The sequence below is a fragment of the Marmota monax genome, unplaced genomic scaffold (genome assembly GCF_021218885.2).
Source record: "Marmota monax isolate L192 unplaced genomic scaffold, Marmota_monax_Labrador192_F-V1.1 WCK01_AAM20220418_F8-fsc00098, whole genome shotgun sequence".
In the NCBI taxonomy this organism is placed as follows: Eukaryota; Metazoa; Chordata; class Mammalia; order Rodentia; family Sciuridae; genus Marmota; species Marmota monax.
Window position 1 is genome coordinate 2005420 of NW_026694639.1, and position 72089 is coordinate 2077508.

Here is a 72089-nt window from a genome sequence, read left to right on the forward strand (position 1 = left end):
AGTGTTTTGGTAGCCACATACCCTTGGTCTCTGAGACAGGAAGTAGACTTGGAGGGAGGTATAACATGTTTTCAGTCTGGCTCTGATTAGATTTTTCTCCACCCAGCTCCATGGACAATAACGGTGGGTGGAAATTTGTAACAGGTTTTGGCATGAGTTTGTCTTTTGGTCTGGGTTTTTCGGCAGAGGGGAAGGAAGCGGATGAAGAAGCCATTTATCTGGATGGCATTAGAGCAGATTATGCTAAGTGAAGCTAGCCAATCCCTAAAAAACAAATGCCAAATGTCTTCTTTGATATAAGGAAAGTAACTAAGAACAGAGTAGGGACGAAGAACAGGAGAAGAAGATTAACATTTAACAGGGATAAGAGGTGGGAGGGAAAGGGAGAGAGAAGGTAAATTGCACGGTAATGGAAGGAGACCCTCAGGGTTATACAGTGGAGGGGGTAGAGAGAGAGGAGGGGAGGGGAGGGGAGAGGTGGGGAGGGGGGAGGGTGGATGATGGGAAAGGCAGCGGAGCACAACAGACACTAGTATGGCAATTTGTAAATCAATGGATGTGTAACTGATGTGAATCTGCAATCTGTGTATGGGGTGAAGGTGGGAGTTCATAACCCACTAGAATCAAAGTGTGGAATATGATATGTCAAGAAATTTGTAATGTTTTGAACAACCCACAATAAAAAATTAAAAAAAAAAAAAAAAAATGTGTGATTACATTTTCAATAATTCAAAAAAAAAAAAAAAAAGAAGCCATTTATCCTTCGCACAATGATCTGGCCATGTCTTCCTGCCACATGAAGTCTATCTTGTTCTTCAGGAGTTTCAACCGTCTGCCCCATCTCGTCTAATCCCATAATCCGCACCCTCCACTCCTGGCTGGTTGCCCTTCTTCTCCAGTTTCTTCATGCCACTTTTCTTCCTTGCAGGTTCTCTTTCTCTGCTCAGCTAAGTCATTTCTTGTAATGCTGAGGTCAAATTCCACCTCCATCATGAAGCCTTTGGGTGACTCTAGCCTACCATGAAGTTCTCCATTTTTAGATGATTTTTTGTTTTTGGTGGTGCTGGGGATTGAACCCACGGCCTTGTGCATGCTCTACCAGCTGAGCTATATCCCCAGTGAAGTTCTCCATTTTTATTCATTCATTCACTAAATAAATATTTATGAGATGCTTGCCCTATGCCAATCCCAATGCTTAGTGGGAATCCCACAGCACATAAAGCAGACTTGTTCCCTGTCTTCGTGAAACTAAGAGTCTCGGAGACCTAGGCATCACACACACACAAATCACATAATAGATTCTTTCTGTCCTCCTTGTCATCCTTATTTATTAAGTAGGATAATTTATTTATTTCTCTCTCTTTCTCTCTCTTTTTCCTTTCTTTCTTTCTCAACAAACCCAATTCTGGAATGCAGGTTGTTATGGTTTGGATTTTAAATGTCCCCTGAAGTTTCTTATGCTATAAACTTGGTTAATAGCCTGTGAGCTATTGGGAGGTGGTGGACCTCTATGAGTGGGGTCTAGTGGAAGAAAGTTAAGTCATTGGGGGCGTGCCCTGGGATTTTGGGACCTGAGCCCCTTCCTCTCTCTCTACTGCCTGGCCCCCCGTGAAGTGAGCAGCTTTGCTTCACCTCGTGTTCCTGCCACGAAGCTCTGCCTCACTGCAGACCCAATACGATGGGGGCCTAGTGACTATGGACTGAAACCTCTGAATCTGAGCCAAGATAAATCATCCCTCCTTAGAAGTTGATTTTCTCAGGTGTTTTGTCACAGTGACAGAAAACTTACTAAAACACAAGCCAAAACATGCATTTCCTAGGAAGGTCATGGGGTACTACACAGAACTGAGGGGAGGGCTGGAACTTTGGTTTCCCACCAGCAGGATCCCTTTCAGGGATCTCACCTGCAAAATCATCAAGACTTTCTCTAGAGGCACTACCACAGATCAATGATGGCTACTTTCTATATCTATGCCAAATATCAATCCCAGGAGAAAAATGAAATGTTTAACCTTGAGTCAGGTGATTATCCCTAGATCATCTAGGTGGATAGAGGTGGCTGAGGAAACTGGTGTTACTGAGGGCCTTCCTTTGTGAATAGGATCCTTTCCCTTAGTGGTGGAAATTGTTCTGCTCTCGAGCCCTCCTCCCACAGATGCTGGGCTACATTGTCCAGATTCTCCCTTCAGGGTGGAGCTTACTCCCTTGGGTGCTGGGAGCCTTTCAGGCTAGGTAGGAGCTATCCTCAGGAAACCTGAGAATTGCTTCCTCTTAATGTACCCTTTGCCCTTGGCCACGATTCTTTCTGGACATGCCACACCCAGTGACCGGTGGGAATGTGTGGAGTGGTCTAAAGGTCCAGTGTGGGACAATTTTGAAGAACATCCCGGCTTCAGAACTCCCCACAGAGGGCCTGTACCATAGCCCAGCTTCTCCATCGGCCCTGTCCTGAGTCCTTCCTATCCTCCATAGGTGTTGGCTCTGAGCATCTGTCTAATAACTTTTCACCCTGATCTCTGCCTCAGGGTCTGCTTCCTGAGGAGCTTAGCCTACAACACAGCCCAGTGTAATTCATAACACCTTCTGATGGTCACACCATTCCTCTCTTTATTGTATATGACCTGGCATAGTGTGTTAATTCTTCCATATCTTCTTTATGTTTTCTATTATGGTCTGAATATTCATGTCCCCTTCAAATTCTTACATGGAAATCTTAACCCCCAAGATTATAGTATTTGAAGGTGGAGAATTTGAGAAGTGATTAGGTCTTAAGGGAGAAACCCTCATCACTGAGATTTGTGCTATTATAAAAGATGCCCCAGAGATGGGCATGGAAGTGCATACTTGTAATCCCAGCTACTCCGGAGGCTGAGACAGGAGGATCACAAGTTTGAGCCAGCTGAGCAATGTAGCGAGACCCTGTCTAAAAATAAAAAATGAAAAGGGCTGGAGATGTAGCTTAGTGGGAGGGTACCCCTGGGTTCAAACTCTAGTACTGCAAAAAAGAAAAAAAAAAGCAACGCCCCAAGGAGCTATTTTACCTCTTCCACCAGTTGCTGGCCTGTCATGAGCCAGCGATAGATTCTTCTATGATTAGAAGACTTAGTTCTCTGATATTTAGCCCATCCCTAGTTGCAGTACATTAAGTATCACTTGAAATTATGTGTTCATTGATGGATTGTCTTTAGCTGAGGGACAAAGTCATGCTAAGTTTAACATGTCAAAATGTTGCTCTCTTAAATGAACCTAAATGGACTCCTAAGAGAATTTTAAGCTGGGATCAATAGCATTTTTTTTTTTGTACCAGGGATTGAATCCAGGAGTGCTTAACCACTGAGCCACATCCTCAGCCCTTTTTAGATTTTATTTAGAGACAGGGTCTTTCTGAGTTGTTGAGGCTGGCTTTGAACTCGCGATCCTCCTGCCTCAGCCTCCTGAGTCGCTGGGATTACAGGGTGCGCTCAGCCTGTTGTTGTTTTTTATTTTCATTTGTTCAGTAGCTCTTGCTTTTAGAGACTAGAAAATTCTAATTAGAGAGGCTAGCTATCTCTGCTGTAATATCTTCTCTCTGCAGTCAAGGTTTTCCTTCTCTTCCATCTCTGGGGATACAGCAATGTAACCTTTCAAAGCATGCTCAACTATTCATGACTTTGGGACATGTTTCCATTCTTCATGAGCATATGTGTGTGTGGGTGTGGGGGGAAGAATGTGCATGCTAGACTCTGACATCATATGTCTCCATGCCTATATTTGGGAGCTGGCTGGGTTCAAAATAGCCATGTGCTAAGAAGAATGGAAAGTTGATGATAGGCTCACAGGCTTTGATCTCTTAAATAAATATTTTTCAAGAAGAGGAGATTTAGGAATAAACCATCTCTACTACCATCTTTGTGGCCATCTCAATTTTAGGATAGATCAACAGTTTCCTTTTAGCCAGAAAATGTTCAGTTTTAAAAATCAGAAGTAAACTGATTTTCTGGTCCTACAGACATCCCCACCCAACCCTGCTCAGAGCCGATGCTTGTAAGGGGAAGTTATTTCCTCTTACCCATTGGTTTCTGTCTGATTCTGATAAGGTAATAATATTTCACACAGCTACCCCAGGATGCAGGCACATTTTCCTCACTCAGTACACATGTGTAGTTTCCTTTCATTCTAGACAAATTATGCTCTGAGCACAGCAAGGAGAATAACTCCTATGTTTTTCCTCTTATAAGGAATGTGCTTTTATGATATGTTTTTTAATTGATTAAGAGGTGAGGGTAATAAATGAACATCTGATCCAAGTTTCAGCAAAGGACTCTTTATTGGAGTACAGACTCTAAAAAGTTATTTTAGGCAAGTACCCAGAGGCCATTTTTAAAACCATGAGGCTGGATAAGGAGACTATGATTCTAATGAATCCTGGCACTCCTTAGAAATAAATTAAGGGTTTCCTTCCAAGCAGAGTGGCTAGCAGGCTGAGAAGACATATTTTAAAATGGTGGAATCCAAACATAAGCTGGATTTACATTTTTAAAGTTTTTCACATTTTCTCTCTTCCCCAGTGACTCTGGCATTGTCCGGTCTAAGTTGCTTTCTTACAATGGTACCTTGGGTTCATTTTATGAGGTGTGGAACAGAGAGCCAGCCCCAAGCTTTGACTGGCTGAACTTTCCATCCTGCTTTAAACAACCTGAGAAAAGTCACTGTGATTTATGACAGTAGTTACGACTACTCTTTTACTTAGCCAGGAACAGTCTCATGTGTATATGTATGTGTGGGTGTGTGTGTGTGTGTGTGTATGTATATTTTTTTTAAAGCATGTTTTGAACCACTGCAATTTCTGTGATTCTTGCTTCTTGACAAAACATCTGAATGGTTCGTTAATTAGTTTATGCAACTGTGGGGCCTTCCTTACAAGTGAGGGCAGGATGAATATAGGGGAAGGTTTACTTTTTTCTTCCAGCTACACTCAGTTACAATCTTGAGGAGGGTCAACTAAACAGACCCATGGTGTGAGCCTGCTGGGTTATTTCCATTCATTATGTCCATATGTCCAGCAAATGTCATTATGTCCAACATAACAGCTCACAATCATGCAGCAGGTGCTGGTGTCTGTATCATTCACTGAGGTCCTTTCATGCTGGTGTTTTAGGTTGTGTGAATCCCTTCCACCATCCAAAAAGATTTCCCACCCCTGCACTGAATGTTTCTGAAAAATTAGGAGGCCAGGCCTGTGTTTGCAAAGGTTTTTTGAGATGATTGTAAGGTATTAGTACAATACCTTTTAAATTGTGTGATGCATTTTCTGTATAGTAGCTTAAAGAGCTTTCTTCATATGTTCTATGTGCTTTACACAGAACACAGGACAAAAATACTGCTATTTTGAATAGAGGTGAAAGCCAGGTGCATACAAGCTTTTGCAACAGTGATCCATATGAGAACATGGTCATGCATCCTTGGGCAGACTTTCTGCTATCGACAGAAGATAGGCTGATTATTATGTGCAATTCATTGCCAGAGCTGATTCCTTGCCTTTCTCAGACACTAAAGAGAGCTTGGTGGAATGCAAATCAGTTAGATGAGAGTAAAGTTAGTCAACTTAGTAAAATCAGATTCTTCTTTTTAAAAAGGGAAATCTTTGCAAAGAGTGTTAGAGAGCTACTGCTTGTGGTCTATCTTACAATGGACACCAGTACCTCAGGTGCCAGGACCTTCCTGCTGAGGACTTTTACTCCAACTAGAACAGTAAAATCAGAGCCATCAATTATCATAACATAGAATTTTATACAATTTATTAGGGATTTATATGTTATTAAGGAATATCCTAAAAAGGATAGTTTTTTTTTTCAAAGCATCAAAATAGCTCCTAATTCTGGCAAAAATGAGTTTCTGCTTAAATATTAGGTGTTCCTTAGCTTTTACCTGTATTGACATGTCGGAGGGAGCGGAGACCCTTTGCAAGATGACATGTGGATTTTTGAGTTATTCCATATTTTCCCAGCCATATTAGATTATGTAATGTGCGCTGGATAGATTTTATACTCTCTCCTACCGTGTCCAAAGGAAATGCTGCTTCGGCTTACCAGAAGGCTCTTCCAGTCGGTGCCTGCTATGCTGAATCTTATGCCTCTGCTTTCTTTGATTCAGCCTTTCCTGATCTCCTCATCAGGAGTGATCTCTTCTCTGAAACTTCATGGTATTTTAATCATTCTTCAATGGCCTTTAACAAGTCCTCTTTTGCTCTATTGCTCTTTGTGTTCTTGTTCTCATAAGCTATCACAGAAGGGAATCAGGATTTGCCACTCCAAAATATGCCACTTGGGCATAAAAATTACTTTAGGCTGAAGGCATTTGAGTTGCTGAAATCCATTATATGCCCACCATCAGAGCCTTCCAAAAGAACTCTGTTATCATAAATCCCTTCCCTGAACCAACTCTATTTTATCTTCTCAAAGAAGAGAGAAGTCAGCGTAATACCCCAAGCAGACGTGGTCACAAAGCTATTACATCTCCTATCTATTCTCCTAAGGGTCCATTTATCTTTCAGAAAAGTTCTTTGTTGTTTCCATAAGTGCCTTTTCTGCCTACCTTCTAAAAAGTAATTTGTTCTCACAGAAGGGCACTTCTGCTCCTACTCATTCTTCATTAAGATGGTAAATAGCCAGGCATGGTGTCACAGGCCTGAATTCCCAGCTACTTGGGAGGTTGAGGCAGGAGGATCACAAGTTTCAGGCTAGCCTGCGAAATTTAGCCTGTGAGACGCCCATCTCAGAATAAAGAAAAATTATAAAGAGAGCTGGAGATGTAGCTTAGTGGTAGAGTGCTTGCCGTTGTGATAAGCCTTGAGTTCAATCCCCAGCAACACCACCACCAAAAAAAAAAAAAAAAAGGTGAATGAACCTCAAATTCTTACTGCTTCCTTGACTCACATTTCCCTTTGCACTCCTATGTATGTGGATGAAAATCTGTCTTTTCTCTTTTGCTAATCTGTCTTTTGTCATTCAATTTGCAGCCCCTCAGATAATGAACCTAAGAGTTAAGAAAAAGTCTTTTCTCCATGATGCAATTTTCTTGCTGGTAAAATAAGAGGTAGTGCATGTAGTGATAAATATTCGACAGCAAGATCTGATAATTTTTAGAATTCTTGTATTGCCACTTCTCTTGGACAAATGACTCAGCCTGTTTGAATTTCCTTTATATGTGAAATGGGTACTTTTCCTACTTCTCAGGGTCACTGTGGGGATTAAATCAGATAATGTGTAGCATAGTGTTGGATGCATAGCAAGTTCCTTAAATAGTAGCTTTGGTTCATTATGATGTTTGTAGCCTTCCTAGCAAATATTTTATATTTTATGTTCTTGATGACTATTGAATTAGTTCGGATTGAATTTGCTGCATTTAGGCCTCTAAAAGAGCTAAAAAACATCTACTAGGGAGTTTTAATTCTTTCTTCTCTCAACTCCTAGGGCCCTTCAAACACGCACACTTGAAAAAGTGTGTTTGTTTTATCTCTTCTGTTGGATCTAAGTTTCTGTATAATATTTCATATAGGGTATAATGTAGGCAACTAATAAGTATTTACTTAATGAATGAATGATTCTCTTGCTGTACTTTGCCCTGCATTAACCACACTAACCAAATAATTTCTTTTGTGTGGGAGAGATCTGGTTTAGTTTCTTAATAACCATTCCTGACAGTCAGGGAAGCTTCACTCTCTGTACTGAGGTTTAAAAAAAAAAAAAATCTGTCCTTGAAAAGAAATCATTAGTAGAGCCAAAAACGGAATTCAGGAGTCCAGGCCAACAGTTATACACATTTTATCTCCCTTTTTATGAATGTGAATTGCTGTGGGCATCTGATAGGACGGCGACAAAAGCTCAATCTGCAGACCATTTCAGGCAGCAGCATTAGTGGGAACACGTTGGGATCAGATCGGGAATCACTGATGGAAAAGGTACAAAAGGTTATCTAGCCTCTACCCCTTCTGGTGCCACCACGGGGCTTCTGGGGGTTTTGTTCTTTTTATGCTTCAAAATGGGAATGGAATGAGAAAGAAGAGGACTTATAGGGGGAATTTGCATGAGAATAGGGGACTGGAGAGAAGGGTAATGTCAGAGAAATTTGTATGTACTCTAAAGGCCACCGGGGTGTGTGAGAAGTGTTATGTGAGGCAGAAGCTGAGGGAGCAAAGAGAGACCAAAATAATTGTCCATGGGGCACATCCTTTTTTTTTTTTTTTTTTTAACCTTTCTTCCTGATCTAGAAAATGACAGATTCCTCCTTAGCAGTTGGCAGCGCTGAAAACCTTTGATTTAATCCATCTCCTTTTTCTTCTAGAGCACTAGTTGAAAAGTGCATTAAGTAATTGTAACATTGGGCACATTCTGCAGGGGGAGGGATACTGCTTACCTGGTCCACCCCCTCGGGGCACCAGAATCTGGACTCTCACTGTCAGTCTGTTGTCTTTTTTTTCTCTGAATACAGCTGTAACAATACCTAGAGGGGTTCATTAGCTTGGAACTTTATAGAGATAATAAAAGCATTAATTACGGGTGCCAAAACCCACACAGGGAAGGAGACCCAGATTTACGCGGCACTGAAGGTGACCACCATTTTATATATAACAACCTCAAACACCTTACAGTGTGGTTCCGCTATTAATTTATTATTCTTCACTGCTGGGGATGTGTGCCTAAGGAAGGGTCTCCGCTGGGTGCATATTCACCTCTTTGTCAGCCAGTTCTGTGTTTTGTCTGCTGACCTTTCAGAATGTCCCATGCCACTCTTATTCTGCACCGGAATGGTCGCTTCCTCTTATCAGGGGCCATTTCTCTTTTCTGCTGCTAATTGAACATTCCCTACTGCAGATGTTCTCTGTTGAGAGCTCAAATATCAGAATCCCTGTTAGCTGACAAATGGCCACTACACATGCTCCAAGGTATGTGCCTGTAGTCTGCTTTTGGGGTTCAAAAAACTATAACCCTCAAATATGCCACATTGGACTTCAAATTAAGAGCCATTGGGGAGGGAGCCTCAGATGCAGGAGAGGTTTTGCCTTGTCTCCCTTCATGGCCAAATGCTCCAGAAGATAGTCAATTGTTGTGACTCCCTTCTCCAGATGTCCCACCAATCAAGGAAGACTGAGGCATGTTGCAGACGGAGGTTTGGAGTTGACATCACACACCGCACCCCAACAGACTTTGTTTCAGGTTTTGGTCTCAAGCTGTTGTCTCTTTTTGAGTACATTCATCTTCCCTAAAAATCATTTACTCTTCCTCTAAAATTGTCTATACCCCCCACTTCCCCTATCTAAGCTTACAAACCTCTCTGGATTTTTGGGTACTCAACCTTCTGCGATGCCCCTGGACACATGGTAAACTCGTTTGCCTTTTCTCCTGTTGATCTACTGTCTGTCAGTCTACTTCAGCAGACTCAATGATTGAACCTGCAGAGAGTGGGGGTGGGAAGTGCCCTTTGCTCCTACATTATTCTGTGCCGAGGTTTTCTCTGGCTGTTTTCACTTTAAGACAAAATGGGAGTGGTCTGAGTACTAGGCAGCTGCAGTCTGTGCACAGCCTGTGCTACTGGTACAGTTTTTTGGTTTGCTCATGGGCTCTGACCCACCTAACAAAATACTTGACTCACTCAGGCTGTTTTGGTCGTGAAATAATTAACTATGGGGCTCATGGTTAACTTATTGTCTCCAATGCTCAAGTGCCGGGAGGGCAGGGATCAGGGCTCCTCTTCATGGTCTATGGCATCGAGACCAGTAGGTTGCCCTTCATCAGTGGTTTGATCAACGGTCAGATATTCCACCCCTGGTTATTGGAAGTGTCTCTTTTACACTGGGGCACAAAAAGGAGGAGGCAATGTACTTGCTTATTTGGTGGAAGGAGTAATTTCCAGGCTGAGTTGGGCTTCTGTTGAATTTCCCATTAGGTAAATTCCTGGGTGCAGTTCTGTTTAATGATTTCATGTTCATTACCGTTATTATATTTCTTGAAAGGGGGAGGGACTACTTAACAAGACCAAGTGAAATAAAGAGCTTGGGTTGGGAGCCTGAGGCAGGAGGATCGAAAGTTGGAGGCTAGTCTGGGTGATTTGGTAAGACCCTGTCTCAAAATAAAAAACGAAAAAGGACTAGAGGTGTTATGTCAGAGGTAAAGAGCTCCTGTAGTCAATGTCCAATAACCACCCCCACCCCCGCATAATATTTTTCTAATATGTGTTTTCCAGAGTTATAATGTTCCTTTCCTCTCGGTATCCCTCCCCTGAAGATTTTATGATCTGCTTTAGGGGAGAAAGGAAAGGGGACTCCTGTTTCTGCTGTTTTCTCAAATGCCAACGTGCTGTATTTTGGGAGAGCACATTCTGAACACCACCTCCAGTCAATTTTTCAGAACACTTCATATTGCTATCTAAAATGATTTTTGAATTCATACATGATGTAAACTGGAAAGTCTACCCTGAATTACAAGTAGCCATTCATGTAATGTTAAGGCCAATGGGATTTTTATTTCTCTTCTTGGCTTCCTGCCTCATCCCTGTTCCCCCACAGTGTTTTCTATATTGCTCTAGGTGAGTTTTGAAAGGTTCAATTATGACAGATATCCAACTCTTACAATATTCATGCCCCCAGGCACGAATAATGTATAACAATATGCCTTTTAAAAATCAGTTTCATTAGGTTTTATCAATAAGCATCTAAACTAGTATTAAGTGAGGTTAGGTTAATGTTTTCCTTAAACTATATTTGGTAAGTCAAAATAAAGTAATGGAAAGAGTAATTTACAATATGAAAGATTTCAAAAGGACTCAAATGCAAGGGCCTCTTTCTTTCTTTTTTTCCTGTCTTTTCTGGGGCTAATTTTGGAAACACCTAGCCTTACTTTTGAGCATATGCATTTCTTTCTGGGCATTTGGGGGGTTTCTCATGATTTAGATTAGTCTCTCCAATGATGGATTCATTGGATTGTTCTTTGGTTCTCAGCCTTATGTTAAACAATCATTATCCAGCAAATATTTAATGTGCAATATTTTTTTTTTTTAAAAATATTTATTTATTTATTTTTCGGTGGACATAACATCTTTGTTTGTATGTGGTGCTGAGGATCGAACCCGGGCTGCACGCATGCCAGGCGAGCGCGCTACCACTTGAGCCACATCCCCAGCCCCTAATGTGCAATATTTATGAGTGATTTTTTTTTGTACTGGGGATTGAACCCAGGTGTTTTCTACCACTAAGCTACATTCCCAGTTCTTTTTATTTTATTTTGAGACTAGGTCCTGCTGAGTTGCTGAAGCTAGCCTCCAATTTGAGATCCTCCTGCCTTATCCTCCCAAGTAGCTGGGATTATAGGAATGAACCTCTGGGTCAAGCTTGTAAGTAATTTTTTAAAAAGTAATTTGTAATCTGACTTAGTTAAGATGAACATGAAACTAGTACTTCCATTCTCTAATTGTTGCCTTCCTCTCCCATTCCTCTTCTTTTCCCCTGATCCCTCCCTAATATGGTATGTTACCAAGGATACAATCAGGGAAATAGGGATCTTAGCTTAGAATCCGAGTTCAGGGACTAAGTCCCAAATTTTATTGATTCTAAGACTTACTCCCTTCCATTACCCACCCCACAGAAACATCTCTGATGTCAAGGTATCTCTTATAATTGATGGCTATCTAATAATTGCTGGGCAGGTCACAGTTGTTTTGTGGTTGTAGGAATCTGGTCATAGCTATCACATTGTTGTCCCCACTTTAAATGAGGCATTTGTATTTAATTGCCCTTTAGAATTTCTTCACAATAATCTCTATATGATTTGGCATAAAAATTATTGTATTTGCAGAAAGACATGGAAAAAGATTTATACAATTCATAATAAAACTATTGCTAAATAAGTCTAAAAGATGTTTTTTTCATAGGTATACAAAAATGCCAGGTGGTTAAGAAACCACTGTATCTGTAGGTCCTGCTCCTATAGATCTGAAGCTCTCCTGAATGGCAGCAGAGTGACCTTCAGAAAACCCAGTTTTCCTCCTCTGCTATCTGATGTCAGCCTGACCGCTGTCTGCCTACCCCCCCACCACTGGCCGCCCTTTATGGCAGAGACCAGGTAGTTAAGAAAACACTGTATCAGAGTTTAACTGACATCAGATTTTTTTTCTTTTTTCTTTTTCTTTTTTTTTTAGTGGTAGATTTAGGGAATCTGAAGATCAGTGATGCCTTAGATTTAGTGAAATATGGTAGTAGTTGCTTTGGATTGGAAAGCTCAATCTCACATCCTTTTCTTGGTAAACTTCATGTTCTAATGTGCTTAATATATTCTTAGCATTTAAGAGCACATTTAAAGGGAATTCTCTGTAATCTGTTTACTGCGAACTTTGTTCAAGTTCAAACTGCAGTTGTTCAATCATATTCTACTTCAAAGCATCACACTGAGGGGATACTGAAAAATCTGGTGACCATGTTGCAATAAGGAGTATTACTACTCATAAAGGTACAAGAAAATTTGTGATTATAGGAATGCTGTAGCTGAATAAGATCTGTGTTACAGTTTTCTCTAAAAAAATCTTTATGGCTTCATAAGGAATAGTTTAAAGACATACGTAAGATTGAGATCATTCAGTTAATCATCTGACACACATTTGTAGAAAACTACTAGATTTCAATAGTAGAGCTCAATATTCATTCACACCTAATATTTAGTGAGCCTACTATGCGCTAGGCATCGTGTTTGGCTCTAAGAACAAATAGGAGACTGACAGTCTTTCTGGAGCTTTTCTTTTTTAAAATTAATTAATTAATTTATTTGTTCTAATTTGTTATACATCCCTAGAGCTTTTCTATTGGAGAAGACAGGTCAATATTAGCAGGAGGTATTTACCTTTTAAAAAAAATAAGCTTTTTTCTTTTTTCCCAAGAACAAGGGTTTGAACCTAAGACATCATGCAAATTGGGCAAGCACTCTTTTTCACTGGGCTACATCTCTAGCCCTTTTAAAATTTTATTTTGAGACAGGGCCTTGCTAAATTGCCCAGACTGGACTCAAACTTGCAATCTTCCTGCCTCAGTCTCCTGAGCAGCTATCTTCACAGGTGCACAGCTATGCCTGGGTTGAGTCATTTTCTTTCTTTCTTTTTTTTCTTTCATTATTTAGAGAATAATTTATTAGTTTCTGTAATCAAACCCATGTGGATAAGATCTTACATATTTAATATAGTGCATGACCCCTGAACAAATGGAAAAAAATCAAGTTTAACATTTCTAGATCAATAAGGCTGTTAATTTCTGTACAATGTCATCTCAACATGGTAAACTGGGATACTTTTTCCATAATTGATAGCACAGCTCAAGTTTCCAAAAATTCAAATTTAATTATATATCTCGGCAACAGCTTTTTCAGGTTTTGTAGTTATCCAAACAAAATTATAGAGACATCTGGCATACTCCATTAAAAGAGGGAGGGGTGTGGGTAAAAAAAAAAAAACAAACAACAAACCAAAATTGGAGAAAAGAGCAAAGTGCTGTTACTGTTGTGAAACCTGGAACCATTTTTTTAAAATTAGCTTCTCAATCATTATCTGAAAAACAGAGAGTCACTTTCTTAATGATATTTGATTCTCTCTCCTGCCCTTTCTGGCTGGACAATGGCAATGATTTTGGGGTGTTTGAAAGCAGATTCACCTCTCACCTCTGAGTAGCTATGTGTTTTATGTAAGCCTTTTATTATACTTGATTAACTAACTCTTTTACTAATACATTGTGACATTGGACACTGAATCTACTGGAAACTTGATCTTGAACTTCCCAGCCTCCAGAATTGGGATAAGTAAATTTCTATTATTTATAAATTACCTAGCCTGAGGCATTTTGTTATAGCAGCCTGAACGAACTAAGACACTGAGTATGTTGATGAGCTTTCTATCACTGTGACAAAATACCTGAGAAAAACAAAGTTAAAGGAGAAAGATTTATTTTGGCTCAAAGTTTCAGTTCATGGTCAGAGCATTATGGTAGAAAGATATGGTTTAACAAAGCTGCTCAGTTCATGGCAGCCAGGAAGCAAGGAAGGGTGGAAAGGGTCTAGGGACAAAATATAACCTTCAAAGGCATGCCCCTCAGTGATCCATTTCTTCTAACTAAGCCCCACCTTATAAAGTTTCTACCATCTCCCAAGTGCCACCTGCTAGGGACCAAGCCTTTAACACATGAGCCTTTCAGAGATAATTCTGATCCAAACCATAACACTGAGTGTCCCATGAAATGAAACAGTCAGTGAGAAAACTCTTATGGGGTGACTTTAAGAATAAGTCTGGCTGGGCTTGGTGGCACATGCCTATAATCCCAGCTACTTGGGAAGCTGAGGCCCAAAGATCACAAGTTTGAGGCCAGCCTGGGTAACCTAACAATACCTTGTCTCAAAATAAAAAATGTAAAGGGCTGCAGATGTAGCTCATTGGCAGAGGGCTTACCTAGCATGACAAGGCCCTAGGTTTGATCCCAGCACCACAAACAAATAAATACAAAAACAAGACCAAATAAAATGTGAGGTAAGTTGTCTCCTTGGGTATCTTTTCTTTTCTTTTTTTGGTGCTGGGTATCTGACCAGGGCCTCCAGCATGTGAAGTACATTTCATACCAACTAGACCCCCAGCCCTAGCTAAGTTGTTTTCTGTGACTCACAAACTTCTAGTAACATGTTTATTCTACCAGTGGTGGCTTTAGAGAAAGGATCAATCATATAAGGGGCCGTGGCCCACATTATTTTGTTTTCTTTTTTTATATATTTATTTTTTAGTTGTAGGTGGACACAACATATTCATTTTATTTTTATTTATATGTGGTGCTAAGAATCAAACCCAGGGCCTCACACGTGCTAGGCGAGTGCTCTACCGTTGAGCCACAACCCACATTCTATTGTTATCAAGGTAGAGACAGAGGAACTGCAAGGTGCAGAGGCAGGATATTGAAGCCAGAAGTGGCCAGAGGAATATATGACCTACTGAGAATTTGAAAATATCTTGAGGAAGGTGGGTGCAGAGGGAGCTTTGTTCCACTGTGGGACTTTGATCTGAACTTATTTTAATCTGGAAAGACAGGGAGACTCCAGCGGGACATCTTTGTGACACAAGAAGTGAATATTTTTGCTTAATATTCTTAGACATATGTGTCAAATTTAACTACGGTAAATTTCTGAAATTGGGTCCAAGGGCATTTATTTTTAATGGTTTTGATTGCTATCAAGCCTGCTGTTTTTTTTTCTTGCTCTTTTTTTTTTCTTATCAAATGTACTGAATTTGTAATCACAGATGTTAACAAATTTTTAAGTAAATTTATTCTTCCTTGGTATATAAAACATAAAAATTGTATTTTAATGGGGGTAATGTGATGTTGTGTTACTGATATACGTTGTGTAATGTTTTTGCTTTTACTATTTATTTTTTAGTTGAAGTTGAACACAATACCTTTATTTTATTTATTTACTTTTATGTGGTGCTGAGGATTGAACCCAGGACCTCGCACATGCTAGGCAAGTGCTCTACCGCTAAGCCACAACCCCAGACCCCCTTGTGTAATGTTTTAATTGGGTTAAACATACCTATCTACTCAAACACTTATTATTTCTTTATGGTAAAAACTTTCAAAATTCTTCTAGCTTTTTGAAATGACCATACATTATTGTCACCTATGGTTACCCCTCTGGGCAATGGCACACAGGAATCTCTTAATCCTATCTGAGTATGCCCTTCCCTCCCTCCCCGCCACTCCCACAGCCTCTGGTTACCACCATTCTACTCTCCACTTCTATGAGATCAACTTTTATATATTCCACATATGAGTGAGATCATGTGCCTGGCTTATTTCACTTCATTTAATGATCTCCAGCTCCATCTATGTTGTCTCAAATGGCAGGATTTCATTTTTTTTTTTAATGGTCGAATAGCATTCCATTATGTATATGCACCACATTTTCTTTATCCATTCATCACCTGATGGACATTGAGGTTGTTTGCATTTCTTGGCTTTTGTGAGTAACGCTGCAATGAACATGGGGTGCAGATGTCTCTTTGACTTACTGATTTCATTTCCTTTGGATATATATCTGGTAGTGGGGCTGCTGGATCATATGATAGGTCTATTTTAAATTTTTGGAGGAACCTCTATACCTTTTCTGCTTTTATGCATTCTTTCAGGATTCTGCTTTTTTAAAAAAAATTTAAAAATTTAAAAAATTTTGAGATAGGGTATTGCTCAGTTGCTCAGACTGTCTCCAACTTGCCATCCTCTAGCCTCAGTCTCCTGAGTAGCTGGGATTACAGGCAAATACCATCGCATATGCTTTTTGTCTACCTTGGAAACTTTGGGCTGCCTTAGTGTTCCCTTCAGGCTGCCAAAGGCCGTAGTCTAATGTGGATAAACAGATTTTAGTCATGAAGGACATGGGTTGTCATTGGACTCTCCTGGTGTGTAGGGATACCTGAGAGATGGATGATGTAAATGTTCACGTGCCTGAGATACTTCTGCTGGAAAACTTTGGAGGTGCCCTGAGCTATGGGGATGTGATTTCAGGACACAGAATTGGAAGTGGTCATGGGGATGCCTTACATCCATGCTGTCAGAATGGAGTGTGAAATTACATTATGATGTGCCATCAGTAGGCGTCAAGAGCAATTTCAGGAATTATCAGAGAGACTCTGGCTAGCACTTGGATTTAATGGGAAAAAGACATTATGTCTTGTTGAATGCTCAAAAGCAACTGGAATAGGAGATATTCTGAAAGGTAATCCTCACATTTCTCTATTTTCCTCAATCAGGGGCAAAATTTATCTTGCAGCTCCTGACATTTCAGCTGTAATCTGCACTCCCAGAACTGTTATTGCTGATTTCTAGCCAGCAGTATTAAGTCTGTTTTTGTCTTAGGATCATGGTTAACCAAGCTACTTACTAGGGTCATTTTAAACTTGCTTATTTCCTACCTGTCTGTCTACCAGACTATTTACCTACATCTACCAGGTTTTCCTACTCTTTAGGCATTTGCACCTGAGACACCCCATTTCTCAGCCTCCTGACTCCTCTCTTGCCTTCCTCGAAGTTGGAAAGCTCTTGGGAGTCTTCCCATTGTTCCTCTGGCCTCAATTACTCTTCATGTCTTTATCTTGTTAACAACCAGGCCTCTGTTAGAACTTCTGTTTCCTGGGGGCTCTATTAAGTCAAATTCTCTGGGAAACAGACTCTGAGATGGAGATTTGCACACAGATCTATTGGGGTGCTTTGGGTTCTGGCAACTCTGAAACTGAGCAGAGAGGGGACTTCAGTTGCATTGTGGTCATAACAGAGGCCTCAGCTGGTCCCACGGGGAGCTCAGGAGCTGGGAGGGCTCTTTGGAGTTGTCCTAAATTGAAGCTTGGGCCTGGGTCATTGATTGGCCATTGAAGGAGGTCATCCCTGGGGAGGCAGCAGGACCCTGGGTAAAGCAGCTCCTTTGACATAGTGGGGGAACTCAGTTGTAACATTTAGCAGCCAATATTCCTGGCAGGTGAAAGAGCAAGGCCTGAGTTCTCCTGCCACCCCTGGTCCCTGGCGCACTACCCGACTCTCACCAAGGGAATCTGGGCCATGTTCCACATCAGGCACTGCTCAGCTGGATCTGATCCAACTGGCCATGGAAACCCTCTGTACCTTTGGAGTGTATAGTCACACTTTTGTTCTGGCAAATTCTTTTTTCCTGGTCACAGCACCTAAACTTTTCAAAATTTATTTAGTACCTTTTTATTAATGAAATTACATGAGAATTATATGTGGAACACTGGTTTGGGCCTGGAAAAAGATGGAAAGGTGAATTTAATTAGGTGGTCTTTCTTAAAGGGATTCACAAGTTGGGTGAGGGAATGGGGTTGGTGGGTAAAGGGGGTCATAGGAAAGTGCAGAAAAAGGGGAGGGTTTGTGCAAGCCAACCCAATGGGTCTTCGGCATCAGGGACTAAATCGTAATACCTCTCTGTAACTTTTTTTCTGGGCAATAGGAGTCCATAGAGAAAATCCTCCAAGTGGAGCAGGTTTGTGTCTGGGTAATCTTCTTTGTAACTCAGAAGACCATGAATAAGCAAATGAAGACAGCCCTCTGCATCTGGAGATTCAGCTACTCAGGATTCAACCAACCGGAGACAGAAATTATATTGAAAAATACAAATTGTGTTTGTCTTGAGTAATACTGCCTGTTTTTTTTCCTTGACATTATTCCTTAAATAATATAGTCTATCAGCTATTTATATAGCATTTACATTGTATTAGATATTATAAGTAATTTAGAAATGATTTACAGAACATGGCAAGAGTTGGTGATATAGCTCAGTGGTAGAGCACTTGCCTAATATGAGTGAGGCCCCTGGTTCAATTCCCAACATCACACATAGAAAGAAAGGAAGAAAGGGGAAAAAAAAAAAAGGAAGAAATAAGCATATGTGAGGATGTATGGGGCAGTGTGGTGTATGTAGTATTTATATACTATATCATTTCACATAAGGGACGTGAACATTCTTGGATATTGGTATCTGCAGAGTCCTAAAACTAATCTGAAGGACAACTCTACTAGAGATTGTTTTGTTATTGTAATTGAACCCAGTGGTATTTTTACTACTGAGCCACATCCCCAGCTCTTTTTATGCTTTATTTTGAGACAGGGTTTCACTAAGTTGCCTAAGTCCTCGCCAAGTTGCTGAGACTGGCCTTTTGTTCCTTCTGCCTCAGTCTCCTGAGCTGCTGGGATTACAGGCATGTGAATGAATGTCCATGATAGAAAACTATATTCATATGACTGAAAATCTGGAATATTTGGAAAGTGAAAGAGAAATAACCTTCTTACCTAGAGACAACCACTGTTGATCTTTGGATGCATTTTTCCTTGGTTTAAAAATGGAGAGAGATTAAAGATCTCTTTTTATAATTTTGATTCCTATGTTCTTTTGTTCACAGTGGTAAAGTTCAGGTGCTGGAGTCACACTGCCCACGTTCCAATGCCAGCTTTCCCTTCAAAATTTGTGTGACTTTGGACAAGTTAATAACCACCCTATGTCTTTCTTTCTCATTTATAAAAAGGTGACAATGAAAGGACTATTCTAATAGGTTTTTGTACAGATTGAATGAGTTAATGTGTATGAAGTTCATAACACCGTTCTTGGCTTTTGGAAAACATTCAGTAAAGGTTAGCAATGCTTATTTCCCATATTATTCTATCTTTCTGTATATTACATCTTTCTATGAAATGGTCTGTCCTGTGGTTGAACTCTGGTTTGCTTAATATTGCCCTTCTATTGGACATCTAGGCAGAATCCTTTCTTTATGGTTACAAAAAAATGTTACAGTGAACATTTTGGGGCATAAAAAATTTATGAATTTTATATTTCTTTAGGCTAGGATCCCAGAAATAGAATTATTAGGTCAAAGGGTAGGCTCTTGATTCTACATATGTGTGTCTTATTGTAAAATAAATTTTCTATGTTTAAAGTTTTGTTTATTTGATAGTGGTCAAGCCTATGAAATATTATTAGTTAATTTATTGCATATGTCTCTTAAACATTTAATAAAATGTTTAACTTTATGTTTAAAGGGTCTACCTTAAGTTTCCCAATTATGAAATCTTTTCTAGTCTCTAAATTTATTTTCTTTTTCATGGTGAGTTGTACATTGGAGTCAGGATCCAGGTTGTTGCTTAGATCATGATTTACCTGATATTTTGTTAAGGGCATGCTCCTTGGGAAGGGTCTAAAGGCTCTGAATTTTTATTTCTTAAACTCAGATTTCTTTAATATTTCTCTACATTTTGAATGGGATTTCCCCAAATTTATTTCTATGTATGTATCTCTTCATTTGCTTGCATGTTAGTTAAATCTATGTAGATGCTTGGATAAAGATATATGGGGTGAAAAATATTTATGTGCTAGACTGGGTTGCACTTCAGAATACAATTTCCATGTTGTAATGCCTAGCAGATGTGTTAGTTTACCTATCCAGGTGTCTTTCCAACATTTCAGACTCAATGTGCTCGAAACGAAGGAACACAGAGCTGAGAGCCAAGAAACCTGAATGCTGGTCCCAGCCCGCCATCTTTAGCTGAATGACTTTGAGCAAGACCCTTCACATCTGTCCTTTCTTAAAAATGAAAAGTTTTGGATGAGATCAGTAGTACCCTGCTTTTTCAGCAGGGTGCAGTTGTGCATGCCTGTAATCCCAGAGACTCGGGAGGCTCAGGCAGGAGGATCTAAAGTTCAAGGCCAGCCTGGGCAACGTACTAAGACCCTGTCTCAAAGTAAATAAAGGGCTGGGGATGCAGCTTGATGATAGAGAGCTTGCCTAGTCTGTGTGAGGCCTTGAGTTTAATCTTCAGCAAGGAAACAAAAGAAAAAAAAAAAGAAAAAAGAAAAGACCTCTATTGAATTCTTTTTGCTTCTTGACCACTTATTTAGTGAGCCTACTTCTGGACTTACTACCTTCTCTTAAATACCACAGCAATAATGCAATTTCTCCCATATTATTTTTTTCCTACTAATTTGCTTTGGTTCTTCTAAGTTATTTGCATTCAAATATAATTTTATTATTTGTTTATTAACTTACTGGAAGATACTTTTACAATCTGTTTACAATCTGTTTGCCAACTTCTACAAAAGAGCCTGCTGGGATTTTGAGACTGCATTGAATCAGTAGAACAATTTGTGAGGTACTGGCAATATGACAACAATATTAAGTCTCTTAATCCATGAATATTGTATATTTATCTATGTATTCTTTAGTTATTATTAGCAATGTTTTGTAGTTGTCAATGTATCGGATAGAGTTCCTGTACATAATTACATCTTTTTTTCATAATTACATCATTATTATTGTTTATTATAAAAGCCCTGGGCTGGGTATATAGCTCAGTGGTAGAACTCTTGCCTAGCATGAGCAAAGCCCTGGGCTCAATTCCCAGCACTGCAAAATAAACAAATAAATGCAAACATTTTGTTATTGATGCTACTGCAAATGATGTTTTATTTATTTATTATTATAATTATTAGCACATATGAATTGTACAAATGAATGGAATTCACTGTGATAATCATCATACATGCATACACTGTGCATTGATCTAGTCCATCCACACTTCTTTATTTTTATTTTATTTTATTTTTTTATATCGGGGATTGACTAAGGGTCCTTTAGCCATTGAGCCACATCAGCCCTTTTTTATTTTTTAATTTAGAGATAGGGCCTCCCTGAGTTGCTGGGATTACAGGTTTAACATGTGATCCTCCTGCCTCAGTCTCCTGAGCTTCTGGGATTACAGGTTTGCACCACTATACCCAGTTCACACTTCTTTATTTATTTTTATTTTTATTTATTTTTTTGGTACTGGGGATTGAACTCAGAGCCACTCAAATATTGAGCCGTATCCCCAGCCTTTTTTAATTTTTTAATTTAGAGATAGGGTCTCACTTAGTTGCTTAGTGCTTCACCATTGCTAAGGCTGCCTTTGAACTATCGATTCTCCTGCCTCAGCCTCCTGAGCTGCTGGAATTACAGGTTCGAGCCACCTTGCCCAGCTCACACGTCTTTATTTTAAAATTTTTATTTTCCAGTTGATTGTTGGTAGAATATAGAAATATAATTGGTTTTCTATGTTGACCTCTTATTCTGTGACCTTTCCAAGTTCAACTGTTAGTCCCATTCGATTTTTGTGGATTCTTCATGACATCTATGTTTATAATTATTTAATCTATGTATAAAATGCTTTTAATTTTTCCTTTCCAATCTGTATGCCTTTTATTTGTATTTTCTTATCTTATTTCAATAACTAAAAATATGAATGAAATATTGAATGTAAGTGGAAAGAGTAAACATCCCTATTCCTAAAGGGAAAACATTCTTTTTCATCAGTAAGTTGAAGTTAACACTTACTTTTTCATAGGTATTCTCTTTCTCTCTCTCTCTCTCTCTCTCTCTCTTTTTTTTGAGACAAGGTGTCACTAAATTTCCCAGATTGGCCTTGAACTTGTGATCCTCCTATCACAGCTCCTAACATAGCTGGGATTACAGGCATACACCACCCTGCTTTGCTAATAGATATTCTTTATTCCATTTTACTCAGTTTGTTTAGCATACATGGTCATTAGGTTTTGTTAAATTCTTTTTTCTGTATCTATTGAGATAACCACATGATTTTTTCCTCTTTTATTTTGCTGCCTTGCTAGATTCTATTGATTGAATTTTGCATGTTGAAACAATCTTGCACCACTGAGATAAACTCTACTAGGTCATGATGTTCTATACATTGCTGGATTTAGTGTGGTCCTCTTTAAAGATTGCATTTGTGATCGTGAGGGATATTAGTCTGTTGTTTCATTTTATTGTAATGTCTTTGCCTGGTTTTGATATAAATATAATGTTCCCCTCATAAAATGACTTAAGAAGTGTCCCTTCCTTCTCTATTTCCTGTAAGACTTGGTATAAAAGTGATAGTATTTCTTTCCTAAATGTAAGATAGGATTTACTAGGGAAGTCCTGCAATTTTTTTCATGAGAAAGATAAATTTTTAAAATACATATAGGACTATTTGGATTTTCTACTTATTTTGTGTTAGTTTGGTAATCATTCGAGGAATTTCTCCATTGTATTTAAGTTGTCACATTTACTGGCATAAATATTTTTATATCATTCCTTTATTTTTCTTTCATTATCTGTAGAACACACAGTGTTATCTTCTCTTTCATTCCTGATACTGAGAATTTATGTTTTCTTTTTTTTTCTGTGTTCTGTCTAGCTAGAAGTTTAGTTTATTTATCATTTCAAAGAACCACGTGTTAGATTTTACTATTATCTGCCTATGTTCTATTTCATCAATTTCTGCTCTTATTTTATTTACTTTCTCTCTTATTTTTATATGCTCTCCTCTCTTCCTCCTCCTCCTCCTCCTCCTCCTCCTCCTCCTCTTCTCCTTCTCCTTCTTCTTTTTGGTACTGGGGATTGAACCCAGGGCTGCTTAATCACTGACCCACATCCCCTGCCATTTTTATTTTTTATTTTGAGACAGGGTCTCACTAATTTGCTTAGGGTCTTGCTAAATTGCTGAGGTTGGCTTGAAACTTGAGTTCCTCCTGCCTCCGCTTCCTGAGTTGCTGGGATTATAGGCATGAGCCACTGCTCCCTGCAACCCTTACCTTCTTAAGGGGGAGGCATAGGTCACTGATTTTAAACATTTTTTCTTTTTGAATATGAATATTTAAAGTTATAAATTTCCTAAGCATTATCACTTTGGTTTGCATCCTACAAAATTTTAAGTGTTGTGTTTTCACTATAATTCAGTTCAAAAGATTTTTTCTTTTTTTCTTTCAGTGTACTATAGATATACATAATATTGGGATTCATTTTGACATAATTACACAAACATGGAATATAATTTATCCAATTCATTCCCAGTACTTCCACTTTCCCTCCTCCCTCTCCTTCTTCCCTTTCCTCTACTCTACTGATCTTTCTTCTATTTATTTATGTTTTCTTTTAAAAAAATATTTTAGTTGTACATAAAACTTTATTTTATTTATTTATTTTTCTATGTGGTGCTGAGGATCAAACCCAGTGCCTCCCTCACATATGCGAGGCAACTGCTCTACCACTGAGCCACAACCCCAGCCCTATTTATGTTTTCTTTTAATTAGTGCATTATGGAAATACATGAAGATGAAATTCATTGTGGTACATTCATATATGTACATAGGAGAGTTTGGTCAGATTCATTCCATTGTTCCTTTTTTTCCCCTGTCCCTCCTCCCTCCCTAGTTCAAAATATTTTCTAACTTCTCTTTTATTTTCTTCTTTGAACCACAGGGTCTTTAATGTTATGTTGCTTAATATTAAAATAATTGAATGTTTTCCAGATTTTTTTGTTATTGGTTTCTAATTTATTCTTTCAAGTTTATCAAAGCTTATTGTATATCTTAATAAATGCTCTCTATAGATGACTGTTCCATATCACTTAATTTAATTTATTGGTGCTAGGGATTGAACACAGGGCTTCAGGCATGCTAGGCTAGCATTCTACCACTGAGCTACATTCCCAGACCTTTATTTTATTTCCATATTTTTATTGGTACATTACGGTTGTACATATGGTGGAATTTAACATTACATATTTGTACATGCACACATTTTTATTTTAATTTTGAGGCAGGATCTTGCTTAATTATCTGATCTGGCTTTGAACTTTTGATCCTCCTGCCTCGGTCTGTTTAGTAGCTGGGATTACAGATGAGTGCTACTATGACTGACTCCATGTTTCTTTTTTAAAAAATGTGCATTCTGCAGTTATTAGGTATAGCTTCTATGAATATCAACTGGGTGAAGATGGTGGGTTTTTTTTCGTGCTTTTTAAAATTAATTATTAATTTTTGTATTAAGATTTGAATCTAGGTCCTCACACATGCTAAGGCAAGGGTTCTACTACCTAGCTATATTTCCAGTCCCTAATTTTGTTAGCTTTTATGTATTTTTATTGATTTTATGACACTTATTTCACTAGTTACTGAAGGGAGTGTTGAAATCTATAAAATAAAATAATTTGTTTCTATGTTCCTTTGGTTCTGTCAATTCTGGGGGTGAGGTGGGTACTGGAGATTGAACCCCAGTAAACCATAACCCGAGATTGCTTTACCAATGAGCTATATCCCTATCCCTCTTGAATTTTTTATTTTGAGATAGTCTTGCTTAGAGCTTTGCTAAGTTGCTGAGGCTGGGCTTGAACTCGTGATTCTCCTACCTCAGCCTCCTGAGTTTTTGCTTCAGGTATTTTAAAGTCCTGTTTTTAGGTACATATGCATTTCTTTCTTTCATTCTTTTCCTTCTCCTTCTTGTTCTTCCTCTTTTATTTTTCTGTTTTTTTCAGTGCTGGAGCTTGAAAGCTTGAACTCAGGCTCTTGTGCATGCTAGACAAGTAATCTACTATGTAGCTACGCCCCTAGCCCTATAAAAACATTTAAAATTGCCATGTCTTCATGATGAATTGAGGTTTTGTCAATATGCAATGTTCTCTTCGTCTCTGATAATATGCCTTAGTCTAAAGACTGCTTTGGTTAAAATTAATACAGATGGGCTGGGGTTGTGGCTCAGCGGTAGACTGCACGTCTAACATGCGCAGGGCTGTGGGTTTGATCTTCAGCACCACATAAAAATAAATAAATAAAATAAATGTGTTATTAAAAAAAATAATACAGATGTTCCTGACTTAACAATGGCTCAACCCAAGATTTTTGAACTGATGCAATAGTTTGAGAAAATTCGCAGCTAGTAGAAACCATACTTTGAATTTTGATCTTTTCTTGGAGTAGTGATACTAGGCACAATACTCTCTCAAAAAGACGGGCAAGGGCAGGGAGATGCAGCTCCCAGTCAGCCATGAGGTCAATATGCTACTACAGACTGTGTTACTAAGCTGTGACTTGGTAGTTTAGGTTTATTAAATGAATTTTGAACTTATAATATTTTCAATTTACTATGGGTCTATTGGGACATAACTCTATCATAAGTTGACAAGCATTCATATAGTTATTCCAGCTTTCTTTTGACTAGTATTTGCATGCTATACGCTATATCTTTTTCTGTACTTTATTTTTAATGAATCCGAATCTTAACATTAAAGTGGGCTTCTTCCAGACTGTATGTAATTGGGCCTTGCTTTTCTATCCTGTCTGATAATCTCTGTCTTGTATTAAAATGTTTAATCTGCTTATATTTAATGTAATTATTGATATGCTTCGGCTTGAATCTATCATTTTGCCATTTATTTTCTACATGCTTCAACTTTTACTTGCTATTTTTCACTCTCTGCTTTCTTTGCCTTGAGTGTATTTTAGTGTTCCATTTATCTTTTTCTCTATTGACTTTTTAATGAAATAACTCATCCCGAAAGATGACCCCTGTCCCCGAGTAAACCCTAACTTTCTGTGTCTCCATCCAATCAGGGACAGCCCTTTGACTCAATATAACCAGTAAAATGTGGTGGAATTAGTGCTCTGATAGTTTTGGGCCTAAACTTTAAGAAGGCCTAGAAGCTTGGGGTCCTGTGTTACTGTATAAGAAATCTGGCTACCTTGCTAAACAGATATTTGAAGAGGCCACATGCAGAAGGAAAATCACATGATGTAATTTTGTTTGTGTTTCTTGGGCTACTTGGCTATATGGGCTAATATTTTTCATCAAGTTTAACACATTTAAGAAAATATTTTTCCCTAATATTTTCTTTCTTCTTGTAACTTCAATTATTTACTTATTGGACTGCTTGATATTGTCCCATGGGTCATTAGGACTGCTCATTTTTTTAGACCTTTTCCTATGTGTGTTTCAGCTTAGATTGTCTTTATTACTCCATTTTCACTTTACTGATCTCCTGGAGGCTCACTCCTGTGTACACAGCTTAGTATTCCCCTGTACACTCCAGGATTCCATTTGCAGGTATCTGCAGCTCCTTTTCTTTATTTCAGTGCTAGGAATAGAACCCAGGACTTTGGGCATCCTAAGTACATGCTCTTCCACTGAGCTACATCCCAGCCTGCAGCTCCTTTTCTTTGGTATCCAACCCCACAAAGTTCAGCTACTTCATTAGACCAAAGAAAGACCCAATCTCTGTTTCTCAATCCAGCAAGACTTTTATGTTCCCTTTAGTCTTCCTTCTCTGTGCCAGTCTGAAAAGCGCCTCCAGGTAGAAAGCCAGGGTGATCCTGGTCACAGATCTCTTCTCTTCAGGAGAAAAGTCCTGCAGTGCTCATTATTCAACATCTGAAAACAGTTATTTCATACATTTTATCTGGTATAATAGTTGTTTATTGTAGAGAGCTAGGGCAATACCAATTATTCCATCATGGCTGGGAATGGTAGTACCATAGTTCCACCCCTGGCTCTTGGATCCATAGTTTCACTTTCTGAAGTTTCAGTTACTTGTGGTCAACTCTGATCTGAAAATATTAAATGGAAAATTCCATATTTTGAGATGCATACATATAGAGAGAATATTCACATAGTTTTTATTGCATTACATTATTATAATTGTTATTATATTATTATTAGTTACTATTCTTACTACTGTACCTAATTTATATACTTTATCATAGGTCTGTACATAGAAGAAAAAAGCATTGTATGTACACACTCACTTTATGTAGAAGAAACAAGATATATATATATATACACACACATACACACATATATCAATTGAAATAAATATATTTTGGTACTATTGAAAAGCATCTATTGGGGGTTTTCAAACATATCCCTTGAAGAGAAAGAGACTAGTATAGACCTGGGTGAAAATCTGTAGTTGGGATTTCCTACTTTTTAAGTTGGTGTCTAATGTATTGACACAGTAAATGTCTTCATTATTTATTGCTGCATGATAAATTGCCCCCAAGTTTAGTGGTTTAAAACAGAAACCTTAAAAAAAGAAATCTCACAGTAATGGTGGGTCAGGCATGTAGGAGTGGCTTAGCTGAGTGGGTCTGGCTCAGGGTCTCATGTGGCTGTAGGCATCTGAATCCTTGGCTGGGGCCGGGTAATCTGCTTCCAAGATGGCTCACTTGTGTGGTTATTGGCAGGAGACCTTAGTTCCTCACTGGAGGTTGGCAGGAAGCCTCTGCTTCTCACCATGCAACATGTTAGCTAACTCTCCCTAGAGCGAGCAATCTGAGAATGAGGAGGGAGCTACAGTGCCCTTTATGTTCTACCTTCCAAAAGTCCACCCACCACTTCCACTTTATTCTGTTTATTAGAAGCAAATCACTAAGTCCAGTCTATACACGAGGGATGGAAATGAGGCTCCATCTCGTAAAGAGAGAATTAAAAATTTGTGGACATATTTAAAAACCAACATAACTTTTTAATATGGTTCCAATGAGTTATGCAAGAAACAATCACAAAACCTCAGCAGCTTGTAACTTTAAGTGTTTATAATCATGCATCTCAGGGTTGACTGTGGGAGCTCTGAGGATCTCTGCAGGCCTCATTTGCACATCTGAATATGACTTCATTCAACCAGGGATGGTCTGCCTAGATCAGACAGGAGAACTTCTGATACCCATTTAACTTCTGTGTGAGGTTTATATCACTAGTATATGATTACACTATTTAAAATAACATATTGCTGAAAACATAAGATCACATTTATTTCTGAACATCATAAAATGTGTTGAAATTCCTGTTTTATTCATAATTTAAAGAGGATTTCATATGTCACTTGTAAAAATCAATTGTCTCCACGCTTAAAATTTACCCTTGATGTGATAATACTGGTGTTGTTGTATGTGATTAATTTGCAAATATCCTCCCTGCTTTCACATATTTTATAAACAATGTGAATATGTTCTTTGCTAGTACATATTTTATAGGGCTTAATCAATAAAATATTCTTATTTTTGAAGTATAAGCAAATTTTTTTTGCATACAACTTTTTATGAATGTTTAATTTCATCGATTTAAATCTTTGCGTTTTCATATACAGTTTTTTTATAGTTATAAAAATGTCATTCTGGAATTAATTTGTATATGTATATATGTATACAAATACATATATATATATATATATATATATATATATATATATATATATATAATTAAAATTCACTGAGGTATCAGAGGAATGGTTTGATTTTTCTAAGTTGTCTGGTTTCATTAGAGTAAGCAAGAAAGGTTTCCATTTTATTCAATTGAAAAAGTACAGGAAGAATGCCATATTGCTACATTATTTGAAATAAATAGTTGAATCAAATTTGGCATGCAAAATATAACACCTATTTTTGAAGTATCAGCATCCATCACTATTTTTGTTCACTAGTTTTGTTCTTTGTTTCCCTCCTTCTTGTAGCTCAGTGGTTAGGAATGTAGGCCCTGGGTTTACACCAGCAGGATTCCAATCTTGGCTTACCACTCTGTAGTCACGCATTTGGGGCAAGCCTCTTAACCTCTTAAAACCTCAGCTTCCTTATCTGTAAAATGGGAATAACAACATTACTCACTGCTAGGGTTTGGAGGTGGTTTGTTCTCCAGGGTTCACATGTGTGAGTGGCTTGGTCCTTAGTGTGACAGTGGTATAGACATGGGTGAAAATCTATAGTTGGGACCTTGAAGAGATGGAGCCTAATGGGAGGGTACTGGGGAAGCTGACCTGCGAAGGGATTAAGTACTTATTATAGGACCCTGAGTTAGTTTTCTCTCTCTCTCTCTCTCTCTCTCTCTCTCTCTCTCTCTCTTTTAGTTGTAGATCATAATACCTTTTTTGGTTTATTTATTTTTATGTGGTGCTTAGGATCAAACCCACGGCCTCACATGTGCTAGGCAAGTGCTCTGCCACTGAGCTACAGCCCCGGCCCTGAGTTAGTTCTCTTGAGAGTGAGTAATTTGAAAGATTGAGCCTGACCTTTAGTCAAGCACTGGCTTCCTGTCTTGCTGTGATCTCGTTTCCACACGTGCTTCTGTCATCGTGATGCCACATGCCATCAAGTGACATAGTCAGATGTGTCTTCGCTGGAGCTGCAGCATGCTGTTTGGATTTTCAGCCTCCAAAACTGTGAACTAATCAAACCTTTTCTTTGTAAGTTTTCCATCCATAGATGTTTTGTTACAGTAATGGAAAAAAGGGCTGCTACATTTACATAAAGGATGTTTGAATAAATAAGTGAGATAATTTTGTAAGTCACTAGCCCAATGCAGGGCCCTCAGTGGATGCTTAATAATTGTTAGTTGGTTACTACTACTGCAACTACTAGATTTACAATTTATAGAGAAGCAGAGATTTGCTTTCTATAGTAATTCTATTAACCTTTGTTGTATTTAGATTTTGGAACAACCCAATATTAGTTACTCCATAGAAACAATACAAATGTCCTATAGGAGTACCACCAAGTCACTGCCTTAAAAGGGAAACCCCATAAACAGGGAAACGGAAACACAAAGAAACAGTTGTGCTAACAAGCAGGTCCTCAAACAGATCTGTAGACCTATTAAAGTCTTAGTTTTATCATCTGTAATATGGGCCTAATGACATCTATCTTGTTGAGTTATTCAGAGAATTATAAATTACACACCCATGCACATACACACACATACAAAATTACTTTATAAATGTAATTGTATTTACAATGACAGTACTGGCCCATTATCTGATAGATAGTAAAAGTGCAAGAAATTGTGACATTGTTGTCTTAGGATGGTCCAGGATGATTGTCAGGTGAGAGACAGAACCAGGTCTGTGGGGGGAGGGTTTTACTTAGGGGTGGAGGTTGGGAGAGGGTGATGCTTTCCCCAGCATTTCCTTTCTCCATATTTTGGGGGGAACTCCTCCCCTTCCCTTGGGGAAACTGAGTCCCCCCCGACACAGTTCTTATTGATCTGCTTATTCCCTGGCTACAGGGATCAGTGTGCTCCAGGTCTGGCCAATTATAATGTCCCATTCCCTCTAGTCAGGGTGATGGGCCTAAGGATGGGCAGGTGATACAATCTGAACCAATCAGAACTTTTCATGGAGATGCACAAATCTGTATGTTGGGGGGAAATGACGTTCTTTTCTCTTCAGCCTGACTAAGCTGGGCTGGTAAGAGCTGGATCTGTCACAGGTGGGAAAACCTAGAGATGGGGAAAGGGAAGGAAAAGGAAACTGAAAATACCTTTAGGTCTCTACACCTTGACTGTTCAGTTATTGGAATCAGTACATCCCACCTTTTTGCTTATGCCTGAAGGAGTTGATTTTTCTGTCCCTTGGGACCCTGGCTAAGGCAAGCACTGACTCAGAATTCCAGATTCTTATCTCAGTGTGTTATCCCTTAGGTCAGGGCTTTAAGAGAGACATCCCCATCATATGCTAATTAGTCAAGATAATTTAAGACAGAATCTGGGGTCAAGCTGTCATGCTAAGTGAATAACAAGCATGTGCCTGCCCTGTGAGAACTTTAAACCCAATCAGGAATGCAAAATAATAAAGTTAACCGAGAAAAGAAAGCACACTACCAACAGAAATTGCTTTGAGAGTTCAGAAAATGAAGAGAGGGCTCATGATATTTGAAAACTATTGTCTTTCTCTAATTGTCTCAAAAATGTCTTTGCACAGATGGTTTGTTTGAATCAAACTCTAAAGATGATCCATGTAAGTATTTGTGTTTTCTGTCTTCTGCTAGCTACAATAATTCTCCTTACACACACACACACACACACACACACATATATATATATATATATATATATATATATATATATATATATATACTGTAGATGACACAATACCTTTATTTTGTCTATTTATTTATTTTTATGTGGTGCTGAGGCTTGAACCCAGTGCCTCACATGTGTTAGGCAAGTGCTCTACCACTGAGTTACAACCCCTCCCTAACCTTTTTTAAAAACTTTGTATTTGCTGGGCATGGTGGTGCACATCTGTAATCCCAGATATCTCGGAGGCTGAGGTAAGAGGATTTGAAGTTTGAAACCAGCCTCAGCAACTTAGTGAGATCCTGTCTCAAAATTAAAAACAAAAAGGGCTAGGGATGGAGACCGAGGTAAAGCACCGCTGGGTTCAAGTACTAAAAAAATAAGTAAAATAAATAAATAAAATAAAAATAAATAAAACTATGTGTTTGTTAAAGGAAACTGGCCATTTGTCCCATGGAATTTTCCACATTCTGGATTTGGCTGAATATATCATCAAAGGGTCATTCAAAAATGCCCCTCAGTTCCCTGTGATTCTTGTAAATTGGTAATAATGAGGTCCAGAGGCTTGATTTGATTCTGGTTCAGTTGTTATTACAGTTTTGGACAGAAATATTTTATAAGTGATATTGAACTTCCTAATACAGTTCATAAAGAGACAGAGTGTCTGGCTGTCCACTTCTAGCAATATTAAAGTTGGTCCACAAATTCTAGCAAAAGCTGCTATTGTTTTTCATGACCCTCTTGAGGATTCTGACATGAGTCCGTGGGGGCAGGGCTGGTGGACAAATCTAATTCACAGACCAGAGTGCACTGAGAATCACCCTTCCTCTGGGACCAGGGAGGTATTGTCACTGGGCCAGGCTCATGTCTGACCTTTGAGAGCTTCCCTTGGGTGGCAGAATTTCCCAGGAAGCTATTCAGGCCCTGCGGCAAATAAGGTTCCTGCCGGCTCATCCCACCAGGCTGTCAGGGGAGCTGGAATCTTTGAATGAAGTGAGGAAAGTCCAAAGAGATTTGTCAGGATGTGTGATATTAGATTTCTTTAGCAAGAATGCTTGTCACTTTGCTATTTTGTGGTGGAAAAATTTCCACTGATTGTGTCTAAAAATATAAAATAAAGTGGGGGATGAAGGCAATTTCACACGAAAATATTAAGCAAGGGAAACTTGTTATTGAGCAACACAGGGGGACTTTTCTTTTCCTTTATGGTCTTCACTTATACAACTTGCCCTTTGAGCTGGATAATTTGATTATATAGTCAGCTCCCCTGGGCAATTCAGTTTTGCCTCCTCGATGTTTATGACCCCAACCCATACATAAAGATAATTGTGTCCATTTCAGACTTTGCAAGTTTATAGTAGAATTTGGATTATGGTGGACTTTAAATATAGGAAAATTATTTTATGTAGATTGGTGAAAATGGTCATTTAGTTTATAATTCATTTGATTCAACTATAAAGAGTCCAGCTTTAGAAATTAAGAAACATGGTTCTGCATTTTATATAATTTTTAATTTTTTTCTTTTTTTAATAAACAAATAATTATATTGATGGGGTACAATGTGATATTTTGATACATGTACACCTCTTGGAATTCAAGCTTCTGTTTGTAAAAGAATTTATTTTAACTGACACACAAAAACAAAAATTATACATACTAATGTGGTACCATGTAATGTTTTGATACATGTATACATTGCATTTTATTTAAATCAGATAAACATATATACCTTTTCAAATTTTTGTCATTTGGTGAAAATTTTCAAAATCCTTTCTTGTAGCTTTTTGAAAGGTGCAGTACATTATTGTTCTCTGTAGTCACCCTTTGGGGCAATAGCACACCAGATCATTTTGCTCCAATCTAAGTGAAACTTAGTACCAGTCAATCATCCTTTTCTGGTCCCTCTCTGTCTTTTGTAAGATTTTTTAATATGTAATTTTGAGATCTTTTGCTTTCCTCTTAATTTCTCATGTTTAGGGCTGTTTCACCTCTGGGTTTCGTTGGGGGACTTGTTCTGATTCCCTTCTCCTGCCTTGGAGCCCACATTCAGGAAGGCTTCCTTTTCCAGAAACATTTGTTTATAGACAGTACTTTATTACTTTGAGAGGCATCATGACAAACCTTACATATTTTTGGTGCATCATTTTATAAAGTGGTTTCTAAAATTAAATTAATTTATTCCATTTTGTGCCTTCCTTCTTTTTCTCTCCCAGCAACTGAAAGCTGAACCAGACCATAATTCCCTTGGGGACTTTGTCTATTACATTGTTGTTCCCCAATTCCAAGCTCAGTGCTTGGCCCGTGGCAGGTGTCCAGTGAATATTATTGAATGAGTTAATGAGTGAAAATGAACTTTGGGAATTTCCCCTCTTTTCAACCCCAAATTACCCAAGTAGGGTGCTCTTATTTATATTGTTTTTGTTTTAAGTGGAATTCTGACTACCAGTTACAGACCACTTAATTTTTTTTAGGTGAATGCTGAGCTAAATTCAAACCACTAACTTTAATTTATAGATCATATTAGAATCAGTTGGAACATTTTGACCATGGGCTGTAGCTACGAAAAAATCACCAAGATTAAAATTAAAGACAATGTCACTGTATTAATTAGGGGTTGTAACCAATCACTACAGTTGGATGGCTTGTAACAACAGAGTTCTATTCTTTCACAATTCTGGAGGCCAGGATTCCAAAATCAGTTTCCCTGGGCTGAAATCAAGGTATTGGCCAGGCTGTTCTTTCTTGGGGAATCTAGGGTAAAATTGTGTTTTTGGTTCTTCCAGCTTCTGGTTGGCTGCTGGTACTATTTGGTTGGTGCATCTGAAGTGTTTGTCAATCATATTTGAAGTGAGGGGACAAGTGGACATTATAGGTGATGAACACCTATAATCCAGGATACTGGGAAAGGAAAGGCAAAAGTGTTGAAGTGGAGAGACTCTATTTTAAAATATACCAGGCGCGGTGGCACCCGCTTGTATTCCCAGGAGCTCGGAGTCTGAGGCAGGAGGATGCAAGTTCAAAGCCAACCTCAGCAACTTAGCGAGGCCCTAAGCAACTCAGTGAGACCTAGTTTTTAAATAAAATACAATAAAAGGGCTGGGGATGTGGCTCAGTGATGGAGCAGTTGCCCAACTTTGTGAAGCTCTGGGTTCAATCTCCACAGTAAAGAGGGGAAAAGTTAAAAAATAAATAATAAAAGATGGACAGAAAGCAATATAAATATTTAATTTAGAAATATTCCATTAATTGCCCTTTGTTGCAGAAACTGCATCTCAGGTCTAGCGGCCTACCTCTCTTTATTTTACAGTTGTGTAACCACCCCCCACCCACCCACTGAGGTTTAACAGGTGAGACTGGAGTTCTCAGATACTGGCTGTAGTGTGCAGCTCTTTTGGAGCAGGAGGGGTTATGTGACTAAGTTCTCACTCCTGGGTTGTGAGTCCAGGGTGGTATGCAACTTCCAGATTACGTTAAGTGCTGAGGATGGAACCCAGAGTTTACTGCCTCTGCTATACTACTGAGCCCTCTACATTATTTTCTTAAAGACAAGTTGCTTTCTTTTTTTTTTTTTTTTTTTTTTGCTTCTTCTCCTTTTCCCCTCCTTTGGGATGCAGATGTGATGGTGACACCCCACCAGGAGGCAGAACCACAAGATTGATGGATGACCTCCTGGAAAAAGCTGCTTTCACACACTGGATCACCTTGCAGTTGCCTCTGGGAATGACACAAGAGACAATAAACTTCTGTATTTGTTATAGCAGTTTAGTTTATACATAAATTAATACCCAAGCAAGCTAAGGGACCATACATGGTGTAATCCCATCTACTCAAACTGGGGCAGGAGGATCCTAAGTTCGAGGCCAGCCTGGGCAATTTAACAAGACCCTGTTTCAAAATGAAAAATAACAGGAGACTGCGGATGTGGCTCAATGGTAAAATGTCCCTGGGTTCGATTTGCATTGCTAAATAAGTTTTAACAGCAGTTCTTCTCTTGGGATTGTAGCTCAGTGATATAGTCCTTGCCTAGGACATGTAAGGACCTGGGTTCAAGCCTAGTACCATAAAACAAACAAAAAACAATTCTCTCCTAAACACTCCAAAAGAAAATAGTTATCCCAGCTGTGTCCTTGTAAGCTGATTGCTTTGTCCCTTCAACCTTGGACTCACTTAGGCCTGCTTAGAAAGTTCTGTTGTACTTTTACTTGTTATAGTGAACCTATTGGTATGTACATGTCACCCCTGTATGTCTACCCTGCAGTAGTCCATGGGGAATCAATTAATAATCTTCGTTAGAAAAGCTGAATTAATGTCTCCTAAGTGTGTTTAAATTCACAAGAATTAAACATTGACTAAAAAACAATGTCTCCTAAATCCTGTTGAAAATAAGTCTTTTTTTTTTTTCAGTGGGGGGATCAAATCCAGGAACTTGCGCATGCGAGGCAGGTGCTCTATCATTGCACTACACCCCCAGTCCTTTCTTTTTTTTTTCTACTGGGGATTGAACTCAGGGGTGCTTTACCATTCGGTTACATCTCCAGTCCTTTCAATTTTTTTTTTTTTTTGAGACAGGGTCTCACTAAATTGCTGAGGCTGGCTTTGAACTTGCAATCCTCCTGCTTTAGCTTCCTGAGATGCTGGGGTTACAGGAATGTGTCAGCATACCTGCACCTTTTTATTTTATAAAATTGAAAGATTATTTTTTTCCCCAACAAAAGCAATTCATTTCTATTATTGACAAATTAAAAGTGAAAAAGAGGAAATAAAAGTTTTAGAATATCACTATCCAGTTAGCAACTTAGTATGTATGTATCTTTTCAGTTCTTTTTTTAATGAATATATGTATATTTACCAAAATCTGACCATACTGTTTGGAAGTTTATAACTTTTCCCTTGAAAGAAACACCAAACATTTTGGTCAATATCTCAATTTGGACTGACTCTGGTCAACTTAGCTGTAGGAGTTGGATGCATGGTCTTGCAGAGGGAAGAGGGATATTCTGTTGGGTCTAATCTGCAACATGTGCTTGCACATCTTTTAGTGATGTGAGATATGGAAAGCAGGACCGTATTGGTTTATCATCTTTGGAAATTTTGCTTATGATTTATAAGCATGAGAATTTGCTCAGCCAGTTTTAGGACTATTCAGAATCTGAGTTACAAGCTGTTTGTTTTTTCTCTTCTTGATTATAATGATGAAAGAATTTCCCTAGTTCAGTCCAAATAAGAATTCAATATTATTCCTATGTCTCTTACAGCTTGTCCTTTTGAAAAAAACAGGGGCCAGGCACTAAGCTGAGCTCATCATACAAGGCTAGACCTTGCAGGATTCCAGGGGGCGGCTGTGCCTAGTCCTTTAGTCCAGTTTCTCAGGTTAGAAAATGGAGACCTAGAAAAATCAAGACTTTTTCCTAGTTATTAGAGCGAATAAGTATAAGAGCTGAAATTTAAACCTGGTCATCTAAGTTCTAAATCTCCTTTTACTCACCATACGTATTGTCTTCTATAGAAAAAATTTAGTTTTAAAACACACAAAAATTATAGATCATTATTGTGAGCCACATGCTATTTGAAATACATATATGTTGTGGAATGGCTCAATTGAGCTAATTAATATATGTATTATTCCATTATTTATTGTTATTTTGTGGTGAGAATACTTAAAATCTCCTCTCTGTGATTTTAAAAATAAAATACATAGTTATTAACGACAGCCACTGTGTTGTACAATAGGTTAAACTAATTTGCTTTTGCATCTTATTCTTCAAATACCCAAATTTCATCAAATCTATGACACCATAGATTGTAAGACATATCATTATTTTATATTCCAATTATAATGAAAAGGTGTATCTCAATTTCTGGGACATTATAATATAAAATGTAAACTTTCAAATTGATGAAATATGATAAAATTATAGGGCTACTTATGGAAAGAAGAGGCTAATGCTGTGTAACCCCACCCGTGTAGGCAGTGAGAACAGTGTGGATTCTTGGTGGGTTGAGTATATTCTCAGGGGTGAACTCTAGCAGGCAGGACTATATATAATTTTCAACTCACTTGCAGAAATAGTGGTTGTATGGTTGGATTTGTTGCTGCAGTTGGATAAGTCATTATTATTCCTGCCAATGGTCCCAGAAGCTAGGAAGCACCAAGCTGCCTAGAGCTACTTCAAAATAATAATAGAAAAAGAGAATAGGGGAATAATGGATGAGCTATGTGCAGCACTTTGTATCTGGGATTCTGAATGCAGGACATATACATCTAGTGGTTCTTTCTCTGTGATGATGTATTGAACAGCGACAATAGCAACATTTTATGATTCTAGGAAATATCAGCCAAGAAATTATAGCTGAAGAAGGAAATTAAATCAGCCCAGCAGAATTATTCTAGAAATAAGACCAACAGAAGGCTGAACACTGAGCCCTGAGAAATGCTTGCAGGGAGCGGGTGAGAGGGAGAAGAAAGGGCAGAAAGATGGGAGAGAGACCTGGAGAAGGAAACCCCTCAGAGGGCTAAGGTGCAGAAGGCAAGGAGGGTCAAGTTGCTTAAAAGTAAAGGTGGTAATTGGGGGTCACTTAACAGAAGGCTGTTGGTCGAGAAGTTTAATGGATCTGATGCCTATTATGAGAGTAGAAGAAGGTGATTTGAAACTAGAGTTAGCCCCTTTCTCTTTATTATTTTATAGAAATGTTATAAAGTTAAAGGAGGATGTTCTTTACACACTTTGCTGGATGAATCCTTACAATACTAGTATTTATCTTCTGGGCCTTCTCTCTAACATCTGAGCTCACTTTCTTCCACCTTCTGAAATCCTCTCCTTGATGCCCTGATGTCTCTTGCTGTGGATGACCTCCTACTTGTGGGGGTGAATTTTGACCTTTTCTTCCCCTACTCCTTATATCTCCAATGTTGATTTTTCCCTGATTTTATCCTTAGCCTTATTCTCTTTCCTATCATCTACATACTCTTTGGAATATCTGTTATTCCCATTGCTATGGTTTGAATATGGATAGTGTCCCTCCGATGTCCATGTGTTAAAACCTTGGTTCCCAGGGAGGAGCTGGGGTGTGTGGGGGGGCTGTGGACTTCCAAGAGGAGGGGCTTTATGGGAGGTCCTTAGGTCATTGGAGGCACTTGAAAGGAATTATGGGATCTTGTCCTCCTCTCTCTGATTTCTGGCTTAAGATGTGAGCACTTGCTCTGAAACTCACTTCTGTCATGATGTACCACCCACATAAGAGGTCCAAACCAATGGGTCTATCCATTGGATTTGGATCTCCAGAACCATGAGCCCAGATACATCTCTCCTCTTTTGTAAGTAGCCTGTGTCAGGTATTTCATATAGTGATGTGATGCTGACAAATATCCCTAGATTTCACAAATTACCATCTATTTGCTCTCGATGCCTAAAACACATTTCTAGCCTAAATCTCTTATTTTAATTTCCAACTCAGTTTTCCTTCCTGCCTTCTTCTTTTCCCCCTTCTTCCTCCCTCTTTTCTTCCTGCAGTTCCATTTGATAAATTTTGCAGTATACCGCTAACAAAATATACATGGCCCATGAAAATGCGCTTTAGGTACTAATTTTGCCCTTAGCTTGATCTTATTATTATTTTTTTTTCTGCACTCATTTTCCCTCCCATTTTCCAAAATCTTCTACTTGGACTCCAATCATTTCTTTATTCAGTTCACTTTTTTTTTTTTTTTCACAGTGGGAGCTCTACAGGCAAATTGGATCAAGTCTGATGAAAATTCTTCAATGTCTCACCATTGCAGACAGGTTGCAATGGGAATGTCTTTCCCTGGGACTCATACCCCTTTATGATCTGGTCCTTGCCTACTTATCTTACCTCCCTGTACCTGTTTCCCCCTAAGTTTTTGACTCAGGAATGCTGACCTACTTGTCTCTGTGGCTCTCATAGTTCTTTGCCTCTGCTGGAAATGCACCCGTTCCCTGTTCAATCTGCCAGGAGAATTGCTACTCATTCCCAGTCCTTCCTCTGTAAAGCTTTTCCCTGGCTTCCCATTTAGGTGCCACTTTTCTTAGGTTCCATCCTTACCCTGCACAAATCTCTGTTACAGTAACAATCATATAACTGCTTCTGCTTTTCCCTACCAGATGGTAGGAATTTCTGTCTCATCATTGTATCCCTGTGCCTGGTACAGTGGCTGGTAAATAAGAGTTTTGGTGTCCTTGAAGGTAGTTTGAACCAGAGAATAGTTCATTTGGGAATTTCCTTTGTTTTAAAAATTACCGTTTATTTTTATTCCATATTAAAAAAACCTCAAGGGGAATTACAAGGTGGAGCTCAGTGGTGGAGTGCTTGCCTCGCATACACAGGACCTGGGTTTGGTTCCCAGGACATAAACAAGAAAAAGAAAAAAAAATCAAGTGATTCATTTTAAGGTCAATTTAGAAATATTATTGTTCTATGAATAAATCTAGCAAATGTCAACATTAAAATTTTTTTTTTAGTTTAGTTGGACACAATACCTTTATTTTATTTAATTTTTATGTGGTGCTGAGGATTGAACCCAGGGCCTCACATGTGCTAGGCAAGTGCTCCACCAATGAGCCACATTCCCAGCCTACAAATGTCAACATTTTAAGGGGTCCTTTGAGTAATATTTGGTCCTATTTACAAGTGTAAACATTTACATATTTGAACCTGAAATTATAACCATTAAATATGTTGTATTTCATATGCCTGATTGTAAAATCTTCCTAAATGTTTAATTCTTACAAATCTGATCATTAAACATGATTATATGGCTGGCCTTAATTATTTTTAAATTAATTATAATTCTTTTCAAATGACAAAATATTTGAATTTTTTTATGGGGTACAGTGTTATGGTTCAATACATCTTTATAATGTCTAATAATCAAATTAGAGTAATTGGCATTTCTAGCTCCTTGAACATTGATTGCCATTTTTGTTGCTGGGAAACTTCCAATTCTTCCCTAAATATTTAGAAATGTATAATGAATTGTTATAGACTAAGTTACTCTACAATAGAATTAATTCCCTCATCTATCCGTATTTTAGTACCTTTCATCCAACCTTTCCCTGTCCCCTCCATCCCTACTCTTCCCAACTTCTAGTGACCTCTATTCTACTGTCTACTTCTATGTGACTGAGACTTTTAGCTTCCACAAATAAATAAGAACATGTTGTACTTGTCCTTTCGTGCCTGCCTTATTTCATGGCCAGTCTTTTCTGTTTTTCTTTCTTTTTTTAAAAATATTTTTTAGTTGTAAATGGACACAAGAACCTTTATTTATTTATCTTTATGTAGTGCTGAGGATCAAACCCAGGTGAGTGCTCTACCACTGAGTCACAGTCTGAGCCCCTTATGGCCAGTCTGAAGTCTAAATATCAATATTATATAGAAACAGTAAACTTCCAAATTAAAATCATCAGTGTAAATTTCTCAATTACATATGCTAAATAGGAATTATAGAATTCATAAATAACTCTAAAAGGCCAAATACTTTAAAATATTTGTTTAGATTGGGTTTCTAAAACAAAATACCATAAGCTAGGTGGTATATCAAATAGAAATTTATTTATGATGATTCTAGAGGCTGGAGTTCTGAGGTCAGGGTGGTAGGATGATCAAGTTCTTACGAGGACCCTGGTTTTGGTGATAGATGGTTGACTTCTTATGTATCTTCCCATGGCAGGCGTAGCAGGGAGATGTCACATCTCTTGTAAGGGTGTGATTCTGTTCATGATGACTCATCTTCATGACCTAATCGCCTTCTGAAAATCCTGTTCTCAAGTACCATCACATCAGGGATTAGATCTTTCTTTCTTTTTTCATTTTTTTTTTTTTTTGCAGTGCTGGGGATCAAACCCAGGGCCTCATGTATGTGAGGCAGGTGTTCTACTACTGAGCATAGTCCCAGCCTACCCTAGATAGATTTCAAAATAATTAATTTTCAGGGGGATACAAACATTTGGTCCATGACAAATATTATGAATGCTATGTTTTTAATAGGTATAGATTCCTTAAAACCAAGATATTAGGAGTGTGGAACTCAAACCCCAATTAAGAAATGATAAAGAAATGGAAATGTTAATTGCCCCTGATTTTATCAGTACTGTATATGTGTTGAAATATTACACTGTATCCCATAAAAATGTGCTGATGTTACATATTAATTAATAGTAATAATAATAATAATAATCTATTAGCAGTACAAGTTTCATTTTATGGACATTTCTATACTAAATTCTAAATCCACCCGAGGCAAAACATGTTTACTCTCTAAAGAACAATAACTATTAAGTTTTTGATTCCCAGGATAATTTTTTTTTTTTTTTGGATGCAACAAAATCCATGTCTACAATATGGTAGAAATACCCAGAGCCTTTCCTAGTTGCTATGCCAGTGACTCCATAACTTAAAGAAGGTGGTCACAGAATTCCACATGCTTTGATTCAAGTCAGTCATTACCAAATCTTCTTTTCCTTACAGTGTTGACAAGCCCACATATTTTGATTGGATTTTACATGATGATCTTAGCTCTAAAGATCTCTGAACTTGACAATATCCTGTATTTTTCCCCCCATAGATCTCCTGTTTGGGAGAACCATGCAATTCTTGCACATATGAAAATTTATTCCCAGTTTAATTCTGCAGTTCTCTCATGGGAGAGTTACAACTTCGACTGTCACCTGAGACACATTATAAGCACACAGTAAATGTTGGACTAACTTAATGGCATGACTGTGTGCAAAAAGGTACCAGGTAACAGGAGAGTTTTCATATCTGCTACTTGTTTTTCTCTCTCTTCTAAGTATAAAATAGGAGTTAAAAACATGGGCTTTTCAGTTGGACAGTCCTGAGTTTACATTTTCTGACACTTATTAAGTGGGCTAATTTTTAAGCCTTTCTGAGTTCCTTACAGGGTTATTGACGTCAAACGACATAGTTAAATAGATATAGGCATACACATGCATTTTAAACTGAATTGTGTGTCCCCAAAATTCGCAGATTGAAGCCCTAATATCCAGGTCCTAGGAATGTGACTCTTTTAGGGGACAGGTCCTTTAAAGAGGTAATTAAGTTCAAATGAGGCTAAAGGTCAGCCCTATTCTAAACAGACCGGTGTCATAAAAAGAGGAGGTTAAGATACATAGAGACACCAGGGGCCTGTGCTCACAGATGTAGGACCAGGTGAAGAAGTAGCTAGAGGGTGGCCATCTGCAAGTCAAAGAGAGAGCCAACCCTCCAGCACTTTGATCTGGAATTCCAGCCTCCAGAACTAAGGAGAAAATAAATTTCTGTTGCTTAAGCCACCCAGTCTATGATATTTTATTATGGCAGCCCAAACAACCTAATTGTGTGTGTATATATACATATATATTTGCGTGCTCGCGTGTGTGTGTGTGTTTGTGTGTATATGTGTGTGAGTGTGAGTGATCTCTGGATTATTTATTTATAATACCTTGTGGACTGGAGTGTGGTAGAGTGCTTGCCTACCATGCACAAGGCCCTGGGTTTGATCCCTAGCACTGTAACAAAACCAAACAAGAAACAATGTACTTACGATACTTAATGCTATATAAATAGCAGTCATGCCATTTTGCTTAGGGAATAATGACAAGGAAAGATGTCTGAACATGTTTAGTACAGACACAATTATTCTTTGGAATATTTTCAATCTGTAGTTTGTTGAATCTGTGGATGCAGAGTCCATGGATACAGGGCCAACTGGGTGTCTTAGTACCCGCTTGAATAATCCAGTTCAATAAAAGGTAGCATTAGAGACAGGGTACCATTGTGCCCAGTGCCATTTTGACTTTTATTTAGCTTTTTTCAATGAAACTGCAAAAAAAAAAAAAAAGATTATCGTACAAGTCACTGTGTATTGTTTTCCGGATTAAACTCAAGCAGGAGGAATTCCCTTCTTCCCTTGTCACCTGAACTCCAGCATCCCTGGCTGTGAGCCTTTCTGATCTCCAGGTAGGTATGTTTGCTTCTCTGAGATCTGCCTTGGCCATTCTCCAGATACTGACGTCATGTCTATATAGCTGTTTCCCTCTCTGGACTGTACCTTATACATCCTTATATCCCCATCACCTGGTGCAGTGTGCCAGAGAATTCAATTAAAAAAACCAAGATATAAGTTCATGGAGAGTTTAGGTTTATTTACTTTATCTTGTTAACTACTGCAAAGATAACATTGCGGGTTAGAGAGCAAATTTCATGTTTCGTCTCAAACCTTTCCCAGGAGCCAGTGCTGGGGCCTCCAAGCATTCTGGTGAGCTGGGGGCATTCCTAGCTGCTGCAGAGGACAAGACACAGTCTGTTTAACTTGCCAGGGCTCATATAACAGGGGCCTGGACACATCTGGGCATGTACAATGCTTGCTTCATTTACCTGTAAATTGCAAATCTCTCTTCTCATAATGAGGTTTCTGAAATATTCCTTGTTTTTTCAGAAACTCAAACAATTAGCCAAGTAGGAACAGGCAATAACTCTTAACCAGGGGCAAAAGGGTCAGATATTTCCTGTGCTAGTGTTAGTGTTTATAACTGGGGTGACATAGTTTACTAGGAGAAGAAAGATTTTAACTGTCATTATGGATTTTATTCCCTTGTGTGTGAACTGGCAGGATGCTGACATTGTGTCCTCTTTGAAGGTCATCTGGAACCATGTGTATGTATCCCTAACTTGCCTTCCAACTAAGCAAAACAGCACAGTTTCTTGGCTGTATCTCATTTGCTTTTTAGCAATGGCAAGCCATCAGCCATCCCAGCCCAGAAATAATTGGGGTGTCTTTTGTTTCTTTGGCAACAATTACATCTCTATTGGCTTTATTTGATCAGAAGGTAGTGGGAAAAAAATAATTATGATTATCTTACACAATACGTAGGTATTTTTACAAAGCCATCTTATATTTAAAAATAATTCTAGAATTCATTAGAAAAGTATAAATAAAAATATATGGAAAAGGGAAGAAGAGAATTATTATAAGAAAAAGTAAAATACCATATGGCTGTAAAAGAAAAATCGACAGTGTAATTTAATGAGTCAGTATCAAAGTGTTTTCTTATTACTTAAAAATTTTTTAATATATACCACTAAAAATTGTTGGTAGGAATCTAATAAATGAAATGTAAATTTTTCAATATTTCTTTTAGATATCATCTCACTAGCTTACTACTATTTTGCTTCTGATATTTACTTTTTTTTATATATATTTTTAGTTGTAGGTGGACACAATACCTTTATTTTATTTTTATGTGGTGCTGGGGATCGAACCCAGTGCCTCACACATGCTAGATGAGCGCTCTACCCCTTGAGCCACAACCTCAGCCCCCAATAGTTACATTTAAAGAATTAAGTACTATCCTAAAGCAGAGCAGAAATACATCAAATATATATATTGCCTATTAAAATCTATTTATTTATATTTTAACATGGCTTCAATAAACCCCCAAAACAGATTATGCTAATAGGGCAATGGTAACTTTCATTATGTAAAGTAAATACTTAATTGTTATATCTTGATTGCAATTTGAAATAAACATTCAACTGATCTAGTGATAAACTGGGGGCACTTTGTTTAGCAAAAAGAGAGGGAAAGAGAGTCAGGTATTTCCATAAAGGTGTTGACTAGTGACAAAAGCTGTGGTGGAGCGTGCTAGCTGTCCCCAAACTCCATTCTCCTACATTCCACAGTGTTAGAATAGTCCTGGGGATCTTGGCTGCATTTCCAGGGGCTGTGTCTCTCCGGCCAACCTCCCCACTTTTCAGAAGCAAAGTGTGGCTACGAGACTTTACTCTCACTGATGAAATGTGAGCAGAGATGTTGGGGGCAACTTCTAATTCACATGCTTAAGAAGAAATCTCTGGCCCTAGATTCATTTCTTTTCCCCTTCCTTGCCATGTGGCATGGCTACAACTTTGGCAGCCTTGGAAGTTGTGAAAAGAACTGCCACTGGCTGTCCTGGAATAGAGATAAACCAGGATTCCCAAAGTGGACTGTTAGATGAGCAAGACCCAAACTATCTTGTTTGAGTCATTGAATTTTTGGGTCCCTTTGTTATACGAGCTCTCATCACCTAACTCATACAGTACACCATTACATGTATAAACCAATGACGTAGCCCATGATCCTACAAGTCCAGCACCTTAAGATGGCCCGAGAACCCCTCCTTTCTCCTGCTTCCCTTCTAATATGAGCTTTCACATCCATCTGTAAACCTATTGTTACCCTTCCTTTCTTTTTTGACCAGGAAAAGTGTCTTTGTACTTCTCTCAGTCTCTGACTTCCAACTTGTGGGCTTATATTCTCTTTACCTCCCTTGCACTAGTACCAAGAGTATTATTATTATTATTTTTTCTTTTTTCCCCATTTCTTTGTGTATTATAGTTGCACATATTGAAGGGATTTGTTGTTACACATTTGTCCATACATACAATGTAACAACATAATTTGGCCAGTATCTTCCCTAGCATTTCCCCTTCCCTCCTTGCCTCAAGAGTATTATTATTAATTTTTTTTAGTTGTAGGTGAACATAATACCATATTTTTAAAATCTTTTTATGTGGTGCTGAAGATTGAACCCAGGGCCTCACACATGCTAGGCAAACGCTCTACCCCGAGCCACAATCCCAGCCCCAAGAGTATTATTTTTGATGAAGGGTGAAAATAGCAACCCATAGATATGTGTCCCAATGCTTCTTTTCTTTTCTTTCTTTCTTTTTTTTTTTTTTTTTGTATTGAGGATTTAACTCAGAAGCACTTTACCACTGATCCACATCCCCAGCCTGTTTTTTTATTTCTTTATTTATTTTGGAGACTGGGTCTCGCTAAGTTACCTTACTAAATTGCTGTGATTGGCCTCAAATTTATGATCCTCCTGTTTCAGCCTCTCAAGACACTGGTATTATAGGCATGCACCATCATGCCCAGCTCCAATGCTTCTTTCTATTGCACCCAAGAGATGGTGCCTCTGTGGTAGCTACAAAACCTAGACTTTTACTGACTCTGTGTCCTCTCCACCCAGGGACATTTACACACACTGTAAAGTCTTAGCGGGCTACCATGGGACAAAGGCCTGAGCACTAGAGGCTGCATAAACATGCTACGGTGATGGAGACACCATGATGCTGAAGAACATTTCACCACCTTAGTTACATCATTCTTCCACCTGAAAACTTCTTTCCCCGTTTACTTTCCTCTTTGTACTTCTCCATTGCATTCCTTTCAGCAGACATCATCACCCTCTTCCACAGCGAGAAAACTGCGTGTTCCAATCTCATCTACAATCTTAATCACTCTTCACCCAGTCCACACTAAAATTCAAACATGCACATAGAAGTTTGACAGGGCGCCATAGTATCAGCCTGTTCAGATGTCCACATGCTCCCGTCTGTGGTATCACTATTGACCTTGAACCTGACATCTTCTGGAGATCTTGCTCTGGGTATTATTCCCCTTCTCTTCCCTAGCTTTTCATTTGCACGTTTTAAAAAGATCTTTGCCTTCACTCTACAAACATGTCCAAATATTTTGCATTTTAAACCTCCTCTCCCCATTAATCTTTCTTCCGTCTCTTACTATTGCCCTCTCATGCCAGTCCTCAGCCTAGCAGACTCATGGTCTCCTCCTGCTCACTTCCCAGCCCCTGTCCTTAAGACTCTAGCCCCACCAAGGTAGGGGTCTCCAATGGCTCTCATCTTGGGAGATGGCTCTTTCTGACACAAAACACTGCTCTCTAGGATTCTCTAATGTCCCTTCTGTCTCAGTCTTGGGGATCCTCCTGTTGAGCTCTCCCTTCAAACGATGTGTTCCATGGGGTTTGCATGAATCTGTTCTTTCACGTTCCCGCTTTTCTTGGGTAACCTCCTTCCTTCCCATGGATTTAGCCACGTTCATATCTTCATATCTTCAGTCTTCCCAAGCTTGACATGGCTATCCATAACATATTTACTAAGCGTTTGTTATTACCCAGGCACTGTTTTAAACACTGATTCTTAGGATGCACTGATTCTTAGGTTGGGCTCTACTTTTAATACTGTTTATGGATGAGGAAACTGAGGCACAGAGTGTTTAAGTAATGTGCCCCACTAGTACGCCATGGAGCTGGGTTTGACCTTGGGTCCTGTGGCACCAGGGCCCTCCCTCCTAATCCCTCTTCTCACCCTAGTGGCTTATTTTTCATATGTCAATCAACCATCGTATCTCTCTACCTTCCCTTTTGAAATATCTGCTTTCTTTCAGTTTCTTTCTCTATATAATCTTCTCTAACACCACTGCCTAAGGTTGGGACCTCTAAAATTTCTCCCTAGACTCCTGCTATAGTTTTCTATCGGTTCCACTTCTTTGTCACCTTTATCTTCAAGTCCTCCCTCTGTTTGGCAGCTGCTATGTGCCACCTGATGTGGTCACCTCCAAGCTAAGAACTGTCGTGCTCCCTCAGCCCGTAGGCATGCCAGGTGCTCTGTGTCCTTTCCCTCTTCCCTTCAGCTGGGGAAAATCCTCCCCATTGAAACTTTTCTAGATAAAGACTGAATTTTAAAGAAAAACCCTAGTGGGGAGGGCTGGGGAGATATGGTCAAAGGATGTAAAAATTTCAGTGAGAAGGAGAATAAGTTCAAGAGAGCTTTTATATGGTACTGTGTCTGTGGTTACTTACAAGGTGTTGTGTACTTGAGAATAGCTGAGAGTGAATTTAACTGTTTTCATCACAAAAGGATGATTTATTACTATTATTATTATTATTATTATTATTATTATTATTATTTTAGTTATAGATGGGCATGATACCTTTATTTTGTTTATTTTTATGTGGTGCTGAGGATCGAACCCAGGGCCTCCCTTATTCGAAGAAGCGCTCTACCACTGAGCCACAATCCCAGTCCAAAAGGATAATAATTATGTAAGGTAACACATATATTAATGAGCTCTATTGAGTCATTCCACAACATTTACGTATCTCACAACATCATGCTATATATAATAAATACATGAAAATTTTATTTACTAATTAAAATTCATTTATTTATTAATTAAAAATAGAAAGGCTCTGGCACCATGGCACTATATTCCAAAAATTAAAGGCCTTTTTTCAAAGGACAATAAGACCATGGTCATATCTAATAAAATTTGTACAAATTCTTTAATAGTTTCTATATTAAGTTCATATTTAGATTTTCTCGGATCATTCCTAAAATATATTTTTACCGTTGATGTTTTCCAATTAGTATCCAAACAAGGCCCCATATTAATTTTGATTTTTATATCCCTAAAATGCCTCCCCCCCATATAATGCTTGTCCTGCATTTTTTACTTTTATTGATTAGTTGGTAAAATCAGTTCATTTGTCTGAACAAATGAATACCCCTGGATTTGTCTGATCTCTTTGTTATAGTGTTGTAGCTTACTTTATTCCTCTGGGGCATACATTTTTTCCCCTTTCTTTTTGCAGTGCTGGGGCCCCATGCATATGAGGCAAGAGCTCTACCACTGAGCTACACTCCCAGCTCATATATCAGATGTATTAGCAGACATTTTAGCCTAGAGAACAGGTTATGAGTTCTGCTTCTGACACTGACCATGTCACTTTGGGGCAGGTTACTTAACTTCTCATCATATTAATTTTCCTGCCTGATTTGTGCCTTCATTTTTCTCTGGGAAAAATTGGGACAATAATAGTTGTCTTAGGATGTCATTGAGAACGAACTGAAGAGCTCCGCGTGATTATTAAGTTTCTTGGGAAGAAAACACCATACAGGAAGGTTTAGAAATACTTTGACTGGTGGGAACAAGGTGAATTTAGAAATGCAACAGCTCTGGTGACCGCAGGGAGAAGGCATGAATGCACTGGATATAGAGTTCGATCGTGTTCTTTTCCTCTCCGCACGTATATCAAGTTGTCCAGACTTAACCAGTAAAGGGGGTGTGTGTGCCAAAAAAAGCAATACAATTCAATTAGAAGTGTCGCATCACATTAAGCTCATTCTGTTTGCCTTCTTCATTACTACTTCCAATAACTGTGAGTACCAGGTAGGGACCTAGCTGTTTCTTTACTCCTGATGATGTGATAGCAGCCAAAGAGAATAAAAGAACATTCTGATGCAGAAACCTGCGTCGCCCAGGGTGATGGTACAATATCTGGCTGGGCAACAGGAGACCTTTCAGCCTGCCTTGACAGACCTCCTGATCTCCACCCAGGAGCTGCCGTCCAATCTCTGGATGCTGCCCTGCTGTCCTTCCTGACGCCTCCCTGCCTACTGCACTGTTTCATTTTGGAATGAGGATTCCTGAGCATGCTCTGTTGCAAGGCTTCCTCTCCAGGGTTTAACTTCTGGGTCTCCTGCCCTAAGTAAACATGGAAGCTTGTTTTAGTCAGCTTTTTTATTGCTCTGACTAAAGGACCTGACCAGAACAACTGTAGAGGAGGAAAGGTTTATTTGGGGGCTCACAGTTTCAGAGGTCTTGATCCATAGACAGCAGACTCCATTCCTCAGGGCTCAAGGTGAGGCAGGACATTGTGGTGGAAGAGTGTGATGGAGGGAAGCAGCTCACATGGTGATCGAAATGGAGAGAAAAGGGGGGATGGGGAGAGGGAGAAGGGCAGGGGGAGGGGGAGGGGTTGGGGTAGGGGGAGGGGGAGGGGGAGGAACTGGGGGAGGGGGAGAGAGATTGATTCCACTCTCCAGATATAAAATATATACCCCATAGCCAAGACGCCAGTGAACCACCTCCTCCAGCCACATCCCACCTGCCTCCAGTTACCACCCAGTTAATCCCATCAAGGATTAATTAACTGATTATGTTAAGCCTATAACCCTATCATTTCTCCTCCAAACCTTCTTGCATTGTTTCACATGTGAGCTTTTGGGGGGATACCACATCTAAACCATATCAAAGCTTTTTCTTACAAAAAAGATTGGTTGCCTTTTTACTCTGTTGGGATTTGACACCATAGCAAAATGTAAAGGCTCAAGCCAGCCTTTTAAGGCTGAGAGACCATATATAAATACACCATAGTGAATCTCAACATCATATACACCCTTAAGACTGGGATCCTTATTAGAATAAGATCTATTCCATGTTTGTATAAATATATCAAAATAAATTGTATCATTATGTTTAACTAAAAATAACAAATAAAAATTAAAATAATAATTTCAATATGTGGAACATGAGGAAAAGCATTTCTGATTTGAAGTTTTCCCCATTGTTCTGGCAGGGCTGCGTGCCAACCTCAGCTGCCTGTCCTAGCATCAGCCACCACATAGCATCATTTAGCTAGAAACCATGGGTTGTACCATCAGCATTTGCTAAGCATCTATCTGATTGGAATCTGAGATTGGGCAGGAAGCTTTTACTTGGCTGCATGGGGCCCCTTCCAAAAGATATGCTTACCGGAATCTCAGAATGTGGCCTTATTTGGAATAAAGAGCAATTGAGGTAAGAATCTCAAGATGAGCTCATTCTGTATTGGGCTGGGCCCTAATTTGAACAATGAGTCTCTTTGTATGAGTCAGCAAAGGGGAATACAAACAGATACAGGAAGAAGGTCATGTAAGGACAGAGGCAGAGATTAGAGCGATGTGGCCACAAGCCAAGAACACCTGGAACTACCAGAAACTAGAAGGGACAAGGAAGGGTCCTTTCCTAGAGGTTTAGGAGGGAGGATGGCCATGCCAACTCCTCATTTTTGGATTTCTGGCATCCAGAACCATGAGAGAATAAATTCATGTTGTTTTGAGCCACCACGTTTGTGGTAATTTGTTAACAGCCACAGCATGCCTGTAGTATCAGTGACTTGGGAGGCTGACACAGGAGGATTGCAAGTTTGAGGCCAGCCTCAACAACTTTGTGAGACTCTCAGCAAGTTAGTGAGACCTAGTCTCAAAATAAAAAGAATTAAAAAAAAATTTAAAAAAGGACTGGAGATGTAACTCAGTTCTAAAATGTCCCAGAGTTCAATCCCTAGTATTAAAAAGAGAAAAGAAAGAAGGAAAGAAAAGAAACTACTTGGCCTTTATAAAGACCTCACATTTTCCTACTGCTTAATCACTGATGAGTAATATAAGTTTGAAAGATTATTTCCCTGTCCAGATTGACCCAAAAGTGTGCTCTTCCATGGGTAAAAGCCAACAGTTCTTGGAATAGGTGAAATTTTCAAGAGAAATAGTAAAATGATAGAGGTTGCCTCTCTGACCAGTTAAATAAGACCTCATGGGTCTGCAGGGTCCTGGTGCTCAAATCCATTCCTTCCTAGACTTAGACTACTGGTCAACCCAAATTAATAATTGGATTGCTTGGTGTGAGAGGAACCATTGGTGTGAACACCAATGTCCTTTTCTCTGGCTAATTTGTAGACTACATTGTCTGTTTCTATATCCTGAATGTGGAGCATGACCTACTCCTGCCCCAATCCTCACTGGAGATATAACACGACAGAGAAATAAACTTTTATGGCTCAGGCCAATGATATTGCAAGGTTATCTATTTTAGCAGCTAGCCTAACTTGCCCTAGGTGCCAATATAGCACAAACACAGACATGTCTTGCTCTTTGAGACTCCTATTTATTTGGCTTACCACACTGAGTGCCCTTCTGCCAAAAACCACCCTGTGTTCATTAAGGTTCATCACAGTGATCTAGGCGGCAGCCTTCTTGGTTAGAATCACATCCAGCCAGGCTTTCTTGCCTTGATCAGCTATTACATTTTGAGATTCTCAAATTTCCTCTTTTGGGCAACATTTTCAGATGGCTGATCTAAACATTTACATAATTATACATATAACCATCTTTTCCCTTCTTTTTAATTGTAAAATTGCTGTGGTTTGAATCTTAGATACCCTACATAGGCCCGTATGCTAAGGCTTGGTCCCAACCTGTAACACTGTTGGGAGATGGTGGAAGAGGCGGGGCCTAGTTAGAGGAAGTTAGGTCATTGGGGGTGGGCCTTTGAAGAGCATATTGGGACCCCAGCCCCTTCCCTCTTTCGTTTTTTTTTTTTTTTTTTTTTTTAATTTATTTTGAGATAGGGTGGCATTAAGTTGTCCAGGCAGGCTTCAAACTTGCAATTATCCCGCCTCAGCCTCCTGAGTAGCTGCAATCACAGGCATGTGACACTGCAGCAATCTCCTCTTTTTCTTTTTGCTTCCTTTTGTCCTTGAGGTGAGTAGCTTCATCCACCACATGCTCTTACCATATTATACTTCCTTGCTACAGGTCCAGAACCAATGAGGCCTACTGACTATGAACTGAAACCTCTGAAACTGTGAGCCAAAATAAACCTTTCCTCTTAAGGTTTTTCTTTTCCTCTCTCAGGTATTTTGTTACAGTGATAGAAAGCTGACTGACAGACTAACATGGATATGAATATATGAGATGGTAAAAAGTAAAAGATTAAAACAGAAAGGTTTCTTTGTTTCACCCATCCTAGAGATAAGTCTGTTAATAGTCTTTTGTTTATCCTTCCAAAAAACGTGAATGCATATACATGCATATATATGTTATATTACTTAAAAACACAAGTAGATATTTCTCTATGCTTATATTTTTACTTTGCTATTTGGACTTTTCATCTCATAGTATATATTAGGATCCTTAAAAGATCAGAGATGAATACATGTTTCTTGCCTTCTGGGAATATGTTGGGGGCTGAAAAACTGGGAGTATAAATGACCTAAAATACATGATTAATATATGATTAGTATTATTAGTATATAATTAATACATATACTGATGTAAGGGACATGATGTGCTATGTTATTTAGAAGAACAAAATCATTTATGGAAGTTTTTTTTTTTTTTAAATATGCATTGTGAAAATTTTCAGATTTAAGATGGAGTCACTGGTGTCAAACTTTGACAAAACAGCCAGGGGGAAGTCATGACGGAAGGACTCCCACCCACAAGCTGCCTAACAAAAACTATTACAAAACACCCTGCCAGAACCAGTCTTGCACAAAAACTACTGCAACCGACATAGAAAATACTAGTGCAAGGACATCTGTCCAATCTTGAACTGATGCCACCCTTATTCTGGATCATTGTAGCCAAGGATAATTGATTCAGAGCCATTTATGTAATCCTCTTCGTTTTTTGCCCTTTAAAAACTGCCCCTTGCTTCAATCTCTTTGCGTATTCCCATTGGGATGTTTATTCTCAAATAAATTCATTATCTTCAGAGAATCTCTCTTTGTCATTTAGTTTGACAATGGAAAAGGACCCTCTCATTTACTGAGTACTTTCAAGGTGCCAGGCCCTGCACTAGGTGCTTCCTGTACAATATCTTTGGGAGACCAATACCTAAGTGACATGTGTATTATCATCTGACCCCATTGTGCAAATAAAAACATGGAAGCTCAGAGTGGCTAAATCACTTGTCCAAGGTCACATAACGAGCAGATGGCTTAACAGGAATTTCAACTTCAAAGCCCACCTATACTTTCCACTTTATCTGCCTCTCAACAAAAAACTTCAAAAGGTCTCATTTAAACTGGGACCAATCCTCTGAGTAGTAGATTAGAACCACTACAAATTACAATGTGGGTCTTTCACTTCTATGATCAACTGCCAGTTTATTTGAACAGGGAAGCTCTTCTGTTGTCTTGTTGAGAATAGGTGGCTGAGTGGCCTTGGGCAAGATCCTGAACACATTTTCCTCAACTTTAATATATGAAGAAAATGATAGTGAGTGTCCACCAAGGGGTGTGTGAAGATCAGTGAGTTAATACAGGCAAAGCGTTTCCACAACTGCTCTAAGAACAGTAGGAACAGTAGGGTGTTGGCTATTCTGACTGTTCTTGAAGGTACCTGTGCATTTGAGAACAGCAAGGGGAGGCTCCTATATCCAGGCCTGCAGGCAGGGTCCAAGTCTGAGAGGTGCTTCACGCCAATGTGGAGCTGGAAGGCAGAAGTTACAGGCAGTTGGCAGGAAAGTCTGCAGCCATCCAAGAACCAGCTACACCCTATGCTGTCCCCCTTCCCTCTCCTTGATGATTGGAGGTGAGAGGAAACAAGAGGGTATAAATCAAGCAGGAAACCCGTCCTCAGTCTCTTGCCAGATCAGAGTCTCTGGAGGAGGCATGCTGGTGAGTCACCCTGAGGTCATCGGTGGGAATGTGAAATATTCTGCACGACAGGGGCTCCCACTTTTGCTCAAGTCGTTAGGGCTCTCAGTAAAGAATGTGCTTCCATTTCTCCATGTAAGCATATCTGCTCAGGGTACCTCCACGGTACAGGACTTGGGGGCAGGTGGGGGACGTCTGATCTTACACAGTGGGTGTCATGGCCCTATGAAGACTGGACAGGCAGTTTTTCCTCTAAAGGAGGGCTGCCTCCTCCCTGCTTTGCCTCAGCATGTGGCAGAATACTGATCCCACGGGGCAAATTCAGGGAGCAGGGCAGGGGCAGCTGAAAGGGTGCAGCCACCTGCCCAGGGAGTGAATGGCAAAGAGCTGTCAACTGGAGAACGCTGAGCCTCCTGGAGGGCCTGGAGACAAGGGATGTCCGACGGAAAGTCCAGGCTGCAATGGCTCCATCTGCTCCTGAGCGGAGCAGGGCTGACCTGAGAGCTCCATGTCTGTGCCTTTTTGGGGTCTGGGGGGGCTGGGGGTCAGTTACTGTGGATTAAACTCAGGGTTGCTCTATCACTGACCTACATTCCCAGTCCTTTAAAAACTTACTTTTATTTTTTAATTTCTTACTAAATGGCTGAGTCTGGCCTTGAATCCTCCTGCCATACATGTTCATTGTTCTCTCATCTTTCTGTACAGCTGTCCCTTAGTCAGGCTCTGGAGAGAGGGAAGGAAATACTAATATCAGGACTTACTTTGGGCTGTTGATTATAGGTTATTGTGAATGGCACAGGTGCCCTTTACCAAGAGCAGATTTGATCTTTCTTTTTATCTGTCTCCTTTCACTTTCTTTCTCCTCATATACTTACTATCATTGCTGAGAATACTTGAAATCTCCCTCTTAGTAATTTTCAAGTATACATTGTTATTAACTATAGTCAGCACAAGTATGGATATGGTCACTTTCAACACCTTGGTGAGGAGATGGGCCAGTGGTGGGGCTGCGTGTAGTCAGACATATGCCCAAGAAATCTGAGAATTTGTTATTTTCTTGGAGAATTTTTCAGACTTGAGAATATGGTCCTTAACCTCAGAGGCACAGAAACCTAATTTATCAACCCACAGATTGTGGGAAGCGGAATGTTTCTCAGGGGTGGAGTCACATTCACCAAACTCAGAGAATGATAGATAGACCAAGTGCCTGCCAATTTTTTATGACTAAACAGGCCAAAGGGGACTGAATACTGGCAGCCTGTGGCCAATAGCAAAGGCAGGTTATGTGGGAAGTCAAATTCTGTAGGAATAGAGCTGTTTTGTGACCACAGAAATAGGAACAAGGGGAGTTAGTTCTCTAATTAAGATACTTAATGGTGCCAGACTGAGATGATCCGATGTGTCCGTCTTCATGCCTGTGACTCAATTAGTTGAGTTAGTTCCCCGTTCTCCCTTGGCCTCATCTGAGGGGCTACTGCCAACATTTGCCTCTGACACTCTATTCTTTTAAAGTCTCCTCTGACTCACCATAGCTGGATGAATACAGACTGTCTGGGTGATTCAAGCTTGGGTCTGGAAATCGTCCCATCATTTCAAGGGCAGTTTCTCAAAGGATGAGTTTTGAACACAGGCTTTAGAACCCAGCATGCTCCGGGACATGCTGTTTGCAAATACTTTTTTATTTTGCAAATTTATTTTGGCTCACAATTTCAGAGGTTTCAGTTCATGATCACTTGACTGGTTGCTTTTCAGCCTGTGATAATGCAGCCTATCATGGTGAAAGCACCTGGCAGAGGAAGTCATTCACATCCTGGAGGCCAGGAAGGGGTGGGGGGAGATATGGGGGATGGTGAGCTCCCAGCATCCTTTCAAGGGCACATCCCTGGTAACCTTCCAGTAGGCCCCAACTCCTAAACGTTCTGCCACTTCTCAACAGCACCACAGACTGGTGACCAAGACTTCCACACATAGCCATCTGGGGACAATTAGGATCTGAAAATCATTACAACATTCTTCACCATGTGTACTTGGCATTTGTGTGTGTGGTGAGAATTTAACTGATTCTGATCATAAAGGTGAAGACTCATTTTTTTAAGTTCAATTTTTTTAACCTTTATTTTATTTGCTTATTTTTATGTGGTACCGGGGATTGAACCCAGTGCCGCAAGCATGCTAGTCAAGCGCTCTACCACTGAGCCACAACTCAGGCCCCAAGATGAAGATTCTTATACTAAACAATTAGCATTTCAAATAGGACCATGGCAGGACTGTCATTTACTTTGTTCTCTTATTGCTAAGCCTTAGTGACTGTTTGAAGCAGGCACTAGGCTAATGCTTTTCCAAGAGCTCTGAGAAGACTGCTCATCATTTACCGCAGGAAGTACATCCTAGCAGAAATCTTGGGTGTGGGAGGGGGGGATATGCAACAGGATGAGCTCAGAAAATACTATGCTGTTGTTCATGAAGGTAAATGAATGTTAATATTTGACTAGAAGGGAGAGACCATTTGATTTTTCCTTCAGTACAAAGGTTCTCTGGGCTCCCTGACTCTGTATTCACCAGATCTTCTCACCGGTGATGGAGGAGGGGGTTCTAACCTCCCATTTTCACTTTTCCACATAATTATCCACCCGTGCAGGCACACGAGGAGTTAAACGTATTTTACTAACAGCCTGCTTTTGTTCATCTGCAGCTACATGAAGAAACAATTGTGGTCCTGGTGCTCAGCCAGATCAATCACAGGTGTGTGATCCAGGCTTACCTGCCTTTTGGAATGAGCAACTTCAGATTCACATCAGATCAACCGCGATGCATCCCTAATGATTGTAATGGGACTTCTGCCCTGTTATCTGAAAGGAAATGCAATGTCCAGAACATTCTTTAAACTCTTTTTTTTTTTTGGACCTCTTATGAAAAGAACATGATCTGAGAAGGAAGGGGAAAGCCCACCAATTAATTTTCTGGTCAAATAATGTGGCACTTTGCAATCTGCCTGCATCTTTGAGAAAAGGGAAACACAAAATAATGCTGATTTTGTGTACATCAGAGTAAGCGGTAACTTTTTTTTTTTTTTTTGGTGTCCTCTCTGAAGCCCAAATGGTGCACTATTTTTAGATCCTATTTTACACAGTGTACAAAATCAATTCCCTTTAGAGTGGATTTTCAAATGTAGATTCTAAGTGTGTTAACTCATCTATTGCATTAAACTAGGCCACATTTTTAAGCTTGTAACGCTCCCTCACATAGTCTTTTTTTGTGCATGTGGGGAAGGAAGTTAGACACTGATGTTATTCCGGAACATTCTCTTGCCTGATGCCACATTTCCTATTGTTAATCCCTCATCCTGATTCCCCATCAGGGGTCCTGCCTCATCCCAAACCTCTAGATTTTCTGGAAAAAGGATGTTGGTTGACAAAACACAAGGTTTACATTTTTTAAAGTGACACAAGGAATTTTTGTTCCTGTCTTCTAGAAGGCTGGGAGGAGATTTTTATCAATTTGATTCATCACTGTTAAAATGATCTCCTGAGAGGTTGAATTTCCTCTGAACTTCTTTTATGGTAAATGAATAAACTGATGCTTTTTTTTTAGTATTTGAGAAATGTTACCATAGTTATTTCTTGATTGTCCACATACAGTTTATGTATGTTGTAAGCTTACTCATGACAATTCAGCTTTTTACTATAACTTGGGGGCATTGGTACACACCTTCCTGATTTTGTTTACATTTGTCTTCAAAGAATATTTTAAAAGTCAGGCATGGTGGTGTACACCTGTAATCCCAGCCACTTGGGAGGCTGAGGCAGGAGAATTGCAAGTTCAAGGCCAGCCTGGGCAACTTAGTGAGACACTGTCTCAAAAATTATGAAAGGGTGGGGAATGCAACTCAGGGGTAGAGCTCTTGCCTAGCTTGTGTGGAGTTTGCTTCCCAGCACAGGGGGTGGTGGGGAAACAGTTAAAAATAGAAGAAACAAGGGAAGAGAGAGAGAGAGAGAGAGAAAGAATTTACCAGAAAAGTTCTTACATTCTGATTTTACAAAATACAATCCTTCCAGCAATTCTCCCATACCAAGGGGCTGTGGACATCCGGAGAATGCCAAGCGACATGAAGTCTGCCTCAGGAGTCTCTCGTTCGGTATAGCACTCCACCCAGTAAGATAGAAGAAACTTTAAAATAGGTAAAAAGATAAAAGGAAGGTAAAGGAGATTACAACTTTAACCCGAAAGCCACTACTAAAGTTACTCAGGTCTTCACTCCCAGGGTCACTACTCCTCTCAAACCTGATGCTCCTTACAGTATCAGTTCCCCGACACTCCTGTCACTTCCAAATTTCTGGGAAATCTACAGATCTTTGCTCACAATCTTAAAGATACTGGAAACTCACTCACTTATAAAAATTTTCCTCTGCACTGCTAATTAATCCATTAATACTTTTCTTATTTATTTATTTATTTATTTGGTACCAGGGATTGAACCCAGGGGTGCTTAACCCCTGGGTCACACTCTCAGCCCTTTTTACTTTTATTATTGTTATTTTTTTGAGACAGGGTCATACTAAGTTGCTTAGACTCAGTAATTTTTCTAGTGTACACCTTTCTTTCCTAAATAAGTCTCTGTGCCTCAATAGCTGAGGTGTACTGAGTTGAGGTCCCCCTCTCTGGGCCTCCTCAGAACCCCTCTGGTGACATATCCCACCCAGAAAACTTAAAGGCTGGGTAGCACATGAAGACTGCTGACCCTTCTCAGGGATGCTGAGGTCAGTCCTGCATCTGCAAGACCAGCACCGGTTCCAACTGCTCAGAGCAGTCTACCTGTTTGCGGGAGCAGGATGAAAGTCACATTCCAACTTCAGACGCTGTAGGGGCGGGTCTATGGTTCCCAAACCTGCCTGATTAGGAATGTCACCCAACATGATTCCAGAGCTCCCCGCTTCTAAAATCAGATCATCAAGACAATTACTGGGAATATGGCTTTGTTTTCTTTGTTTCAGATAAATGTTTGGGGCAGTTTGTAATGACCAGGAAAGTTTGGGAAAGAGTGGTGGGTGGCCAGAGTGTGGGCTTGCTTGCCTTCAAAAAGGGGCAAAAAGCTGGGGAGCAGAAGTAGGCATGCTCTTCTCAGAGACTGGGTGCTGTTAATGCCATTTGGCATCCCTGTTGAAAGGTTAGAGTGTGTCCCCCAGAATGCAAGAGGTCAATTTTTCTAGTAAGCATGGAGGTAAGGCTATATGTGAATGTAGGGTGCCGGTAACTGACTGATGTGGTCCCTGATTAGCAAGAGAGATGGGTTCCTATCCAATCTGTTGTGCTCATTGTGACTTCTGGAAAGTGGCTCTTTGGAAGGGTCGATTAACCTTAGGACCTCTCTGCTGTATAAGTATTAAGGCCCATCATCCAGTTGAAGCCATCTTTTTGGTAAAATCCATAATAAAAATAAAAAAGATATTATACTAAGAATTGGAAGATGCTGAGGTAAAAAAAAAACAAACTTCCTGTTCTATAGAAACTTAAAAATATCAATTCTCACCTTAGTTTTAAACTTGCAGAATGAAAGTATCTTATGTCATATTTATAGGATATATTTGGTGCTCATTAAAGTGATGATATTCATGTTGTAAGCTCCTAAATTTCTAGGAACTGGCAGGTATATTGTTTCTGGAAATTCAGAGAATGAGAAGGAACACAAACTAAGTTTTTATTTTTTCCATTTCAGCTGTGCCTCAGACTTCTAGTATCTTTGCAAAAAGACTCCAAGAGGGCTGGGGATGTGGCTCAAGTGGTAGCACGCTCGCCTGGCATGCGTGCGGCCCGGGTTCGATCCTCAGCACCACATACAAACAAAGACGTTGTGTCCACTGAAAACTAAAAAAATAAATAAATATTAAAAAAAAAAAAAAGACTCCAAGATTCTAGACTTTCTAATGGTTTCTGGATTCTCTTATATTCAGATCTTAGTGGTCCTGTTTGACCTGGATATTTGAATTTATACTAGTTCTATTTTTTAGGATGATCCCCCACTCCCAATTTCTTGGTCTGCAGAAAGTGCCATTTGGAGGAAAATTTGTTTTCCATCAAAAACTTGGATAAGTCATTCAGGCTATGCCAGATGTGCTTTTGGAAAAGTTTATATTCAAAGTTGAACCCCCCACCCCGACACATGCATGCTTGGTATATATACTTTCTCAGTTACTGAAGTTATCAGTTATTAAAGACAGTTGTCTGTCCTGTGAGTAAATGAATGCATACATTAGAATAAAAACTGTTTGCTTCTAGGAGTATTTGTAACCAGGTGGGTCCGATTTGCACCTAAATGTGCATTTTTAAAAGAATAATATAAGTTTTCCTGTCTTAAACTGCAATAAAAATGGCAGTAAATGGCATTCCTCAAAAATCCAGGAATCTCTAACAGGAATGTTCTCTTCATGGGCTGAAACAGATTGAAATATACATGGCCTTTTAGGAGGATTCTCTTGGACAAATGAGGCAAAATTTCATAAATTTCCACTTTTGTGTTCAACTTATGGAGCTCCTAACCACTATTCTACCACATGGGTAGTGAGGAGTAAGTTATGTGTATCATTAAGCAACCAAATCAATTTCATTCCTAGCATTTGCTGATGACACTCCGTTATTCTAAGGCGCTGGCCGTCATGCTAGATGTGGTAACTTTACTAAGCCTAGACGCTTGAGGATTCCTGCAAACCAGGGGAAGGATGCTTGTCTCACTTGTCTGGATATGGTTGTGATTTCAAATTGCTGCTTGTTATGCTTTTATTTATTATATTTTATTTTTTTAAAGAGACAAGTCCTCCTTTTGTTGCCCAGGCTGGCCTTGAATGCCTGGACTCAAGGGTTCTTCTTGCCTTAGCCTTCTGAATAGCTGGGCCTATAGCACATGCCACTGTACCTGACTTTATGTTTTTAATAATAAATTCCTATTAGTTTGAGAGATGTTTATGATGTTATTAGTGTTGATGGTACCAATTTTCATAAACAGTTTTCTTAGGCCTGTTATTTTCTTTCTTTGTTTTTTTCTTTTTTAGAGGGGGGAGTAACTAGGGATTGAACTCAGGGGTGCTTGACTACTAAGCCACATCCCCAGCCCTGTTTTGTATTTTATTTAGAGACAGGGTCTCACTGAGTTGCTTAGCACCTCAATTTTGCTGAGGCTGGCTCTGAACTCAGGCTGGCTCCTGCCTCAGCCTCCCAAGCTGCTGGGATTATAGGTGTGCACCACCTGTAATAGGCTGGTCTGTTATTTTCCAGTAACCAGTCTTTAGTGCATTTATGAATGTGCTGTATAGTTCAAGGGCCATTTGTCCATATGCTCACTGCTGAACCTGATGTTCATGGCATTCCCCTAATATTTGCTTGTGCCACATCCTTGGTGATATGCTACCAATGAATTTGTGTTCTTTAAATAACCTTGTAAAGCACTAATACATCATAAATTGTCTGGGCTATCTTTTTGTTGATGTTGTTGTGCTGGGGATCAAACCCAGGGTCTTATGCATGCAAAACAAGCACTCTACCAACTGAGCTACATTCCCAGCCTCTGGCTGGGCTGTCTTTAAAGCATTGTTTCAGGATGTAAAATCATGAGCACTCTGCCTTCTGATTCTTTATCACACTGTTCTTTTTCTCCTAGGAATGGGAATGGGTGGGGCAGGGTGGGCTTTCATCTTTTGCCTAGCATGAGAAGAATGTGGTTAGGAGCCACTGTTTTAAATCAAAAGATCTCCAGGAAGTGAATATTTGAATCTATTTTTATCACACATGATTTTCCTATATAAATCAGTGAATCCCAAGACTGGACGCACATTAGTATCTCCTGGGAAGTATTTAAAAAATATTGATGCAAAGCCCAAGTTTAAACCAATCGAACTGAAATACTGGAAGGTGGAGTCCTGGTGTCGTGTTTTTAAAAAGCATTCCAGGGCATGGGGGGTGGGTAGCTCAGTGGTAAGCACTTGCCTAGCATGTGCAAGGCGCTGAGCTCCTTCCCTGGTACCACACACACACACACACACACACACAGCCATCCCAGATAATTATGTAATTGTGAGCCACAGTGAGGTTTGAGAACTCCTACGGATGAACACACTCACCAACTTCTTAAGTCCATAAAGGAATCAGTCATTGTTATCAAGGAGCATTAATCTGATAGAGAGGAAACCATTAAAAGGGCATTCTTTCAAATCATTGGCTGAAAGGACAATTGATTGCATGGCAGTAATAGAAAATAGAGAAATCACAGAGTCCTTTACACATAGAATCCTCTAAGTGTGTCCTTTCAAAGTGATTCATATTAGCAAATGCTCACGTTAGAGATAGAATAGATGGGGAGAAGAAGAACAGCTGAAGGGAACCGGAAGAAGTGACGCAGGCAGAGCAGGGTATCAGGGGATGGGCATGGCAGGAGGCAGAGATCTTTCCCAGGGCACGTGGCCAGGGTCATGGAGAATTAGGAAGTGAATATTTGAATCTATTTTTATCACACATGATTTTCCTAACAGGTGGGGCTGCAGCCAGAGGTGGGGGAATGGTGACAGGGACAATGGACAACAGGCTGCAGACAGAGCCTAGCAGTGTGTTTAGAGACTGTGAAGCAGGATTCAGGGCCAGGAGAATGCGCAAGAAAAGGAACTGGGCAAGTGTCAAAGCAACTTCTTGGCCATAGAAATGGATGGAGACTTGGCTCCCCAGTCTGGAACTCAAGCACAAAGGCTTAATCACATGGAATCAGTCCAGAAGCCAGGTCAGGTGAACACGCCCTGCAGAGGCCCAGAACCAGTGAAGAGGTGAAACTGAATAAGCCAGACTCAGAACTCCTGAGGTGTCCCCTCTCCTGGAACTGGCTGGGGACCAGGGCCTGCCGGTTGCTGTGTGAGGAGCCTCACTTTCCAGCTTGTGATGGAACCCAATCCTCCCAGCGCATAGTCCAGACAAAGAGGGTCTCCACTCAGGGGCTGGGGCTTATTCCCATCTTTTCTTCCTAGGTAGCCATTTACAAGCCCAGTTTTCCACTGTGTTGTAGAATTCTTGGGATTAAGGGGTGTGGTGTATTCATGCTGGCTACTGCTCTCCGGGACAGAAAAAGCACTAAGATTTGTTGACTTGAATAAAGAAATGTTCTCCCTGGCCTTTCATCTTCTAACTCACAACTGAGCTGGGAATGAGCAGAGATGACTTCATCCTGATGTCCTGGCTTCAGGATGTCCACTCCCATGTGACCCAGAGGACCCTGGCTTAAAAGCATCCTGCAGGAGAGAGTAGAGACTCAGTGACGGGAACCATCAATTGGTGTAATGTGATGATCCTTCCCTCCCAAAGGGGAATGAGAGTAATAAAAAGGGGAGGGAATATAGGTCAGTCAGGCAGTGGGACAGTCGCTCACAAACTGGGTTATCTGTGAGAATTACTCATGGTGTTTTCAAAAGCATAGATTCTGGGGCCAACCCTCTGAGATTCTTATAGGGTTGGTAAACTGGGCCAGGACACAAAGGATCTATTTTTAAAAAGCCCCTGGGTGGTTCTGGGGAATGCACAGCCAGGTTTGGGAGCTGGAATCACCATCAGTTGGTGCTTTTTGCTCTGTGCCCTTCACCTCAGGGTGAGGACTTGCTGGCAGTGAGTGATGACCGTGTGCCCTGGGGCCTCCGAGAGGCCCCAGCTTGCTCCCGCCCCCGGCCCAGGGCTTGCTCTGTGTTCACTCCACTTGGGCAACGCTGTGTGAGTTCCTGGGGACAGTCAGCAGAATCTCTCCTTGGCAGAGGAGTAAAACTCTCATCTCAGCTGGTTCTGCTCCAGCTGGCTGTTTCTTGGCATCAACTCAAGAATTCAGGCGGGTGGTGGAAGGGGAGGCTCCTTTCAGCTCTGGATCTGGGGCTGAATGCCCATTGCCCAGCAAGGGTAGGGGCTGGTGCAAAAGGGTCTGGGGGAGGCCAGCCTCCACTAAGGGCCCAGAGGGAGGGGGATGCATTTACCCACTGGTACCCATTAACATATTAGCATGGTCTATTTGATTGGATGAGCTACTTATTTCCAGGGGTACAGGTGGGTCTTTAAGGGCCACAAACACTGGGAAAGGCCTGGTTCTGAACACCCTCTTTCTGGAACAAGAGGTGGAAATGGATGGTCTCCAAGCCTTTCCTGCAATGCCAATCATTATTTAGTCAGGAAATGCTTTTTTTGTTCCCTAAGTATGTTTCAGGCACTGTTCTAAGCCCTGGAGACACACACAGTGACCAGGACAGGTAAAACCCAGCTTTGCTGGGATTCACATCTCAGTACTCGCCATGACAGTGGCCCAAGGAAGGTAGTCCTGTGAGTGGACCATCCCAGGGACATATACTGGGATGGATGGGACACAAGGTAAGATCCCTTCCTTCTTGTGATTCCCAGGGTTTGTCTCTGGGTGGGAGTAGCCCAATTCTGGGGTGGCTCTGCCATCCATAGATAGAGGAGTGGTGGTTCTGGGGCAGTTTGGTCCAGCAGGTTTGGCTATGGCTGGAGACACATGTGCTTCAGAGACACTGGTTCTATAGACATAGAAGTCCATCTCTGGTGTTGGGCTTCATACAGAGGGCCCAAAGAATGAACAGATGTCCAAAGATCTTAAAAATAAGAAAAATGTACAGGCCAAGCATCTCTAATCTGAAAATCCGAAATCTGGAACTTTTTCAGTGCTAGCATGATGCTATGAATAGAAAATTCTATACTGTGAAACTTTGTTTTGTGCACAAAATTATTAAAAATATTGTATAAAGTTATCTTCAGGCTATGTGAATAATATTATATATATATAAAATGGGGCTGGGATTGTGGCTCAGCGGTAAAGCGCTCGCCTAGCGCATGTGAGGCCCTGGGTTTGATCCTCAGCACCACATAAAAATAAATAAATAAACAAAGGTGTTGTGTCCAACTACAACTAAAAATAAATATTTTAAAAAGATATATATATATATATATATATATATAAAAATATAAGTGAATTGTGTGTTTAGACTTGGGTCATATCCCCCTTAATAATACCTCATTATTTATATGTGCCAATATTCCCCAATCTGAAAAACTCCAAATGTGAAACACTTCTGATCCCAAGCATTTTGCATAATGGATGCTTTCCTGTGTAGGGGTGGGTCAGGTGCTGGGTTAGAGTTTAATGGATGGGTAGTGTTATGCCAAAGAATTAGGCTTTGGATTTTTAACAAGAACCGTCTTTGGATTTTGTTTGTAGGAAGCTGGAACAGGGTAATGTGGGGGCGGGGGTAAAGGGAGGGTATGAAGGACTCAAAGGGAGGCCAGGAATCCCGGGAAGAAAGGAAAAAAGGGCCAATTAGTGTTTTTTTTTTTTTATGTGGAGGCTTATTTTCATATGAGAAAGTGAGGGATTCTTACTTTAGAAACTGATAGTAACTAAGGACCAAAGTTTAGCTATTTGCAGGTTCGTGCTCCTTCTTCCATGGAAAATTAATCAATTTCTCTTCCTTTTTCCATTCCTCGAATGCCTGCCTTCTCTATCACTTCTTGCCTGACTCAATTCTGCAAATGCCAGAGTCTAAAAACTATTGTGTCACCGGACAGACCGAGAGGACAAAACACTGGCTATTTGTGAATATTACAGAGTCATGGAAGCCTACTGCTGCTGAGGGTGGGGCCTCATCCAGTCCCCTCCTCAGTCCGCCTGCCGGTGGAATTGCACCTGACCCACCCAGGAAAATGGGCCTCTTGGCTTTTCGAAGAGCTCCAGAGGAGAGCCCCTGATCTCCCTTGATAACTTATCCCAAGTCTGATATCCTCATTGGCAGAGATGATTTTCTAGCTTAAATCACTCATGTGGAAGCTGAAGCTCATTTCCTTTTGTTCTGGCCTCGCTGGAGACGGTGAACAGCTGGTCTCCATTCTCTGAGGAATAGCGCTTTAAACCTTGCAGGCCATTGTTGAATGGCCTCTAGGTTTTCTCCTCCTCAGACTAAGAATCGGAGCTTCTTTTCCCTATTCCTCATGGGTCCTATTTCCTAGCCTCTTTCACATCTTTGTTCTTTGAATGCTCTCGGATTTTTAAAGACATTCCCCTTTGGAAGATATTTGAAGAAAAACAACAGAAGGGTGGTTAGATGTACTTAGTACTGGCAGCCCTCTCGCCTCCCTACAAACCTGGTTGTCCCCACTGGTTGGGTGGCTTCTCAGACCTTGATTCCCGAGGGCCAGGCTATGCCCATGGGGAGAGGTCTGTGGTCCCAGCACGGGTCAGTGCTGCCCCACAAAAGCAGGAGGCCTTGGCTCAGCTGGAAGCTTCTGGAACCCCAAACTGAGCTTGATATTTGTATAGCTCAGGGATTGAACTCAGGGGCCCTCGACCACTGAGCCACATCCCCAGCCCTATTTTGTATTTTATTTAGAGACAGGGTCTTACTGAGTTACTTAGTGCCTCACTTTTGCTGAGGCTGACTTTGAACTCTCGATCCTCCTGCCTCAGCCTCCTGAGCCGCTGGGATTATACACCCAGCTGGTATGGCTCTTCAAGACTTTTAAATAGCCTCTCATTCCATATTGTCTCATTTATTCTCTTTTGGACTGAAAGGCAATCTAAACCCCAATTGCTTATGGGGAAAAAAAATCTCTCTCTTTTTCTTTTGTTGGAAATCAGGGTCACTCTACCACTGAGCTATATCCCCAGTTCTTTTTATTTTTTATTTTGGGACAGGATCTTGCTAAGATGTTCAGACTGCCCTTGAATTTGGGATCCTCCTGCCTCAGTCTCTCGAGTTATCGGGACTACAGGCATGTGTCACTACACCCGGCTGAAAGATTTCTTTTGTAGGAAAGAAAGAAAACGTTGAGTTCAGAAAGCTGAAGGTCATGTTGAAGTCAATGACGGCATATGTACTTTCCCTTGTTGGGTGGGTCAGAGGTGGTGGAAGCTGATGCGATCAGACAGTGGAGTTAGGGGATTTGGGGTTTCCCAAGATGGGGGTTTGAGGCTCCAGATGGATGATAGGATGGACAAGTGTGACAGATGCTCAAACAGAAATGAAGAAATCTGCTTACCAGACTTCAGGACCCACTGCTGATGGAGGCTGAGGAAGAGGCTTAGAATGAGGCAGGTGTGAAGGAGTAGTTCAGAGGAATCAGGGGTGGGGAGGTCAGGGTGGGGTTAGAATAATGCAAGATCTGAGGTCCAGGGATATGACAGTAAACTCTTTAAGGTCTGGTTGGCCTGAAAGGGAGGGTAAGAAGAACTGGAGAACTCAGGCAGAAAGAGATTTGCTTTTTCAGAGACTAAAGAATTAAGAAAGGGCTGGGGCTGTAGCTCAGTGGCAAGGCGCTTGCCTAGCATGTATGAGGCACTGAGTTCAATTCTCAGCACCACATAAAAATTAACAAATAAAATAAAGGCATTCTGTCCATCTACAAAAAAAAAAAAAAAAGAATTAAGAAAGAACTTAATTTAGAGACTGAAAGTAGAGCTAAGAAGTCAAATTAGCCGGGGTTGAGACCATCTGTTAAATGACTTCAAGTAACTAGATGTCATGTCTCTGTGATTTACCTAAAGAGTATAAGAGCTGTGACTAAAAAACAAAACAAAACAAACAGACAAACAAAAAACTAGCTGGGCATGATGGTGTGTCTATAATGCCAGCTTGGGAGGCTGAGATGGGAGGATTTCAATTTAGAGGCCAGCTTGGGCAACACTTGTTTTCAAAAACAAACAAAAATCTTGAACATGAACAAAAACAGTTGCCATCCTTCAAGAAATCACCTTGGATTTTTTTGTTCAAATAATACAAAGATTTCCACAACCCCTCCTTTAATTTTATTTTCTAAGCTTACAACATAGTTTTTCATATATCTTTATTGGTGGGGAATCAGCATCTTTTTGTTTGGAGGGACCGGGGTTGAACCCAGGCCTCAAGCATGCTAGGCAAGCACTGTACCATGGAGCTACACCCTCAGCCTTTTTATTTTATTTTGAGACAGGGTCTTGCTAAGTTGCCCAGGCTGGCTTCTAACTTGTGATCTCTTAGCTCAGCTTTCTGAGTATCTTGAATTACAGACATGTACCACTGTGCTTTGGTGGTCTATCTTCTAAGGATGTATTTGATTTGGAGGAACAGTTAGTAGTTAATTGGGAGCCAAGTCTGGGGAATAGGTGAGTGATTGGGCTGGGAGATGTAAAAGAAGCCACAATGGGCAGATGTTAAAGTGTTTAAACAGATTTTATTCAAGAACTATTGCAATCGGGGGAAAGAGACCTCAATATAGAATTGGGCTCAATTCTGAATAGAGCATGGACCAGTGGGAGTTTATAGTTGAGGAGCAGGGTGGGGGCCAGTGGATAGAAAAATCACTAGTAGGAATCATCAGGGATGAGGGGTGAATCTGGCCACACCAACTAATAGGATTTTCTCTAAGGCAAGTCAGGATCCTCAGACATCATGGAGGGGGATGAAGAATTTGACCAGATATCAAATTCAGGGATTCTTGCCAAGCTGGTTCAGCAGGATTTTTGCTAAAAATGGGCAATGCGAAGATCAACACAGAAATATAAAGGCTGGTGTCTGGCTGAGAAGGCGGCTCAGGGAGCCTGACGAAACTTTGGTCAAGGAGGGCATCTTGTCAGAAGTACCAGTTAAAAAAAAAAAATCAAAAGTACTTTACAGGCTTGGAGGGTAGCTGAGTAGCATGCATGAGGCCCTGAGGTCACCCCCAATACAAGCAAACAGAACAAAGAGTTGGAGCCTTAAACTAGAATTCCATCTTTTGGCAAAAAGTTGAGAATCTATCGAATGCTTTGGAATTTCTACATAAGTGGGATGGGCTGTTTGACTTCAGGGAATGAGTTCTGCACAAACAACAGCATTGGCAAAGTCAGCCCTGTGTCTGGTGTGATTTTGACACATTGGTTGGCTTTATGAATCCTTCCAGGATCCAGATGTTGTCACTTGTTTCCCAGGTCATATTGGAAACAGTGTGGTTCATGAGCACTTACTCATTTCTCAGGAATGTACCATTTACCCAACTTTTATCCTAAAAGTATGGACAAAGGAAACATACCTCCTTGCTATTTAAACATGTAAATATATATTTTTTGGTACTGGAGAATGAATCCAGGGGCACTTAACCACTGAACCACATCCTCAGCCATTTAAAAAAAAATTAGTTTTTATTTTGAGACAGGGTTTTACTAAGTTGCTTAGGGCCTCACCAAGTTATTGCAGCTCGCCTTGAACTTGCAATCCTCCTGCCTCAGGCTTCTGAGCTGCTGGGATTACAGGTATGTGGCACCCTTCATGGCTCTCCTTTCTATTTCTATCACTCAAAATGTGTGGTGAAACTTATGTTCGAGGAGGAATCTGTTGATCTTAATTTAATTCTTCATCTCTCTTTTCCTCCCAGTGTGGAATTAAAATATTGGCCACTTAAACATTTTCATTGATTTTTTTTGGGGGGGGGGTGAATGGACAACTGCATATCCATTAAGAGTGCTTTTTCTACTTTCTTTCTTTTTTTTTTTTTTTTGGTACCAGGGATTGAACCCAGGCACACTTAACCACTGAGCCACATCCCCAGCTCCTTTTTGTATTTTATTAGAGGCTGGGTCTCACTGAGTTGCTTGGGGCCTCCCTAAGTTGCTGAGGCTGGCTTTGAACTCACGATCCTCCTGCCATAGCTTCCTAAGTCACTGGGATTACAGGTGTATGCCACCACACCCAACTTTTTTTCTACTTTCTAAGTTGTTTTTGCTTAAAAAGGGTTATTCTGGAACAAATTCCATTTTCTTTCCAAACACAGCATTTATGGGTTAATTTAAGATATCATATTTTTTTGCACTGAACCTTATGTACACATATATTTTTTAGAAATTAAATGTTTTTCTTTTCTTGTTTTTTTTTTTTTTTGGACTTTGATGGACATTTATTTTGTTCACTTATTTATACGTGGTGCTGAGAATCAAACCCAGTGCCTTACACATATGAGGCAAGTGCACTATCTCTGAGCCACAACCCAACTCCATCTTTTCTTTTTATTTATTTATTTATTTTTGTACTGTGGATTCAACTCAGGGGTTCTCAACCACTGAGCCACCTCCCCAGTCCTGTTTTTGTATTCTATCTAGAGACAGGGTTTCACTGAGTTGCTCAGCACCTCTCCGTTGCTGAAGCTGGCTTTGAACTCTCATCCTCCTGCTTTAGCCTCCTGAGCTGCTGGGATTACAGGCCTGCGCCTGGCCTTAGAAATAAAATGTATTTCTTAATTACAATTTCTTAATGTTGATTAACTCCACCTTTAAAGGACTAAGGCAGGAAGTGAACGAGGGAGCCAGTTTTTCTTGGATTGTTGCTAACAACCAGGAACAAATGATCACTTCATTTAAACATTACAAAAACTTATTAGGTAGGCTTTATTATTATTGCCATTTAGCAGAAAGGGAAATTGAGACTTAGGCTAATTATTTGCCCCAAATTACCCAGCTGTTTAGTGGTAGAGCCAAGATTCTAAGTTAGAGCTGCTAGTTTCTCAATCTTAGGAAAGAGTTTAGATTTCTTAGACCCAAACATACAGTGGTCAGTGTTTGGACTCTCTTGTTTCAAAAATTGTCCTAACAGGGTGGGGGCAGGACACGGCTGTCATGAGGTTGAGACAAAAGGATGGTAGGTTTCAGGCCAGCCTCAGCAACTTAGTGAGAGTCTATCTCAAAACAATAAATAAATAAATAAATAATAAAGGGCTGGGTTGTAGCCAGTGGTAAAGTGCCCCCTTTAAATTAACCCATCTCACCCTTCCTAGTACCAAAAAAAAAAAAAAGTCTATCTGGTTACATTTGGAAGTTGTCTCTGTCTGTCTTCTATAGATGCAGCATTTACCTGTAAGTCCAAAGGGAGGCATTTGGTCAACCCTTCATCTTTTCTTTCTTCTAATCATTACAACTTTAGTCACAGGACCAATTTTTCATGCTTTTAATAGTTCATGGTGCACTTTTTTTTGAATCTCCTGAATGCATTCACAATGATATTTTTTTAAAAAGTCTGAGACCAAAATAGGATGAAGAACTCTGATAAAGATCAGGAAAATTGTATGGTTACTTCTGGCTCTAGGGCCTCACGGTCCTATTGGAATGCAATGATTTCATGTAGACACAGTCTCTACCTGCAATGGCACTGTACTGCTGAACGATACGTGCATGTAGGTATGTATATGTGTGCACAGGCACACACAGATATACAGTCATACTCTGTGTGTATGTGGTCAGCTCTGGCCCCTAAATCTTTTTCTGCTCTTCTTCCCTTGACACACGAAGGGCAAATATGAGGCATCCAGAGGCAGAAAGAGTATTTCCATGAAAGAAAATGTATGTGGGAAGACTTGGAGAAAGGGAAAAGAAGACTAAGTCTAGCTCAATTATAGTTAAGTGCCAGAGAGATGCCTAAGATGGTATCTAAGAGGCAGCCAGGTGCCCGAGCTTTCTAAGCACTTTACATAAATTAACCCATCTCATACTCAGAACAACCCTAACAACCCTAAAATAGATACTATTACTATCCCTTTTTTCACTAATGTGGAAACCAATACTCAAGATGTTTAGTATCTTTTTCATGGTAATTCACTTAATAAGTATTTGTTGAACGAAAAAAAAAAAAGCATTAATTTCATGGTGTTGGTTAGAACTTGGGGGAATTTTTCTCTCTCAGGGGGCAATTGAATTGATTTCTACATTTGGGCTTTAAATACTTTAAATTACTGTTTTGTTTTGCATTTGGAATGTTCTCTGAAAGTTTGTGTTGAAGACTTGATCTACAATGCAGAAATATCCAGAGGTGGTGC

The 72089-nt window shown here is 39.8% G+C and overlaps 1 long non-coding RNA gene across 2 annotated transcripts; it reads left to right on the plus strand.

Annotated features, from left to right (window-relative positions):
- Positions 1–9312: 9312 nt before the first annotated feature.
- Positions 9313–40383, plus strand: LOC131423342 (uncharacterized). Of its 2 annotated transcripts, none has more exons than XR_009224756.1 (3): positions 9313–9358; positions 11269–11367; positions 38911–40383. It is a non-coding gene; the product is annotated as an uncharacterized LOC131423342 (long non-coding RNA). The 2 variants fall into 2 exon arrangements; XR_009224755.1 differs by lacking the exon at positions 38911–40383 and adding an exon at positions 18006–18192.
- The last annotated feature ends 31706 nt before the right edge of the window (positions 40384–72089 follow it).